Raw genomic sequence first — 65752 nt, forward strand, 5'->3', positions numbered from 1 at the left:
GGTGGTGTCTGCTTTCTAGCCAGAGGGAAAGGCAGGAGAGTGGTGGGGAAAGGGTGGAGGGACCATGGGCAGGGCCACCTCCTGACAGGAGGAGAAGGACAAGTGGCTACATGGCCGCCCTTGCCCCATCAGCACCGTGGGGTTGGTCCCAGCAGCCAAAGGGACCCGGGGAGAAAGAGAGGGACCTGGGGAGGGTCCCGCAGCTGGTCTGGAAATCCTCCTTCCCCCTGGCAAGTTCTGCCACCGAGCACCCAAGGGACAACGGGTGTTTGTCACCCTGCCTGGAACCCCCTTGGCCTGTGCCAGGGCCCTCAAGGGCTTACCACATCAATTCCCAGCACTGGGTCCTCCTTCTCCGCTTTGTCCTTCTCCAGCCTCTCCGGGGACTGCAACAGAGCCTTCACATGCAGAAAGCACCCCAGGATGCCATGGCAGGGTCAGAGCTGCCTCCCAGCCAGCTGAGACCCCCCAACCTCCCCAGTTCCCTCCAAAACCTCCAGGAAAGGCAGTGGGAACCCTGCCCCCTACCACACCCCCTCCCCCATGCCACCACCACACTACATGGCTCCTCCTTGCCAGCTGCCTCAACACCTTGCCCACCACCTGCCATGACATGAAGTCTACCACCTCCTGCAGCTTCTCATAGCGCTGGAGGAGCCGTAGCCCACCTGTGCTCTAGTGTCTGTGCTGCAGACGGGGCGTGCTGCCTGCGCCTCTGCCTGCTCCTGCCCCGCGCTCTCTATCGGCCTCAGCTTGTGCTGCTGCAGGAAGGGGAGAAGAATCGGCTCTGACGTGGCATGGATGCAGCCAAGGAGCCCAGGGGCTGTGGTGGCTCCATGGCCCCAGCCAGCCCAGGGGACGTGGCCAGGAACCCCACCAGAACCACTGCACTGAGCCGGCGGGCAGTGGGAGCACTCCCTGCAGACTTCACCTGTGCCTTCATTTGTTCGGCTGTCTGCATCACCACCTTCTTCAGTGTGGCCTTGGTCCTCTCCTGGTACTCTCCGAGCTCCTTCAGCTCCCGCTCTACCTCCTCTAGTCCCAGGTCCTTCATCTCTATCAGCTCCTGCTTGACTTTTTGCAGCGTGTATCTGGCCAGTGAGACGGGGGCACGGGCAGGATTAGCCTCCACGGGGCTGCTCAGGGGGTGTCCCTCGCCCCCCAAACCAGGATGCTCCCACCCCTCTGAATCCCTTGTAGCCCCACGGGGTAGGAAACCCTCTCCGTCCTTTTACCCCAGCTGCAGGCTGATCTGGTTGCTGACACGTGCTTTGCAGTCACCTCCAGTCACCCCCGGCTTTCCAAGGGCATCCTCCGGCTGCCTGATCTGGGAACGGCAGTGGTGGCACAGTCAGGGCATGGGTCCCGCTGTCGTCCCAGCACGGGGGTCCCTGGGATGCCCTGGTCTCAGGAGCTCACTTGTCCCCCGCAGGGGCTGCTGTGGGATGTCACTGCCATAGGCAGTGGAGGAGGTCTGTCTGTCTATCAGGCCAGCTGAGGAGCTGCCCTGGCACTGCCTGTGCCAGGTCCTGTCTCCTGGCAGGATGCGCAGGGAAGAGAAGTGCTGAGCAAAGCGCCGCAGAGGCCGCGAGGCGTGCGGTGGCTGGAGGCGCTGGGTGCTGCGGTCCCTCTTGGTCCCGCTCCCGCAGACGGGATGCCCCAGCACTTACCACCAACAGACCTCAGACTCCTCTTCCTCTTTCTCCTCCTCCTCCTCCTCCTCCTCCTCCTCCTCCTCCTCCTCCTCCTCCTCCTCCCCCTCATCCCCCCCTCCTGCTTTGCTGCCCACCAGGCAATCCATCCCCCAGCACCCCCCAGCCCACCATGCTGCACTACCTCCTGTCCTGGTGCAGGACCTCGTGGCCGTACCACATCACGGTCCAACACTGTCTGGTCCTGAGGACCCAGAAGCTGGCTGGCAGCATCCTGGAATTTCCTCTGAAGAGGGGCAAGGAGAGGGGCACCAGTGTGGATGTGGGCATGGGATCTATAAGGAGCATCTGCAAAATAGCTTGGCACAAGGCAGGGACGCGGGGCTGGGCTTTCTCTCCCCTCTTTCCCAGCTCCCACGTTTCTTTTTATAAGCCTGTTTAGTTCCCCAGTGCCTCAGCATCCCTTTGGTGGATGCCTGCAATTCCCTCTACCCCAGCATGACCTGCAGGCAGTGGTGCCCGTTTCTGCCCTCCCCGGGGCAGTGCTGGCCAGTAGAGAGTGGGGGGCTCCAGGGGGGTGCGCTGAGCTCCCCCGCTCCCCCCAGTGGGACACCCTTCCCACTCTTCCCTCCTGGTGCCCTTCCCGCCAGGTGACAGCGCTGGCTGATGGCCACGGGGCAGGGGCTGGGGTGGCAATGGGGAGAGAGGCAGGGAGGGGGCGAGGGCCAAGCTCCCTCCTGGGGGCACCGGCAGAAGCTCACCAAGCCAAGTGCCTCCTGTATCACCCGGATCTCCTCCGCCATGCGGGACTGCGCCGCCTTCATCGCGCTGATCTCCTGGAGGAGCTCCTGGGAGCGAGCCATGGCCTGGGAGAGGGGGGTGGTGGGGTGAGCCCCAGGGGAAGGTCCCTGGGGTGCAGGACCTTTACCCCTGCTGTGATCTTTCCTTGAACCCGAGCTTATTTCTCCCTACGGCGGATGCTCTGGCAAAGCAGGTCTGCCAGTGGCTCAGCGCTGTGCAGGATGAGGCCCCACTCCCGTCCCCCCCAGGGCTGGCTTTAGCCGCTGGGCGAGCTGAGGGGATTTGCAGTGGGAGATGAGGCCCATGAGGTGCAGATGGAGCCTCTCAGCTGCCCCAGGAGCAGATGTGGTACCGGCTGTAGGTCAGCAGTGGAGAAGGGAGGGATGGAGAAGATGGTGGGGCCGGACCTCCAGGGGTGCTGAGCCTACAGCCAGAGGAGCCAAGGACACGGGGGGCTGTAGCGGACCCACCATGATTCACTGATGGCAATGTGGAGAGGACCCTGAGCAAGTGGAGCAGCATTTCAGCCCCAGCTCTTCCTCCCCAAAACTCCATCCCTTTCCTGCACTGAAGCCCCACGTGCCACCATGAGCTCGGGCTTGAGCCAGACCTTGGTCTAAGGGCAGGCCAACAGTGACATGGACCCTGGAGGAGGGGTGTCTTTTGCGGGAGGACCCAGGGGACCGGCAAAAGCCTTTACCTTGAAGATGCTGCTCTCATTGGCTTGAATTTTTTTCTTCATGTGCCTCACGCTGGCAGCCTCAGAGGAGAGCTGGGGGCCACTGGTGGGGTCCTGCAGTGGGTCCTTCCTGGGCAGCCGCTGCTCCGGCTCCTGGGGCTGCTGCCCCGGGCCCCGGGCCCTGTCCCCCTCCTTCTCCACGACAGGGCGTGCCTTGGCAGGCTGGTCCGTCTCCAGGAGGGGGGTCGGGCTGTGCCCCCACTCCTGGACAGGGAGGTCCTGCAGGCCCAGGTGCCCAAGCACGACCTGCAGCAGGCAGCGCAGTGCCGTGAAGTTGATGGCTCCGACCTCGCCGGGCTCAATGGCGACATCCAGCAGCTGGGAAAGGCTGAGCTGGGCCATCGCTGCTGCCCTGCTGAAAGGACAGTGGGACCTGAGGGGGACGGGAGCCTTTCTGCCTGCGGGGGAGCGGGATGGAGGGGAGGGATGGGCAGTCAGCAGCTTTCCCCCTCCTGGGGGGACAGGAGCCTTTCTGCCGAGGGGGGGACCGGGATGTGTGGGAGGAATAGGCAGTCGGCAGCCTTCCTCCTCCTCGTCTCCTTGTCCTCGTGCTCGTCCTCCTCCTCCTCGTCCTCCTCCTGCTCCTCCTGGCAGCAGAGTGACCACCCCGGTGTCAGGACGGGTGCTAAGGACAATGAGGTCACCCATTGCCGGGCAGCACCCCGTATCCGCAGAGATGACGGGCCCCGCCCCAGTCCCGGCCTGTCCTTGGGATGAAGTTATCCACAGGGATGGAGGCGTGCAGGGGCCCGGCGGCCTTTGCCACTTCCATACCCAAACCACAGCAGGCGCAGCCCGTGCTCGGTCAGAGGCACCTCCGCACAGGGTCTGTCCCTGTCCTGGGTGGCTGCACCATGTGGGGAGAGGGACGGTCACACCACCTGCTCTGGCTGAGACTGTCCCGGAGGAGACCAGTCCCAGCAAGGAAGCACCTGAATTACTTTTTTGGGCGTACGAGACAAGGCCGGGTTGGCAGAGGGGGGAAGGATTGGGGGGTCTGGGAAGGGCCGTTGGGAGCAGGAGTTCCCCAGAAATGCACTGGGATCATTGTCGAGGTTTTATTGTTAATTTAGAGGAAGGACACACTGCTGGGAGGGCACCAGCCCCAGGGCCCTCCAGCTGGTCTTTTCTACCCCCAGTTTGTTTTCATAGAATCATAGAATCACTATCATATCTAAATATATAGAATGTGTATAAATCCAGGCAGAAGGAAGCTGCAGCACAGAAGCGCTGCTGGGTGGGGGGTCCCTATGTCAGCCCTCTCCTAACATCCCTGCAGCGCAGCAGGAGACGGAATGATTAAATAACACTAAATCCCTTTTTAACAGCAGCTGTCCCTGCCCGGCTCTCCACTGCTGGACCGGTCTCACACTGTCCCACCGGTGCCCCCGTGCCTGGTAGAGATGGCCAGTGAACACGTCTACCCTTGCGCTCCACTGGCTGGGGCTTTTGGGCAGCGAGACGGGGGCACGGGCAGGATTAGCCTACACAGGGCCACTCGGGGGGTGTCCGTCACCCCCCAAACCGGGATGCTCCCACCTCCCCAGGCTCCTTTAGAGCCCCATGGGGTGGGAAACCCTCTCCGTCCTTTTACCCCATCTGCAGGATGAGCTGGGTGCTGCCAGAACGGGAATGGCAGTGGTGGCAGTCAGGGCATCACAAGTCCTCCCATCTGAGGGAGCGTCTGCCCATTTCCCAGGGGTTTCTGGTGCCCTCTGTGTCCCTGCTGGCATCCCCCGGGAGCCAGGCTGTGTCCCCAAAGTCCCCTTGCTGGTCCAGGGCACAGGGTGTGTCCCTGGTCCCTCCAGCCCCACCACTGAGCTCGGCCCCCACTGGGTGTCCACATCCAACTGGACGTCCTCAGCAGGAGCAGAGTGGCCCCAGTGTCCCCTGAGAACAGGAAGCGAAGGAGAGCTGTGGGTTAACAAGACGTTAAACACATTGTGAAACATCAAAGACCAGAAGGAAGAAGAAAACAAGCAGAAATGTTAACAGAAGACAACGCATAGACAGCTTGTGAGAACTCTGCTGATTCGAGAAGAATCCGCTTGTCTGGCAGCTATTTCGCAAAAGGATGTTGATGGGGGAAGATGCTAACGCTGATTATCCCAGTGAAAAAGTACTGAGAAACCAGAGAAACTATGAAAGTTGAGTTTGGTTGGTAATAAACGATTCTGGTTGCAGACCCAACCTCATACGCTACAGGGAGCAGCTTCACGGGCAGTCATGCAGCGGTGCGGACAGACCCCAGAACCCTCCGCCGTGTCCCCACTCCCTGTCGCCAAACCACCACCTCACAGGGCCAAACTCAAGGACACCCACGGAGCCCAAGGCTGCCCACCCCGCGCAGACCTCCCAGGTCCCATGGCCACAGCCACCCGGCCCCTCCCCAGACCCCTTAGTGCTTCGCTCCCCTCTGCACCTGCAGGCTTGGAGCAGCCCAGCCAGGGGAGCAGCAAACCCCCCCCACTCCCCAGGCCATGGCAGCCAGGCCTTTGGCTCTCCACCAGTGCCATTTGCTGCTCCACACCTGCTGGACCAGAGCTGCTTCCCAGACCAACGGGCTGCGCCGGCGGTTCAGGAGCAGCAGCTCCAGGCAGGATTTGGAAACCATCTCACGGTGCAAAATACCGGGCCCTGCCCCAAAATGTCCCGCCACTGTCCCCCGCTCCCACCCAGGGGCTGTATCGCACCCACCATGATTTGCTGATGGCAACATGGGGAGGACCCAGAGTGCAGGTTCATAGCCCCCCAAAAAAGCAGAAAAAAACCCAATAAAAACAGCTTGAAGGACTTTTATTAATTAAATAATAATAAATCAATTTTTAAAAAAAGCATTCCCTGCCCGCCTGCCCGATCCATCCGGGGGGGGGGGAGGGGCAAGGCCCTCTAGCCGGTCTGTTCTCCCCCCATTTTGTCTCCTTATATCCTCATATCTAAACATATCTAACGTGTACAAATCCAGGCAGAAGGAAGCTGCAGCACAGAGGCGCTGCTGGGTGGGGCGTCCCTATGTCAGCCCTCCCCTAACATCCCTGCAGCGTGGCAGGAGAGGGAATGCCTATCCCTCCTGAACAGCCTGTAGCCATCCACAGCCGCACGCCAGCCATGGGATTTGTCCCCTCAGGTTTCAGTAATGGCAACCAGGTCGTAGCGGCAGGGTGCCTTCCAGTTCCTCCTGTTTCTTGCCCATGCTGTGGGCATTGGTATAGAGGCACGTCAGCTGGGCTGTCGGCCATGTCACCTTCCCAGAGGAACACCCCTTGATGCCTTTGGGCAATGGTGTTGGCTCGGCAATGGCTCTTGGCTCCCATGACCTCAGGAGCCCCTGGCTCATCTCTCCAAGACTCCAAGTGTGCTGCAGTGTCGCCAGCGCCTCTCAGAGCAACAGACTGCAGGCCCTCGCTGGCACCCCGTCCCTCTAACCTTGCCGTGCCATCTCACAGCTTGTCACGGGCAAGCCTGATATTGTCCCCCTCTCCCTTCACACCCTGTTTACAGCCCTGTTGGGGAGCCCCACTAGCTCCTGAGCAAAGACCCTCTTCTCCCTTGGAAAAAGGTGAACCCCACCTGTGGGAGAGTAACTTAGGGATTTTTTGCTTCAGCCATTTTCTGGGTTTCAGCCACTTTGTATAGAGAATGATGACACGAGCAAGGTTGAGTAGCTTAGAACAACTCCTTAAAAGAAGAATGCGAATCGAGCCTGTGCTAGGCAAACCGATCGTGAAAGAATGCGCGCCCTAAAGTACCAAACCAAAGGGAAAAGGGACAGGAACTTGGGTGATTGAGGGGAAGGTGTAAATACCTGAAGTTTTGTAACTGGGTGGGCCTCTATTTGAGACACACCCGACTCAGCTGTCTCCCCCTTTTTGTTTTAACTAGTTTTTTCTATCTTTGCTTCAAAGGCTTTCTACATTCTAACCCCGAGCAAGCGTTTCTCACGCACCTGACACCAACAAGCCTGATGCCGTGTACACCACATTATCAAAATAACGCCATATTGGACTCTCTGTTCCCCTCAGTAGGCAGTCGACTACAACTATAACCCATTTTTCTTCCTCGTGGAGCTGGTTGTCATACAGGTGGTACGCCGTCCCGACCATACCAGCAGCTCTGCTCTACACAGACCATCGTCCACACCATCCACTGAGTGGCCTTCCACATCCACAGCCCCATCCCTGCTGTATGGCAGCACCCGGGAAGGCGAGGTGGGCACGGAGGGGCTCTGCCTGCCGCCCTGAGCGTGGACTTGTCTCCCTTTGCTCCTCCGCTTTACGCTGCTGCCTTCAGACTGGCAGGGGCATGACACAAAATCCCCTTATCGGGGGGGTTTCTGGCGGCCGTTCCTGTCTCAGGGAGGGCAGAGCACAGTCCCACAGCCTCCCTCCGCCTAAGCCTTCCTCCTTCCCCTCGCAGCTCTGCCACCGCGCTGAGCACCCCGCCCTGCCCACGACGCCCACCCCTCGCAGGGACGGCGGGCTCTGCCGGTCTCTGCAGCCCCAGCCCGGGGTGGCTGCACCTCTCGCCAACGGCTCTCCCCGCTGCAGCACGCGGAGAACATGGCGTCCCGCGGAGGAGGGGGACGGTGCGCTGACCGAGCTCGGCCGGGCTGGGCGGGGGACCACGCCCCCCCCCCGCGAGCCCCGCCCCATCTGCCGCGCGCCGCTTCCCGCCCTCTGCACCCCGCCCCTCCCCACCGCGCGCCGCTTCCCGCCCGTGGCAGCGCCGCTGCTCGCTCGCCCGCCCTCCCGGGGCCGCTGCAGGCACCGGGCGGTCGCGGCTGCCGGGCCCCCCCCGGCCTCCTCAGCGCCTCCCGCCAGAGCTGCCGGCTCCCGGCGGCTCTCTCCGCGGCCCCGGCGGCTCCCCGCCTGAGGAAAAAGCCCCGCTGGGCGCCCAGACCGGCCGCTGCGGCGGGGCCGGGCCGGCTGCGGAGCAGCTCCGGGCGGCGACTGAGGTGCCTTTGCAGTTGTGATGTGAACCCCCAGCAGACCCCGAGCTCTCCCCACAGCCCGCAGGTGTAAAGCCCCCACAGGCTCCGTGGGACGCGGGCAGTGATGCTCATGGGGGGACAGAGTTACCTGGGGGGGGCGAGATCTGCGGGGACGTGGAACGGGGAGGAAGCCGCTGTGCCCCTACATCCCCCCCCACAGCTCTTGTTTGCATCTTGCAGCTCCAACAGGGCGGCCCAGCACCATCTGGAGAAGGACCTGGCCAACAAACAGGTGGCCCACCACATCGACGACAAGTGCCACCAGCTGAGGAACTACTCCCAGGGCATCCACTACTACCGAGGGGTGGAGCGCATCGATGCCAGGTGAGTGCATCTTCCTTTGCTCCTATCGCTCTAGTAAACGGGCTTTATCTGCACCCAGGAGTTTTTCCCTTTCCTCTTCTTTTCTCCCTCTTCTGCCACACTTCTGATCAAGACGCCGCATGGTCCTAGCTGCCGGCTGGCCTTAAGCCATGACATAGAGTCAATTTAAAAGCCTAGATTGAAGCTACATTTAATCCCCGCTGCTCCCTGGCAGGGTGCGTGCCTGCCCACGTCCAGCTTCAGCAGCACGGGCTTAGTGGGGGCCTCTCCTTACCTCCCCAGGATCTCGGTGCCAGCGTCATGGGCCAAGTTCACCAATAGCAGCATCCTCGGCTTTCAGAGCATGCGGGCTGCCTCCACCAAGCTGGGCGATGACATCCAAAGCCTGCTGGTGGTGACGGCCAACGAGATGTGGCGGCAATTGAAAAACACCAACATTGCCTTTACGAACCGCATCTCTGAGACAGCTGATGCCAAGGGCAGGATCCAGACCCACCTGGCCAAGGTAGCCGGAAGCCCTCCCTTTCGCTGGGGCACTGTCACTTCCCAGTGACACCTCTGAAGCGGGACCCTCCACGCAGCCCTGGCCCAAGCAGAGGAACGGGCACCACCAGAAGCTACTTCTAGTATCATTTTCTCTTTGAAACTCAGAGTGCTGGGGCCTTTCTTCTTGCAGCAGGATGAGTTGGCACTGTGATTTCATCCCAGGGACAGTGCATCCCAGCTGACAGCCTGCTGGTGGATGGGAGAAAAGGGAAATGACGTTGTCGCTTGAGAATATCTTTTTTCATTTATGCATGCGTTTCTTTTTTACGCCAGACCCTGCAAGGATTATTCCAGCTTGAGCGGAATATTGAAACCATCCAAAAGGCCATCAAGGACCACGGGCCTCCGTTAAAAGTGGCTCAGACGCGGCTGGATGCGTGCATGTGGAGGCCAAACGTGGAGCTGTGCCGGGACACTGCCCAGCTGCGGTACGGCGGGAGCGCGGGGCCGGCGGGGTCCTTGAGGAGTCCCGGGTGGTCGCACCCAGGAGTATCACTGGGTGGCAAAATTAATACGGGGCTGTTTGTTTCCTAATGAGTTCTTCAACGAGTGCACTGATAGACTCCCAAGCACCCAGCAGGTATCCCAGCCTTTGGGTGCTGGGAGAGCTCTGCCCCCGCGGCCGGGTACTGCCTGATGCCACCCCATGAGGGGCTGGATTTTTCCCACTAGGGGAAACCTCTTCTTCTCTCTCACCTGCTTCCCGGCGGCCGGGTGTGGTCAGCTCCTGCCAGAAACGGGGCGGTGGTTTGCGTGAGTCTGAGCACGCTGAAGGGGGAAAGCCTGTGCCCAAGGGGCCCATCTGCAATGCCGGCCTAGAAACCACCCCCAGCACAGGACCGTTAACCAGGGCTTCTTGCTCTTTTCCAGCCTTGTCAATGAGGTCCACAACATCAACGAGACCCTCCAGAGCCTTCAGCAGCGCCTGAACCACATCGAGGGCGCGCTGCAAACTCTGGTTAGTGCCAAGGCTCTCCTGCAGCACGACCTGGCCATCAAAGCCAACTCTCTATTCATTGACCAGGAGAAACGCATGGGGATGCGCAAGACCTTCCCCAGCACTGCGCGGCTGCTGCGTCCCTCTTAGGTGTTGCGGTGTGATTCCTAGTTTTGCTTAGGTAGTTTGAAACCCCGTGATTAGACTTCCCCTTTCTGATGAAGCCCTTAGTAGAAATTAAGTAAGTTATCACTTTGTGTGTTAGAGGGTCTACCAGGATTTTTTTTTCCTTTGTTTTATTTTGCTTCCGCTGCTCTTTCACAGCGTGCCAGAAAGTAACGGGAATATCTTCAATGAAGAGTAAATCCACTCATGGGGGTTCATTCCTACCCTTTCAGTCTGTGAATTGAGGAGAAAAACTGTCGCGCCTTCCTCCTTTTGAGTCTCTCTGACGTGGAAGAGCAGAGGGTGAAGCCGTGCCGGCTGTCTGGAATCCCCTCCCTGCCCTCCATTGCCTTAGCATGGCTTTGAGGAGGGTCAGTTCTGAGATCTGCCCAGGCGCAGAGGGGAGGCTGCCGGGTCGGTAGTTGCCAGGGCTCTCCTTTCCACCCTTTATACAAACAGGTGCAGAGTTGCCCTTTTCCCAGTCCCCGAGGACTTCACCTGACAGCCATCACTTTTGCAGTATCACCTTCCCAGACGAAGGCCCCTCGATGCCTTTGGGGTGTTTCAGTGGGGTATTTCACTGAGGAGGGCCACGAAGATGCTCCGAGGGCTGGAGCACCTCTCCTATGAGGAAAGGCTGAGAGAGTTGAGGGTGTTCAGCCTGGAGAAGAGAAGGCTCCGATGAGACCTTCTTGCGGCCTTCCAGTACCTCAAGGGCCTACAGGAGAGCTGGGGAGGGACTTTTAACAAGGGCGTGTAGTGATAGGATGAGGGGGAATGGCTTCAAACTGGAAGAGGGGAGATTTAGATTAAATATCAGGAAAAAGTTCTTTCCTGTGCGGGTGTTGAGGCCCAGGCCCAGGTTGCCCAGAGAAGCTGTGTCTGCCCCATCGCTGGAGGTGTTGAAGGCCAGGTTGGAGGGGGCTTGGGGCAACCTGGTCTCGTGGGAGGTGTCCCTGCGCATGGCAGAGGGGTTGGAACTCCATCATCTTGAAGGTCCCTTCCAAGCTAAATAATTCTATGATTCTATGATTTGGGGGTCAGCGAGGGGCTCCCCCACGTTACAGCACGACCAGTCAGGTGGGTCCCAGCAGACCCCTACCAAGCCCCCCCCATGCCACCACCACGCTACATGGCTCTTCCTCGACAGCTGCCTCACCACCTTGCCCACCCCTGCCATGATATTAAGGGGTCCACCACCTCCTGCAGCATAAACACTTGAGCTTCTCCTACCATGGGAAAAGGACACAAGGTTTTGAGGGGCTGTTGGCAGAGGAAGGGAGAGCCCCAGATATCTCCAGGGGCTGCCCAGGTCCAAAGCTGGCTCTTTCTCCTCACCAACCTGCTCAGCCTCCTCTCCCTCTCCTCCATGGTCAGTGTCCAACCCTCCAGCCCTCCTCCTGCCGGTCCCAGCCTCTGCCGTGGTGGTGGGTGTCTCAGAGATGGCCATGACCATCTTTTTCCACTGGCCATGTGCAGAGATCACAGCAGCCCAGGCCTCACCCCGAGAGTCCTTGGCTATCCACCTTTTATGATCCACTCATCATTTTAAACGGAACGTGGGAAACCCAGGAAAACCCTGGGAAGTCTGCTGTGTTTCCCGGCCAGATGGAGCCTGCTGCAGCACTGCGTGTAACTCGTGCAGCTCGTCCCTCGGCGCCAGCCTTGGTTTCGTAGGGACATAAAATCTTGAAGCCTGTTTGGATCCTTAGAGTGCCCTGGGGCAGTTGGGAGTGTGCGCTGCCTGAGAACATCCTTGTCCTTCGGCGTGACAGCAGAGGCTGTGCCACACAGAGTTTAACTTTGTATTCATCCTCCATCAATTACTGTGACTTTTGAGCGTTATTCTGCTATTGGATAGACAATTGATCCCTTTCGGGCAGGTACAGTGTTTACAGGAGAGAGGAATAGTCAAAAGAGGCATAAAACTACGACTGGACAATGTTATGGGTACGTGTAGACCCACGACGGATGCTATAAAAGATCTGGATCTGGGTATTTTGAGAAGGGCAGCTTATGGTCCAGCGTAGTGCTATATTAATAGACAGTGAGGATGTAGAGCTGTGACAGAAATACCATTGGCCATATTGGCAACAAGGGCACATTGCTGAGTCATGGATAGTTTACTGTCTACCGGGACCCCCAGATCCTTCTCCTCAGAGCTACTTCCGAGCAGGTCCGCCCCTAACCTATACTGGTGCTTTACATTCTTCTTCCGCAGGTGGACCTTGGTGCAGGACCTTGCACTTGCTTTTGTTGAACCTCATTAGGTTCTTCTCTGCCCAGCTCTCCAGCCTGTCTAGGTCACGCGGGATGGCAGCACGGTCCTCTGGGGTGTCAGCCACCCCACCCACCTTGGTATCATCAGCAAACTTGCTGAGGATACACTCTGTCCCCTCATCTAGGTCATTAATGAATATATGAAACAAAACCGGACCAAGATTTGACCCCTAGGGGACACCGATGGTTACAGGCATGCTGTAAAAGATCTGGATCTGGGTATTTTGAGAAGGGCAGCTTATGATCCAGCGTAGTGCTATATTAATAGACAATGAGAATGTAGAGCTGCGACAGAAAGACTGACAGCTTTTGGCTGAGATTTTGTGCTTTGGTATCTGAATGGATCCCTGGAAATTCCAGTTCAGTCACCTCGGCAAACCTGGGGTGCCGTGCCGAGAATGGGCACCCCCGCATAACATCAGCCTCCTGTTTTCACCCTGTTTTTCGTGGTGTTTTTTCTGATTCTGAGCTACGACAGTCGAGGCTTCGGAACAAACATATCTATCAAAACTGGATATGCCCCACCAGAACTGGGAGCGGTAGTTTAGTCATTTTAGTGACTTTGCTGCTGCTGGAGATGCAGTCACAATTAAGGACCCCAGTTTAATTGCTTGACTAAATGGAGATGATGTGAGTAGTCTACTTAATTCGGTGTGGTACCCAGAGCAGGAGGGATTTGGGGACCACTTACTGGGTGCAGTTGATAACTTTTTGCGTGAAGGTCACTTAGCTCGTGAATTTGACTGTTTTGCCCGTGCCAATGCTAAGCATGTGTAGCTTTTAGGTACATCGCTTGAAAAGCCATTCCAGATGTTACGGTGGGACCAAAGCTTCATGCATTTTGGTGTCCCTTGGCATCCCTGTGCATGGTGGTGCTCATGGGAGCTTCCCCAGAAAGTCCTGGTCTGCGTGCTTTGCAGAGCACCCGTGGGCCTTTCACAATATTATCTGATTCGTACTGCTGCATTTAGCAAATCCTTCAGAAACGGTGCGGTTGCCTACGACAATGCCTGCTGCCCCTCGTCGTGCAGCGATTCACCTGAGCCAAATTAGCTGCGGGCAGGCAGAGAGAGCGGGCATAGAAGGAGGCTGGGAGCGCTGCAAGGAGCAGAGAGCAGGGCTGGTACCAGGGTGTGCGCGCGTCCTGCGAGGGGCAGAGGTCGGCTTGCTTTAACTGGCATGATTGTCTCGGGTTTAGCTATGGGCAAGCAGCTTTTTACTTCTGTTGGATGGAGTTGGTTCTTCACCCGGCTGGAGCGAGACGTGTGTTTAGAGTGAAACCAAAGTGTGCGAACCTTTGCGTACACAAACCAGTGTGAGTTATCTCTTGTGTCAGACCTCTGGCAGCAGAGGCACGGCTTTCTCATGGAGGCCAGCTCCGCGTGCCTGTGCGCAGAAAGCAGGAGCGGTGGGACAGGGTGTCACTGCACTCACGAGAAGCTGTAAACCATTTTGGTACCGTCTCAGCCCTCATCTGCAATAACGGGGAAAATGAGAGGCAACTGAAAAAGGCTGTGGGAAGACGGACGGAATGGCCTGAGTATTGGATGAGGGCAGTGGTTTGCCCATCAGGAGCTCTGCTTTGCCTATGGCTGGCACTTGGTTGCCCAAGGGCTGTACTGCGTTGCCCATTGGCGGCACCGGGGATTGTCCATGGACAGGCTCAAGTTGCCCAGCAAAGGCATGAGGTAGCACACAGCATGCGCTGAGTTGCCCAGGGGTGGCCCCGCGTTGCCCATGGAGAGCCCTGGCTTGCCCAATGGCTACATCAGGTTGCCACAGTGGCTGCAGGGAGTAGGCAGGACGGAACCCGGTGACTCAGCACCTTGTGCCAGTGGCAACACTGCCCTGGTTCCGTGACACAGAGCGCACTGGGGATGCTCCAGTGTCTGGCAGAGCTTCGACCTGATCGTACGGCACAGCAGCGAGCAGCAGCCCCCCCGGCACCCCCAAGCCTCTGCAGGGACAGGGTACGTACCTTACCTGGGAGGGGAGGACTGAAAAAGCAGGGATTTCTCCTACTGCCCCCAACAGCTCCTCTGTCCTCCAGATGGACCCGGAGCCGGGGATCGGGGCATCCCATCATGCGTCCTGTTGAGGGCTGGCAGAAAGTGTCACCCTGGGGTGGCTTTACCGAGGGGGATGCAGGGGTGTTTGTTTCGGCTGGAAATGCAGGGAAAAGTAAGCCCGGTCCATTCCCGAGGGATTTTCCTCCCTTCCTTAAGTGTGTGCCTGTCAGGAGCTGAAGGGCAGTAATAGAGCAATAGCACCCACAGTGCCGTAAGCAGTTCTTGGGAGACAAATCTTCACGTGTGGCCCTTCCTCCTAGGACTGCTCCAAGGCTGGTGTTTGCAAAGGACTCCGAAAAGCTTTTCTGAGAGATCTTCTTCTGAAGCGCAGTGATTTGACATCAGGTGAGCCACAGACTTTCTTCTTCCTTTACAAGGCAAGAGACGGCTGTTCTGCTGAGGCTGATAGGGGGGTATGGGCGGGGTGGTTCAAATGTGGCTATAGTCAGCTCACCCGCAGACTCCTCACTCGAGCATTCGATGCAAGTGACGAGAGAGGGGTTTGTTTGTCTCTGCATTTCGGGACCTGACGCTCGATGCTGACAGCAGAGTCAAATCCTTTTCCCTACACAAATGCTTGGGATGGTGTCAGAGGGGATTTGCTCTCAAGAGCTTTAGGCCTCGACTGGGGATGCGTGGGTGCTGTGTGCATCGCTGGTGGTGTTAGAAGTTGCATGTGTGGCTGTAAGGGGTAAGGCAAGGAGCTTACTGAGTGGGTTTGTCTTCTCTCTCCTCCTCTGTGCAGGACACGGACCGAAGAGCGGTGTTGCAGAATGCAGCCTGTCAGCTCTCCCTTAACAGCAAAGTTTGCCCATGCAAGATCCATCCCCTCCAACTTTCTCCCTCCCATCAGCCCCGTGGCTTCCAGCTACAAGAATGGATTTCCTGAGCGCCCGTCATCTCAGAGCTTCAGCCGCCCCTGGATGCCCAACAGCTACTACAGAACAGCTGCCCTCAAACCAACTTTGGCTGCCTTTTCCCAGATTGCCCAGGGCATCCCCGACAGCAAGAGGCTTCCATCTATTTCCAGCAGGACAACCGTATTCCACCGCTACACCCCCGAAGACTGGTACAGGTCCAACCACACCAACTATAAGGAGTCAGAGACAGCCCGACAAAATGTGAAGCTCCTGAGAGTTGATAACTCCCTCATGGTTCAGGATAACTAACAGAAGACGAAGAACACGCAACAGGAAAGCACCAAAGACCTGAGTGTACGGGCTAATGATATCGAGTTTTGGAAGTCTGAGCTCTTCCATGAGCTAGACAAGATGATTGGGGAGACCAACGCGCTCAGCGATGTGAAGAACAGGCTGGAGAGAGCCTTGGCGGAGACGGAGGCCCCTCTCCAGGTAAGCACCCCATCCAGTGGGCTGCAAGCTGCAGCCGCTGCTGAAACATCTGCAGCTGTTCAAACCTCTAATTAAGTTTCCCTGCAGCTCCGTAACGTCTAGAAAGGTTTTATGAAGGGCCCGTGAGTTAAGTTAGTAATAAACCAACCCCTTGTCATCTGCTGCATCCCCTACCAGCACGTGCTGAGCCCATCAGAGCAGCGTTTCTTAACCACCTATTTTCAGAGGTGCTCCATGCAAAATCCCCGTTTGGGAGACAAAAGCCCCATGTGTCACTGCGCGGCTCTGGCGAGGTCAGCATCAAGGCTGACACAGGTCCCTGATTTCGGCTGTGGTTGCACCAGGGACGCGTGTGCTCCCTCATGTCGATGCGATGCTGATGTGGCAGCTCGGCTGCTCGTTCTCAGCTAAAACAGCTGCCCCGGGCAGTTTTTTTTCCCCTGCTGCCATCTCTGTGCACACCTAGAATGTCTTTTCTTCTTCCGTTACTTGTGATGGGGAGCGTCCCTCGAGAGAACCCTGCCCCTGCAGCCAGCACTGATGGCATGTCCCCAACAGGTTGCTGAGGAGTTCTTGCGCCAGCAGGAGAAGAGGATGGGCATCGACCTGGTCCGTGATGACGTGGAGGAACAGCTCTTCACTGTAAGTTTGGCAACATAGAGCAGGTGTTGCAGGTGCTCTCTGTACCTCAACTGCCCGAAAGAGGCTTTGCAGCCCCTTCCTTAGTGCCGGTGAGGTGCCAAACTCTCCAAAGCCCCCAAACCTGCCGGGCCAGGGAGAGGAGCTGCAGACCCAGCGGTGTGTTTGTGTAGCGTATCGGGGTGCTCTGTCCCTCTTCAAGGGGTTGGTGAGAGCGTCCTGCCTTTCCCAGCCCTGCCAGAGCGGCACCTCTCTGTGTCTATGGCACATACCTATGGTATAGCTCTACATCTGTGTCACACACATACGCACACACAGATCTGGAGAAGGCGGTGTGCGCCTGAGAGCTTGCCCGCTTTTCCCAGCTCCGTTAGTTGGGATAAGGAAAGAGTGGGCTCCTGCAGACAGGAGGGCTGAAAATGGACTGGATGTGGAGCACTAATCCCCTGCCTGCAGTAGCTGGGGCTTCACAGACGCAATGGGTTTGTGCTGAAGTCAAGTGAGCTGAGAGCAGCACATGCCTTCCTCCAGCGCAGCTGAAGGCTTCTTAGAAATTCAGAGTGGGGATTTACAGCAGAGTCAAGTCCATCTCCTCTTGTCCCGTATGGATGGGATTGGTCCTGGGGAGGAAAACATTTTGGGAGCCAAAAGGGCAGGTGCTGGTTTGGGGATGAGTGTGAGCAGGACGAGTGTTTCTGGAGACTGACGGGGCCATGTTTTGCCTTTGCCCAGGAAGTGGATGTCATCCGGTCATGCCAAGAGAGGATGCAGCAGCACCTGGAGAAGGCAAAAGCCCAGCTCGGGTAAGGAGGAGCTCCTTCTCTCCTGCCCCAGGGCTGAGGTGCCTTTGCAGTTGTGATGTGAACCCCCAGCAGACCCCGAGCTCTCCCCACAGCCCGCAGGTGTAAAGCCCCCGCTGGCTCCATGGGATGCGGGCACTGATGCTCATGGGGGGACAGAGCTACCTCGGGGGGCGAGATCTGCGGGGACGTGGAACGGGGAGGAAGCCGCTGCGCCCCTACATCCCCACCCACAGCTCTTGTTTGCATCTTGCAGCTCCAACAGGGCGGCCCAGCACCATCTGGAGAAGGACCTGGCCAACAAGCAGGTGGCCCACCGCATCGACGACACGTGCCACCACCTGAGGAACTCCTCCCAGGGCATCCACTACTACCGAGGGGTGGAGCGCGTCGATGCCACGTGAGTGCATCTTCCTTTGCTCCTATCGCTCTAGTAAACTGGCTTTATCTGCACCCAGGAGTTTCTCCCTTTCCCCTCTTTTGCTCCCTCTTCTCCCCGCCCTTCTGGGGCAGGGGCTGCATGGTCCTAGCTACCGGCTGGCATTAAACAATGACATAGAGTCAATTTAAAAGCCTAGATTGAAGCTACATTTAATCCACACTGTTCCCTGCGTGCCCGCCCCTGTCCAGCTTCAGCAGCACGGGCTTACCGGGGGCCTCCCTCTCCTTACCTCCCCAGGATCTCAGTGCCAGCGTCATGGGCCAAGTTCACCAACGACAACATCCTCCGCTCCCAGAGCGTGCGGGCCGCCTCCGCCAAGCTGCGCCATGACATCCAAAGCTTGCTGGTGGTGACGGCCAATGAGATGTGGAGGCAATTCAACAGCACCAACATTGCCTTTACGAACCGCATCGCTGAGACAGCTGATGCCAAGGGCAGGATCCAGACCCACCTGGCCAAGGTAGCCGGAAGCCCTCCCTTTCGCTGGGGCACTGTCACTTCCCAGTGACACCTCTGAAGCGGGACCCTCCACGCAGCCCTGGCCCAAGCAGAGGAACGGGCACCACCAGAAGCTGCTTCTAGTATCATTTTCTCTTTGAAACTCAAAGACTCAGTGCGCTGGGGACTTTCTTCTTGCAGCAGGATGAGTTGGCACTGTGATTTCATCCCAGGGACAGTGCATCCCAGCTGACAGCCTGCTGGTGGAGGGGAGAAAAGGGAAATGACGTTGTCGCTTGAGAACATATTTTTTCATTTCTGTATGCGATTCTTTTTTATACCAGACCCTGCGAGAAATATTCCACCTTGAGAGGAATATTGAAACCATCCAAAAGGCCATCAAGGACCACGGGCCTCCGTTAAAAGTGGCTCAGACGCGGCTGGATGCGCGCACGCGGAGGCCAAAGGTGGAGCTGTGCCGGGACACTGCCCAGCTGCGGTACGGCGGGAGCGCGGGGCCGGCGGGGTCCTTGAGGAGTCCCGGGTGGTCGCACCCGGGAGCATCACTGGGTGACCAAATTAATGCGGGGGTGTTTGTTTCCTAATGAGTCCTTCCACAAGTGCACTGATAGACTCCCAAGCACCCAGCAGGTATCCCAGCCTTTGGGTGCTGGGAGAGCTCTGCCCCCACGGCCGGGTACCGCCTGATGGCCCCCCGCGAGGGGCTGGATTTTTCCCACTTGGGGAAAACTCTTCTTCTCTCCCGCCTGCTTCCCAGCAGCCGGGTGTGCTCGGCTCCTGCCAGAAACAGGGGGTCTGCGTGAGTCTGAGCACTCTGAAGGGGGAAAGCCTGTGTCCAAGGGGCCCATCTGCAATGCCGGGCTAGAAACCACCCCCGGCACGGGACCGTTAACCAGGGCTTCTTGCTCTTTTCCAGCCTTGTCAACGAGGTCCACATCATCGACGAGACCCTCCAGAGCCTTCAGCAGCGCCTGAACCACACCGAGGATGCGCTGCAAACTCTGGTTCGTGCTAAGGCTCTCCTGCAGCACGACCTGGCTGTCAAAGCCAACTCTCTTTTCATAGACCAGGAGAAATGCATGGGGATGCGCAAGACCTTCCCCAACACTGCGCGGCTCCTGGGTCCCTCTTAGGTGTTCTGTGTTGTGGAGTGATTCTTAGTTTTGTTTAGGTAGTTTGAATCCCCGTGATTAGACTTCCCCTTTCTGATAAAACCCTTAGTAGAAATTAAATTTATCGCTTTGTACGTTATATGGTCTTCCAGGAATTTTTTCCCCATTGGTGCCGGCTGTCTGGAATGCCCTCCCTGCCCTCCATTGCCTTAGCATGGCTTCGAGGAGGGTCAGTTCCGGGATCTGCCCAGGCGCAGAGGGGAGGCTGATGGGTCGGTAGTTCCCAGGGCTCTCCTTTCCACCCTTTTTACAAATAGGTGCAATGTTGCCCTTTTTCCAGTCCCCGAGGACTTCACCTGACTGCCATCACTTTTGCAGTATCACTTTCCCAGACGAAGGCCCCTCGATGCCTTTGGGGTGTTTCACTCGGGTATTTCACTGAGGAGGGCCACGAAGATGCTCCGAGGGCTGGAGCACCTCTCCTATGAGGAAAGGCTGAGAGAGTTGAGGGTGTTCAGCCTGGAGAAGAGAATAAGGTCTTCGTGGAGAGACCTTCTTGCGGCCTTCCACTACTCAAGGGCCTACAGGAGAGCTGGGGAGGGACTTTTAACAAGGGCGTGTAGTGATACGATGAGGGGGAATGGCTTCAAACTGGAAGAGGGGAAATTTAGATTAAATATTAGGAAGAAATTGTTCACCCTGAGGGTGGTGAGACACTGGCCCAGGTTGCCCAGAGAAGTCGTGGCTGCCCAGTCCCTGGAGGTGTTCAAGACCAGGTTGGACGGGCCTTGAGTAACCTGGTCTGGTGGGAGGTATCCCTGACCATAACAGGGGTATTGGAACTCCATCATCTTGTAGGACCCTTCCAACCCAAACCAGTCAAAGGTTCTATGATTCTATGATTTGGGGGACAGTGAGGGGCTCCCCTACGTTACAGCACAACCAGCCAGGGGGGTCCCAGCAGACCCCTAGCAAGCCCCCCCCATGCCACCACCATGCTACATGGCTCCTCCTCGGCAGCTGCCTCACCACCTTGCCCACCACCTGCCATGACTGGTGGAAGGAGTTCACCACCTCCTGCAGCTTCTCATAGCGCTGGAGGAGCTGTAGCCCACCTGTGCTCTGGTGTCCGTGCTGCAGACGGGGCATGCTGCCTGCGCCTCTGCCTGCTCCTGCCCCCTGAGCTCTCTATCGCCCTCAGCTTGTGCTGCTGCTGCAGGGAGGGGAGAAGAATTGGCTCTGACAAGGCATGGATGCAGCCACGGAGCCCAGGGACCGTGGTGGCTCCACGGCCCCAGCCAGCACAGGGAACGTGCCACATCCAGCTCCTTCAGCTCCTGCTTTAACTCCTGCAGCACAGCCCTGGCCCCTGAGACGCCCGCACGGGCAGCCTTAGCCTCCATGGGCTGCTTGGGGAACAGGGATCTGCTGGGGAGGGTCCAGCAAAGGGCTACAAAGGTGATGAGGGGATTGGAGCATCTTTCTTACGAGGAAAGGCTGAGGGAATGGGGTCTTTTCAGTCTGGAGAAGAGAAGAGTGAGGGGGGATCTTATCAGTGCTTATAAATACTCAAAGGGAGGGTGCCAGGGGGATGGGAACAGTCTTTGTTCAGTGGTGCCCAGTGACAGGAGAAGAGGGAACGGGCACAAACTGGAACCTAAGAAGTTCCATCGAAACCTGAGGAGGAACTTCTTTCCTGTGAGGGTGGCAGAGCAAGAGGTGGGGGAGCCTCTTACTCTGGAGCCATTCCAAACCCGCCTGGACGCCGTCCTGTGCAACTGCTGTAAGGTGCCCCTGCTCTGGCAGGGGGGGGGACTGGGGGAGCTCCAGAGGGCCCTTCCAACCCTCACCAGTCTGGGAGTCTGTGATTCTTGGAGTCTGGGAGTCTGTGATTTTCAGTAGGTCTGGTCTTGCTGAAGGACTAAGGGGGTTTGAAGGGAGTCTGGCTTCATCTGCCCTCGGGCAGTTAGACGTCGAGTCTGGGTGTGGGTCTGCGCACCTCTTATGGGACACGGGAGAAATGCACCTTCCCTTGCACCGTTTGCCTAATGCTGAAGGAAAGCATCGGAGGTAGCGCAGATAACGGCCTCTGGAGAGACCCATTTCTTCCTACCGACTGTCAATGAAATTATCTAGGATGCGATGTTGAAACTTAGGTGCGGTGACTCCTGTTCAGCGTGTCCCCCACGGGCCAAAGTGGGGCAGGTGGGCTCCTGTGACGTGTCCCGTGTAGCTCCTGAGCTCCAGGGCAATTTTGTGGGAGGCCAGAGGTATGTCAGCGTAAAATGGCATTGGCGTCTCCCCGCAGCGGGTCTCGCTGGTTGACCTCCACCGTTTTCTCAGTGCCTTTGAGGAATTACAAAAGTGGTGCCTGGGAGAAGCGTACCAGTGCTTCTGGGTAAAAGTGTTAGCAAGGTCTTGCAGCCTGTCCCAGTGATGGTGGGGGATGGTGAATTGTGTGACAGCAAAGACATGAGGGGTAGTGATAATTTGTTAGCTACAGTAGTGTCTGAGTATGATCAGGTGCGAATTAGGGCTTGTCCACCCAAGAAAGTGGCAGGACGATTAGCCCAGCTGAAGTGCATCTATACTAATGCACGCAGCATGGGAAATAAACAGGAGGAGCTGGAGGCCATTGTACAGCAAGGAAACTATGATATAGTTGCCATCACAGAAACGTGGTGGGAGGACATACACAGGTGGAGTGCTGTAATTGATGGCTACCAACTCTTCAAAAAGGATAGGCAAGGTGGTGGGGTGGCCCTCTATGTTAGAGGCAATTTTGAATGTCTGGAACTTAACAGTGTGAATGACAACACTGAGTGTGTATGGATAAGAATTAAGGGGAAGGCCAATAAGGCAGACATCGTGATGGGAGTTTGTTATAGACCTCCTAATCAGGATGTAGAAGCCGATGAAGTATTCTGTAAGCAGCTGGCAGAGGTCTCACGATCAGCTGCCCTTATTCTTGTGGGGGACTTCAACTTCCCAGACGTCTGCTGGAAATACTATGCAGCAGAGAGGCAACAGTCATGGAGGTTCCTGGAGTGTGTGGAAGACAACTTCCTAACACAGCTGGTGAAGGAACCAACTAGGGGAAGTGCCCTACTGGACCTACTGTTTGTTAACAGAGAAGGTCTTGTGGGGGATGTAAAGGTTGGAGGTCGCCTTGGGCAGAGTGATCACGAAATGATAGAATTTTCAATTCTTGATCACGTAAGGCGGGGAGCCAGCAGAACTGCCACCTTGGATTTCCGAAGGGCAGACTTTAGCCTGTTTAGGAGCATGGTCGAGAGTGTCCCTTGGGAGGCAGTTTTGAAGAGCAAAGGTGCCCAGGAAGGCTGGGCATACTTCAAGCAGGTGCTCTTAAAAGCGCAGGAGAAGGCCATCCCCTTGTCTCGAAAAACGAGCAGACGGGGAAGACGACCAGCCTGGCTAAATAGAGAACTTTGGCTGGACCTCAGGAAAAAAAGGAAAGTTTACATTCTCTGGAAAAGGGGGTTGGCAACTTACGAGGACTATCAAGATATAACAAAGCTATGTAGGGGGAAAATGAGAAGGGCCAAAGCTCAATCAGAACTCAGCTTGGCCACTGCAGTTAAAGACAATAAGAAGAGATTCTTTGAGTATATCAATAGAAAAAGGAAGACTAGGGAAAATGTAGGCCCACTGGTGAATGAGACAGGTGCCCTAGTGGTGGAGGATGCAGAGAAGGCAGAGTTACTGAATGCCTTCTTTTCTTCGGTCTTCACTGCTAAAGCTGTCCCTCATGAATCCCACACTCTGAAGGCAAAGGGGAAGGTCTGGAGAGAGGAAGATTTTCCCTCAGTTGAGGAGGACCGTGTCAGAGACCACTTGGCCAAGCTGGACATTCACAAGTCCATGGGCCCTGATGGCATGCATCCGCGAGTGCTGAGAGAGCTGGCGGATGTTATTGCTAGACCACTCTCCATCGTCTTTGAACGGTCATGGAGAACAGGAGAGGTGCCTGAGGACTGGAGGAAGGCTGACATCACTCCAATCTTCAAAAAAGGCAAGAAGGAGGACCCAGGGAACTACAGACCAGTTAGTCTAACCTCTGTCCCTGGGAAGGTAATGGAGCGACTCATTCTGGATGTCATCTCCAAACACGTTGAGGAACAAGAAGTTATTGGAAGTGGTCAACATGGATTTACCAAGGGTAAATCATGCTTGACCAATCTGATAGCTTTCTATGATGTTATAACTGGTTGGCTGGATGAGGGGAGAGTCGTAGATGTCATCTACCTTGACTTTAGCAAGGCTTTTGACACTGTCTCCCATGACATCCTCATTAGGAAGCTGAGGAAGTATGGGCTAGATAAGGTGACAGTGAGGTGGACTGAGAGTTGGCTGCGGGACAGAACTCAGAGGGTTGTGATCAGCGGCACAGAGTCTAGTTGGAGGCCTGTAACCAGTGGTGTCCCCCAGGGGTCAATACTCGGTCCAATTTTGTTCAATATACTCATTAATGACCTGGATGAGGGGACAGAGTGTATCCTCAGCAAGTTTGCTGATGATACCAAACTGGGTGGGGTGGCTGACACCCCAGAGGGCCGTGCTGCCATCCAGCGTGACCTGGACAGGCTGGAGAGCTGGGCAGAGAAGAACCTAATGAGGTTCAACAAAAGCAAGTGCAAGGTCCTGCACCTGGGGAGGAAGAATGCTAGGCACCAGTACAGGTTAGGGGCGGACCTGCTGGGAAGTAGCTTGGAGGAGAAGGATCTGGGGGTTGTGGTAGACAGTAAATTATCCATGACTCAGCAACGTGCCCTTGTCGCCAAAAAGGCCAATGGAATCCTGGGCTGCATAGGGAAGAGTGTGGCCAGTAGGTCGAGGGAGGTCATTCTCCCCCTCTACTCTGCGCTGGTGAGGCCACAACTGGAATACTGTGTCCAATTTTGGGCTCCCCAGTTCAAGAGGGACAGGGAACTGCTGGAGCGAGTGCAGCGAAGGGCAACTAAGATGATTAAGGGCTTGGAGCATCTGCCTTAAGAGGAAAGACTGAGAGAGCTGGGACTCTTTAGCCTGGAGAAGAGAAGGCTGAGGGGAGACCTTATTATGGCGTACAAGTATCTAAAGGGTGGGTTGAAGGAGGATGGAGCCAGGCTCTTCTCAATGGTTCCCAGTGACAGGACGAGGGGCAATGGGCACAAGTTAGAACGCAGGAAGTTCCGTTCAAATACACGGAAACACTTCTTTACGGTGAGGGTGACAGAGCACTGGAACAGGCTGCCCAGGGAGGGGGGGGAGTCCCCTTCCCTGGAGATTTTCAAGACCCGCCTGGATGCAGTCCTGAGTAATGTGCTCTGGGCAATCCTGCTTTAGCAGGGGAGTTGGACTAGATGATCTCTAGAGGTCCCTTCCAACTCTGATAATTCTGTGATTCTGTGATAATTTGGGGAAACGTCCTCCTGCAGGCGAGAGCCGATTCCTCAGCTCTGAGGCAGGGCTGGAGGTGGGACGTGGTCGCCCCGTGAGGACGAGGGTACCCGCGGGATGGGAATGGCCACCCCTGCCTTTGCCCCGGGGACACGAGGGGGCGGTGGGTTGGAGAGGGCAGAGGTTTGCCTTTGCCTCCCCTCGCCGCAGCCTGCCCTTTTCTACCTGCAGCCGGCTCAAGTGTATCCCCCGAGTTTATCGATGGAAAAATCGGGGTGGAAAAGGGGATGTGAACTTGGGCAGAAAACGCAGGTTCTGGGAAAACCATCACTAACCCCCTCAAGAATGTGAAAAAAGAATATGCACGTGACAGACGTAGATAAGAAATGATTCACTGAGGTATCTGTCAGTGATTTGTGCAAAATATTTGGGGGCATTTTTAACAGTATCTCTATGAAGAGCTCCTGTGTCAGAACCCAGCGCAGGACGGGACTGCACATAGTGATGCGCTGACATGGCAAAGGGGTTTCTCCAGCCTTCGCCAGCACGTGCACACAGTCACGGCTGCATCGCAGCATCCGCTGTGGGCTGATTCTTCCTTACTTTACGCTCTACTTTCTGCAGTCCAGGCTCCTGGGCACTGCAGAGGACATCCCACCTTAAACAAGACATGGCCATAACAATCTTTTTCCACTGGCCACATGCAGAGATCACAGCAGCCCAGGCCTCACCCCAAGAGTCATTGGCTATCCACATTTTATGGTCCACCCATCATTTTCACCAGAACGTGGGAAACCCAGGAAAAACCCCAAAAGTCTCATGTATTTCCCGGCCAGATGGAGCCTGCTGCAGGACCGCGTGCAGCTCGTGCAGCTCGTCCCTCGGCGCCAGCCTTGGTTTTGTAAGGAGATCAAATCTTGAAGCCTGTCTGGATCCCTAAAGGACCCTGGGGCAGACGGGAGCGTGCGCTGCCTGAGAGCATCCTTGTCCTTCGGCGTGACAGCACAGGCTGCGCCACAGAGTTTAACTTTTTTTTCATCCTCCATCAATTAATGTGACTTTTGAGCGTTATTCTGCTATTGGATAGACAATTGATGCCTTCCGGACAGGTACAGTGTTTACAGGAGAGAGGAATAGTCAGAAGAGGTGTAAAACTGCAACTGGACAATATCATGGGTACATGTAGACCCACGACGGACGCTATAAAAGATCTGGATCTGGGTATTTTCAGAAGGGCAGCTTATGATCAAGAGTAGTGCTATATTAATAGACAGTGAGAATGTAGAGCTGCGACAGAAAGACTGACAGCTTTTGGCAGGAGATTTTGTGCTTTGGTATCCAAATGTATCCCTTGAAATTCCAGTTCAGTCACCTCGGCAAACCTGGGGTGCCGTGCCGAGAATGGGCACCCCTGCTTAACATCAGCCTCCTGTTTTCACCCTGGTTTTGGTGTTGTTTTTTTGATTCTGAGCTCAAATGATCGAGGCTTCGGGACAAACATATCTATCAAAACTGGATATGCCCCACCAGAACTGGGAGTGGCAGTTTAGTCATTTTAGTGACTTTGCTGCTGCTGGAGTTGCTGAGAGTCACTTAGCTTGTGAATTTGACTGTTTTGCCTGTACCAATGCTAAGCATTTGTAGCTCTTAGTTACATCACTCGAAAAGCCACTCCAGATGCTACGGTGGGACCAAAGCTTCAAGCATTTTGGTGTCCCCTGGTGTGCTTCTGCATGGTGGTGCTCATGGGAGCTTCCCCAGAAAGTCCTGGTCTGCGTGCTTTGCAGAGCACCCGTGGGCCTTTCACAATATTATCGGATTAATACTGCTGAATTTAGCAAATACTTCAAAAATGGTGCAGTTGCCTATGACAATTAGTGGTGCCCCTCGTCGTGCAGTGATTCATCTGAGCCAAATTCTTCTGGGCAGGGAGTGAGTGCAGGCGTAGATGGAGGCTGGGAGCGTTGCAAGGAGCAGAGAGCAGGGCTGGTCCCAGGGTGTGCGCGCGTCCTGCGAGGGGCAGAGGTCGGCTTGCTTTAATTGGAATGATTTTCTTGGGTTTAGCTATGGGCAAGCAGCTTTTTACTTCTGTTGGATGGAGTTGGTTCTTCACCCGGCTGGAGCGAGACGCGTGTTTAGAGTGAAACCAAAGTGTGCGAACCTTTGCGTACACAAACCAGTGAGAGTTATCTTTGATGTCAGACCTTTGGCAGCAGAGGCACGGCTTTCTCACGGAGGCCAGCTCCGCATGCCTGTGCGCAGAAAGCAGGAGCGGTGGGACAGGGTGTCACTGCACTCACGAGCAGCTGCAAAACATTTCGGTACTGTCTCAGCCCTCAGCTGCAATAATGGGGAAAATGAGAGGCAACTGAAAGAGGCTGTGAGAAGATGGACGTATTGGCCTGAGTATTATGAGGGCACTGGTTTGCCCATCAGGAGCTCTGCTTTGCCTATGGCTGGCACTTGGTTGCCCGAGGGCTGTACTGCGTTGCCCATTGGCAGCACCGGGGATTGTCCATGGACAGGCTCAAGGTGCCCAGCAAAGGCATGAGGTAGCACAGAGTCTGCGCTGAGTTGCCCAGGGGTGGCACTGGGTTGCCCACTGAGGGCACTGAGTTCATAGCATCACACAATAGCTCAAGCTGACAGAGACCCATAAGGATCATCGAGTCCAACTCCCTGCTCCTTGCAGGACTACCTCAACCCAAACACGACTCTGAGCATTGCCAGCCGCTCAACAGCTGCCCAACAGCTGCACCTGCTTGCCCATGGGGTGCACAAATTTGCCCAGCGAGGGCAGTAGATTGTCCAGGGCAGGATCTAGGAGGCCATATGTGGGTATTTTCTTGCCCAGGGGTGGCCCCGCGTTGCCCATGGAGAGCCCTGGCTTGCCCAATGGCTGCATCAGGTTGCCACAGTGGCTGCAGGGAGTAGGCGGGACAGAACCCGGTTACTCAGCACCCTGCGCCAGTGGCAACGCTGCCCTGGTTCTGTGACACAGAGCGCACTGGGGATGCTCCAGTGTCTGGCAGAGCTTCGACCTGACCGGACGGCACAGCAGCGAGCAGCAGCCCCTCCGGGCACCCCCAAGCCTCTGCAGGCGGAGGGTACGTACCTTACCTGGGAGGGGAGGACAGAAAAAGCAGGGATTTCTCCTACTGCCCCCAACAGCTCCTCTGTCCTCCAGATGGACCCAGAGCCGGGGATCGGGGGCTCCCGGCGTGTGTCCTGTTGAGGGCTGGCAGAAAGTGTCACCCTGGGGTGGCTTTACCGAGGGGGATGCAGGGGTGTTTGTTTCGGCTGGAAATGCAGGGAAGAGTAAGCCCGGTCCATTCCCGAGGGATTTTCCTCCCTTCCTTAAGTGTGTGCCTGTCAGGAGCTGAAGGGCAGTAATAGAGCAATAGCACCCGCGGTGCCGTAAGCAGTTCTTGGGAGACAAATCTTCACGTGTGGCCCTTCCTCCTAGGACTGCTCCAAGGCTGGTGTTGACAAACGATTCCGAAAAGCTTTTTTGAGAGATCTCCTTTCCAAGCGCAGGGATTTGACATCAGGTGAGCCACAGACATTCTTCTTCCTTTACAAGGCAAAAGACGGCTGTTCTGCTGAGGCTGAAACGGGGGTTTGGGGGGTGTGGTTCAAATGTGGCTATAGTCCTGCAAAGCTCCTCTCACCCGCAGACTCCTCACTCGAGCATTCGATGCAAGTGAAGAGAGAGGGGATGAGGACGGAGTCCCTCACCCCCGAATGGCGCTGGGCTGGTAGCAGCTGTGTGTCCAAAGGGGCGCAGCTCTCAGGGCTGGGAATGGCACTTTGAAAGAGAAAATGACCTCTGGGGCGCTCTAAGAGCAGCAGATACGCCACCCAGAAGCAACAAACACACCGCAGACAATCAGCGACTAAACTTTCACGGGACTGACAGCTTGAGGGAAAAGGAAGGCATAGTGTCTGTTGTTCTGCTTTGCAGCCCTGGTTTGATTTTCTCTGCATTTCAGGGCCTGACGCTCGATACTAACAGCAACGAGCGTTTTCCTCTTCCCTACACAGATGCTTGTGATGGTGTCAGAGGGGATTTGCTCTCAAGAGCTTTAGGCCTCGACTGGGGATGCGTGGGTGCTGTGTCCATCGCTGGTGGTGTTAGAAGTTGCATGTGTCGCTGTAAGAAGTAAGGCGAGGAGCTTACTCAGTGGGGTTGTCTTCTCTCTCCTCCTCTGTGCAGGACACGGACCAGAACAGCGGTGTTCCAGAATGCAGCCTGTCAGCTCTCCCTTAACAGCAAAGTTTGCCCATCCAAGATCCATCCCCACCAACTTTCTCCCTCCCATCAGCCCCATGGCTTCAAGCTACAAGAACCGATTTCCTCACCGCTCATCATCTCAGAGCTTCAGCCGCCCCTGGATGCCCAACACCTACTACAAAACAGCTGCCCTCAGACCAACTTTGGCTGCCTTTTCCCAGAGTGCCCAGGGGATCACCGACAGCAAGAAGCTTCCTTCTGTCTCCACCAGAACAACTGTCTTCAACCGCTACACCCCTGAAGACTGGTACAAGTCCAACCACACCACCTATAAAGAGTCAGAGACATCCCGACAAAACGCGGAGCGCCTGAGAGTTGATAACTCCCTCATGGTTCATGCTAAACATCAGGAGACCAAGAAAACGCAACTGGAAAGCGCCAAAAACCTGGGTGTACGGGCCAACGATATTGAATTTTGGAAATCAGAGCTCTTCCATGAGCTAGACGAGATGATTGGGGAGACCAACACGCTCACTGACGTGAAGAACAGACTGGAGAGAGCCTTGGCGGAGACGGAGGCCCCTCTCCAGGTAAGCACCCCATCCAGTGGGCTGCAAGCTGCAGCCGCTGCTGAAACATCTGCAGCCATTCAAACCTCTAATTAAGTTTCCCTGCAGCTCCGTAACATCTAGAAAGTTTTTATGAAGGGCCCATGAGTTAAGTGAATAATAAACCAACCTTTGGCATCTGCTGCATCCCCTACCAGCACGTGCTGAGCCCATCAGAGCAGCGTTTCTTAACCACCTATTTGCAGAGGCGCTCCATGCAAAATCCCGGTTTGGGAGACAAAAGCCCCGTGTGTCACTGCGCGGCTCTGGCGAGGTCAGCATCAAGGCTGACACAGGTCCCTGATTTCGGCTGTGGTTTCACCAGGGACGCGTGTGCTCCCTCATGTCGATGCGATGCTGATGTGGCAGCTCGGCTGCTCGTTCTCAGCTAAAACAGCTGCCCCGGGCAGTTTTTTTTCCCCTGCTGCCATCTCTGTGCCCACCTAGAATGTCTTTTCTTCTTCCGTTACTTGTGATGGGGAGCGTCCCTCGAGAGAACCCTGCCCCTGCAGCCAGCACTGATGGCATGTCCCCAACAGGTCGCTGAGGAGTGCTTGCGCCACCGGGAGAAGAGGATGGGCATCGACCTGGTCCGTGATGAGGTGGAGGAACAGCTCTTCACTGTAAGTTTGGCAACACAGAGCAGATGTTGCAGGTGCTCTCTGTACCTCAACTGCCCGAAACAGGCTTTGCAGCCCCTTCCTTAGTGCCGGTGAGGTGCCAAACTCTCCAAAGCCCCAAAACCTGCCGGGCCAGGGGACGGTGTCCCCCACACAGGAGCGTGCCCACACGCTGTGGGTAAGACTCGCCCTTACAGAGGAAGGAAGAGCTGCACACCCAGCGGTGTGTTCGTGTAGTGTATCGGGGTGCTCTGTCCCTCTTCAAGGGGTTGGTGAGAGCGTCCTGCCTTTCCCAGCCCTGTCGGAGCAGCACCTATCTCTGTCCATGGCACATATACATGGTATAGCTCTACATCTGTGTCGCACACATACATCTCTATCACACACATACGCACACGCAGATCTGGGGAAGGCAGTGTGCACCTGACAGCTTGCCCGCTTTTCCCAGCTCTATTAGTTGGGATAAGGAAAGAGTGGGCTCCTGCAGACAGGAGGGCTGAAAATGGACTGGATGTGGAGCACTAATCCCCTGCCTGCAGTAGCTGGGGCTTCACAGACGCAATGGGTTTGTGCTGAAGTCAAGTGAGCTGAGAGCAGCACATGCCTTCCTCCAGCGCAGCTGAACGCTTCTTAGAAATTCAGAGTGGGGATTTACAGCAGAGTCAAGTCCATCTCCTCTTGTCCCGTATGGATGGGATTGGTCCTGGGGAGGAAAACATTTTGGGAGCCAAACAGGCAGGTGCTGGTTTGGGGATGAGTGTGAGCAGGACGAGTGTTTCTGGAGACTGACGGGGTCATGTTTTCCCTTTGCCCAGGAAGTGGATGTCATCCGGTCGTGCCAAGAGAGGATGCAGCAGCACCTGGAGAAGGCAAAAGCCCAGCTCGGGTAAGGAGGAGCTCCTTCTCTCCTGCCCCAGGGCTGAGGTGCCTTTGCAGTTGTGATGTGAACCCCCAGCAGACCCCGAGCTCTCCCCACAGCCCGCAGGTGTAAAGCCCCCACAGGCTCCGTGGGACGCGGGCAGTGATGCTCATGGGGGGACAGAGCTGCCCGGGGGGTGAGAGCTGCGGCGACGTGGATCGGGGAGGAAGCCGCTGTGCCCCTACATCCCCACCCACAGCTCTTGTTTGCATCTTGCAGCTCCAACAGGGCGGCCCAGCACCATCTGGAGAAGGACCTGGCCAACAAGCAGGTGGCCCACCGCATCGACGACACGTGCCACCACCTGAGGAACTCCTCCCAGGGCATCCACTACTACCGAGGGGTGGAGCGCGTCGATGCCACGTGAGTGCATCTTCCTTTGCTCCTATCGCTCTAGTAAACTGGCTTTATCTGCACCCAGGAGTTTCTCCCTTTCCCCTCTTTTGCTCCCTCTTCTCCCCGCCCTTCTGGGGCAGGGGCTGCATGGTCCTAGCTACCGGCTGGCATTAAACAATGACATAGAGTCAATTTAAAAGCCTAGATTGAAGCTACATTTAATCCACACTGTTCCCTGCGTGCCCGCCCCTGTCCAGCTTCAGCAGCACGGGCTTACCGGGGGCCTCCCTCTCCTTACCTCCCCAGGATCTCAGTGCCAGCGTCATGGGCCAAGTTCACCAACGACAACATCCTCCGCTCCCAGAGCGTGCGGGCCGCCTCCGCCAAGCTGCGCCATGACATCCAAAGCTTGCTGGTGGTGACGGCCAATGAGATGTGGAGGCAATTCAACAGCACCAACATTGCCTTTACGAACCGCATCGCTGAGACAGCTGATGCCAAGGGCAGGATCCAGACCCACCTGGCCAAGGTAGCCGGAAGCCCTCCCTTTCGCTGGGGCACTGTCACTTCCCAGTGACACCTCTGAAGCGGGACCCTCCACGCAGCCCTGGCCCAAGCAGAGGAACGGGCACCACCAGAAGCTGCTTCTAGTATCATTTTCTCTTTGAAACTCAAAGACTCAGTGCGCTGGGGACTTTCTTCTTGCAGCAGGATGAGTTGGCACTGTGATTTCATCCCAGGGACAGTGCATCCCAGCTGACAGCCTGCTGGTGGAGGGGAGAAAAGGGAAATGATGTTGTCGCTTGAGAACATATTTTTTCATTTCTGTATGCGATTCTTTTTTATACCAGACCCTGCGAGAAATATTCCACCTTGAGAGGAATATTGAAACCATCCAAAAGGCCATCAAGGACCACGGGCCTCCGTTAAAAGTGGCTCAGACGCGGCTGGATGCGCGCACGCGGAGGCCAAAGATGGAGCTGTGCCGGGACACTGCCCAGCTGCGGTACGGCGGGAGCGTGGGGCCGGCGGGGTCCTTGAGGAGTCCCGGGTGGTCGCACCCAGGAGCATCACTGGGTGACCAAATTAATGCGGGGGTGTTTGTTTCCTAATGAGTCCTTCCACAAGTGCACTGATAGACTCCCAAGCACCCAGCAGGTATCCCAGCCTTTGGGTGCTGGGAGAGCTCTGCCCCCACGGCCGGGTACTGCCTGATGGCCCCCTGTGAGGGGCTGGATTTTTCCCACTTGGGGAAACCTCATCTTCTCTCCCGCCTGCTTCCCAGCAGCCGGGTGTGCTCGGCTCCTGCCAGAAACGGGGGGTCTGCGTGAGTCTGAGCACTCTGAAGGGGGAAAGCCTGTGTCCAAGGGGCCCATCTGCAATGCCGGGCTAGAAACCACCCCCGGCACGGGACCGTTAACCAGGGCTTCTTGCTCTTTTCCAGCCTTGTCAACGAGGTCCACATCATCGACGAGACCCTCCAGAGCCTTCAGCAGCGCCTGAACCACACCGAGGATGCGCTGCAAACTCTGGTTCGTGCTAAGGCTCTCCTGCAGCACGACCTGGCTGTCAAAGCCAACTCTCTTTTCATAGACCAGGAGAAATGCATGGGGATGCGCAAGACCTTCCCCAGCACTGCGCGGCTCCTGGGTCCCTCTTAGGTGTTCTGTGTTGTGGAGTGATTCTTAGTTTTGTTTAGGTAGTTTGAATCCCCGTGATTAGACTTCCCCTTTCTGATAAAACCCTTAGTAGAAATTAAATTTATCGCTTTGTACGTTATATGGTCTTCCAGGAATTTTTTTCCCATTGGTGCCGGCTGTCTGGAATGCCCTCCCTGCCCTCCATTGCCTTAGCGTGGCTTCGAGGAGGGTCAGTTCCGGGATCTGCCCAGGCGCAGAGGGGAGGCTGATGGGTCGGTAGTTCCCAGGGCTCTCCTTTCCACCCTTTTTACAAATAGGTGCAATGTTGCCCTTTTTCCAGTCCCCGAGGACTTCACCTGACTGCCATCACTTTTGCAGTATCACTTTCCCAGACGAAGGCCCCTCGATGCCTTTGGGGTGTTTCACTCGGGTATTTCACTGAGGAGGGCCACGAAGATGCTCCGAGGGCTGGAGCACCTCTCCTATGAGGAAAGGCTGAGAGAGTTGAGGGTGTTCAGCCTGGAGAAGAGAATAAGGTCTTCGTGGAGAGACCTTCTTGCGGCCTTCCACTACTCAAGGGCCTACAGGAGAGCTGGGGAGGGACTTTTAACAAGGGCGTGTAGTGATACGATGAGGGGGAATGGCTTCAAACTGGAAGAGGGGAAATTTAGATTAAATATTAGGAAGAAATTGTTCACCCTGAGGGTGGTGAGACACTGGCCCAGGTTGCCCAGAGAAGTCGTGGCTGCCCAGTCCCTGGAGGTGTTCAAGACCAGGTTGGACGGGCCTTGAGTAACCTGGTCTGGTGGGAGGTATCCCTGACCATAACAGGGGTATTGGAACTCCATCATCTTGTAGGACCCTTCCAACCCAAACCAGTCAAAGGTTCTATGATTCTATGATTTGGGGGACAGTGAGGGGCTCCCCTACGTTACAGCACAACCAGCCAGGGGGGTCCCAGCAGACCCCTACCAAGCCCCCCCCATGCCACCACCATGCTACATGGCTCCTCCTCGGCAGCTGCCTCACCACCTTGCCCACCACCTGCCATGACTGGTGGAAGGAGTTCACCACCTCCTGCAGCTTCTCATAGCGCTGGAGGAGCTGTAGCCCACCTGTGCTCTGGTGTCCGTGCTGCAGACGGGGCGTGCTGCCTGCGCCTCTGCCTGCTCCTGCCCCCTGAGCTCTCTATCGCCCTCAGCTTGTGCTGCTGCTGCAGGAAGGGGAGAAGAATTGACTCTGACAAGGCATGGATGCAGCCACGGAGCCCAGGGACCGTGGTGGCTCCACGGCCCCAGCCAGCACAGGGAACGTGCCACATCCAGCTCCTTCAGCTCCTGCTTTAACTCCTGCAGCACAGCCCTGGCCCCTGAGACGCCCGCACGGGCAGCCTTAGCCTCCATGGGCTGCTTGGGGAACAGGGATCTGCTGGGGAGGGTCCAGCAAAGGGCTACAAAGGTGATGAGGGGATTGGAGCATCTTTCTTACGAGGAAAGGCTGAGGGAATGGGGTCTTTTCAGTCTGGAGAAGAGAAGAGTGAGGGGGGATCTTATCAGTGCTTATAAATACTCAAAGGGAGGGTGCCAGGGGGATGGGAACAGTCTTTGTTCAGTGGTGCCCAGTGACAGGAGAAGAGGGAACGGGCACAAACTGGAACCTAAGAAGTTCCATCGAAACCTGAGGAGGAACTTCTTTCCTGTGAGGGTGGCAGAGCACTGGCACAGGCTGCCCAGAGAGGTGGGGGAGCCTCTTACTCTGGAGCCATTCCAAACCCGCCTGGACGCCGTCCTGTGCAACTGCTGTAAGGTGCCCCTGCTCTGGCAGGGGGGGGGACTGGGGGAGCTCCAGAGGGCCCTTCCAACCCTCACCAGTCTGGGAGTCTGTGATTCTTGGAGTCTGGGAGTCTGTGATTTTCAGTAGGTCTGGTCTTGCTGAAGGACTAAGGGGGTTTGAAGGGAGTCTGGCTTCATCTGCCCTCGGGCAGTTAGACGTCGAGTCTGGGTGTGGGTCTGCGCACCTCTTATGGGACACGGGAGAAATGCACCTTCCCTTGCACCGTTTGCCTAATGCTGAAGGAAAGCATCGGAGGTAGCGCAGATAACGGCCTCTGGAGAGACCCATTTCTTCCTACCGACTGTCAATGAAATTATCTAGGATGCAATGTTGAAACTTAGGTGCGGTGACTCCTGTTCAGCGTGTCCCCCACGGGCCAAAGTGGGGCAGGTGGGCTCCTGTGACGTGTCCCGTGTAGCTCCTGAGCTCCAGGGCAATTTTGTGGGAGGCCAGAGGTATGTCAGCGTAAAATGGCATTGGCGTCTCCCCGCAGCGGGTCTCGCTGGTTGACCTCCACCGTTTTCTCAGTGCCTTTGAGGAATTACAAAAGTGGTGCCTGGGAGAAGCGTACCAGTGCTTCTGGGTAAAAGTGTTAGCAAGGTCTTGCAGCCTGTCCCAGTGATGGTGGGGGATGGTGAATTGTGTGACAGCAAAGACATGAGGGGTAGTGATAATTTGTTAGCTACAGTAGTGTCTGAGTATGATCAGGTGCGAATTAGGGCTTGTCCACCCAAGAAAGTGGCAGGACGATTAGCCCAGCTGAAGTGCATCTATACTAATGCACGCAGCATGGGAAATAAACAGGAGGAGCTGGAGGCCATTGTACAGCAAGGAAACTATGATATAGTTGCCATCACAGAAACGTGGTGGGAGGACATACACAGGTGGAGTGCTGTAATTGATGGCTACCAACTCTTCAAAAAGGATAGGCAAGGTGGTGGGGTGGCCCTCTATGTTAGAGGCAATTTTGAATGTCTGGAACTTAACAGTGTGAATGACAACACTGAGTGTGTATGGATAAGAATTAAGGGGAAGGCCAATAAGGCAGACATCGTGATGGGAGTTTGTTATAGACCTCCTAATCAGGATGTAGAAGCCGATGAAGTATTCTGTAAGCAGCTGGCAGAGGTCTCACGATCAGCTGCCCTTATTCTTGTGGGGGACTTCAACTTCCCAGACGTCTGCTGGAAATACTATGCAGCAGAGAGGGAACAGTCATGGAGGTTCCTGGAGTGTGTGGAAGACAACTTCCTAACACAGCTGGTGAAGGAACCAACTAGGGGAAGTGCCCTACTGGACCTACTGTTTGTTAACAGAGAAGGTCTTGTGGGGGATGTAAAGGTTGGAGGTCGCCTTGGGCAGAGTGATCACGAAATGATAGAATTTTCAATTCTTGATCACGTAAGGCGGGGAGCCAGCAGAACTGCCACCTTGGATTTCCGAAGGGCAGACTTTAGCCTGTTTAGGAGCATGGTCGAGAGTGTCCCTTGGGAGGCAGTTTTGAAGAGCAAAGGTGCCCAGGAAGGCTGGGCATACTTCAAGCAGGTGCTCTTAAAAGCGCAGGAGAAGGCCATCCCCTTGTCTCGAAAAACGAGCAGACGGGGAAGACGACCAGCCTGGCTAAATAGAGAACTTTGGCTGGACCTCAGGAAAAAAAGGAAAGTTTACATTCTCTGGAAAAGGGGGTTGGCAACTTACGAGGACTATCAAGATATAACAAAGCTATGTAGGGGGAAAATGAGAAGGGCCAAAGCTCAATCAGAACTCAGCTTGGCCACTGCAGTTAAAGACAATAAGAAGAGATTCTTTGAGTATATCAATAGAAAAAGGAAGACTAGGGAAAATGTAGGCCCACTGGTGAATGAGACAGGTGCCCTAGTGGTGGAGGATGCAGAGAAGGCAGAGTTACTGAATGCCTTCTTTTCTTCGGTCTTCACTGCTAAAGCTGTCCCTCATGAATCCCACACTCTGAAGGCAAAGGGGAAGGTCTGGAGAGAGGAAGATTTTCCCTCAGTTGAGGAGGACCGTGTCAGAGACCACTTGGCCAAGCTGGACATTCACAAGTCCATGGGCCCTGATGGCATGCATCCGCGAGTGCTGAGAGAGCTGGCGGATGTTATTGCTAGACCACTCTCCATCGTCTTTGAACGGTCATGGAGAACAGGAGAGGTGCCTGAGGACTGGAGGAAGGCTGACATCACTCCAATCTTCAAAAAAGGCAAGAAGGAGGACCCAGGGAACTACAGACCAGTTAGTCTAACCTCTGTCCCTGGGAAGGTAATGGAGCGACTCATTCTGGACGTCATCTCCAAACACGTTGAGGAACAAGAAGTTATTGGAAGTGGTCAACATGGATTTACCAAGGGTAAATCATGCTTGACCAATCTGATAGCTTTCTATGATGTTATAACTGGTTGGCTGGATGAGGGGAAAGTCGTGGATGTCATCTACCTTGACTTTAGCAAGGCTTTTGACACTGTCTCCCATGACATCCTCATTAGGAAGCTGAGGAAGTATGGGCTAGATAAGGTGACAGTGAGGTGGACTGAGAGTTGGCTGCGGGACAGAACTCAGAGGGTTGTGATCAGCGGCACAGAGTCTAGTTGGAGGCCTGTAACCAGTGGTGTCCCCCAGGGGTCAATACTCGGTCCAATTTTGTTCAATATACTCATTAATGACCTGGATGAGGGGACAGAGTGTATCCTCAGCAAGTTTGCTGATGATACCAAACTGGGTGGGGTGGCTGACACCCCAGAGGGCCGTGCTGCCATCCAGCGTGACCTGGACAGGCTGGAGAGCTGGGCAGAGAAGAACCTAATGAGGTTCAACAAAAGCAAGTGCAAGGTCCTGCACCTGGGGAGGAAGAATGCTAGGCACCAGTACAGGCTAGGGGCGGACCTGCTGGGAAGTAGCTTGGAGGAGAAGGATCTGGGGGTTGTGGTAGACAGTAAATTATCCATGACTCAGCAATGTGCCCTTGTCGCCAAAAAGGCCAATGGAATCCTGGGCTGCATAGGGAAGAGTGTGGCCAGTAGGTCGAGGGAGGTCATTCTCCCCCTCTACTCTGCGCTGGTGAGGCCACAACTGGAATACTGTGTCCAATTTTGGGCTCCCCAGTTCAAGAGGGACAGGGAACTGCTGGAGCGAGTGCAGCGAAGGGCAACTAAGATGATTAAGGGCTTGGAGCATCTGCCTTATGAGGAAAGGCTGAGAGAGCTGGGACTCTTTAGCCTGGAGAAGAGAAGGCTGAGGGGAGACCTTATTATGGCGTACAAGTATCTAAAGGGTGGGTTGAAGGAGGATGGAGCCAGGCTCTTCTCAATGGTTCCCAGTGACAGGACGAGGGGCAATGGGCACAAGTTAGAACGCAGGAAGTTCCGTTCAAATACACGGAAACACTTCTTTACGGTGAGGGTGACAGAGCACTGGAACAGGCTGCCCAGGGAGGTGGTGGAGTCCCCTTCCCTGGAGATTTTCAAGACCCGCCTGGATGCAGTCCTGAGTAATGTGCTCTGGGTAATCCTGCTTTAGCAGGGGAGTTGGACTAGATGATCTCTAGAGGTCCCTTCCAACTCTGATAATTCTGTGATTCTGTGATAATTTGGGGAAACGTCCTCCTGCAGGCGAGAGCCGATTCCTCAGCTCTGAGGCAGGGCTGGAGGTGGGACGTGGTCGCCCCGTGAGGACGAGGGTACCCGCGGGATGGGAATGGCCACCCCTGCCTTTGCCCCGGGGACACGAGGGGGCGGTGGGTTGGAGAGGGCAGAGGTTTGCCTTTGCCTCCCCTCGCCGCAGCCTGCCCTTTTCTACCTGCAGCCGGCTCAAGTGTATCCCCCGAGTTTATCGATGGAAAAATCGGGGTGAAAAGGGGATGTGAACTTGGGCAGAAAACGCAGGTTCTGGGAAAACCATCACTAACCCCCTCAAGAATGTGAAAAAAGAATATGCACGTGACAGACGTAGATAAGAAATGATTCACTGAGGTATCTGTCAGTGATTTGTGCAAAATATTTGGGGGCATTTTTAACAGTATCTCTATGAAGAGCTCCTGTGTCAGAACCCAGCGCAGGACGGGACTGCACATAGTGATGCGCTGACATGGCAAAGGGGTTTCTCCAGCCTTCGCCAGCACGTGCACACAGTCACGGCTGCATCGCAGCATCCGCTGTGGGCTGATTCTTCCTTACTTTACGCTCTACTTTCTGCAGTCCAGGCTCCTGGGCACTGCAGAGGACATCCCACCTTAAACCAGACATGGCCATAACAATCTTTTTCCACTGGCCACATGCAGAGATCACAGCAGCCCAGGCCTCACCCCAAGAGTCATTGGCTATCCACATTTTATGGTCCACCCATCATTTTCACCAGAACGTGGGAAACCCAGGAAAAACCCCAAAAGTCTCATGTATTTCCCGGCCAGATGGAGCCTGCTGCAGGACCGCGTGCAGCTCATGCAGCTCGTCCCTCGGCGCCAGCCTTGGTTTTGTAAGGAGATCAAATCTTGAAGCCTGTCCGGATCCCTAAAGGACCCTGGGGCAGACGGGAGCGTGCGCTGCCTGAGAGCATCCTTGTCCTTCGGCGTGACAGCACAGGCTGCGCCACAGAGTTTAACTTTTTTTTCATCCTCCATCAATTAATGTGACTTTTGAACGTTATTCTGCTATTGGATAGACAATTGATGCCTTCCGGACAGGTACAGTGTTTACAGGAGAGAGGAATAGTCAGAAGAGGCGTAAAACTGCAACTGGACAATATCATGGGTACATGTAGACCCACGACGGACGCTATAAAAGATCTGGATCTGGGTATTTTCAGAAGGGCAGCTTATGATCAAGAGTAGTGCTATATTAATAGACAGTGAGAATGTAGAGCTGCGACAGAAAGACTGACAGCTTTTGGCAGGAGATTTTGTGCTTTGGTATCCAAATGTATCCCTTGAAATTCCAGTTCAGTCACCTCGGCAAACCTGGGGTGCCGTGCCGAGTATGGGCACCCCGGCTTAACATCAGCCTCCTGTTTTCACCCTGGTTTTGGTGTTGTTTTTTTGATTCTGAGCTCAAATGATCGAGGCTTCGGGACAAACATATCTATCAAAACTGGATATGCCCCACCAGAACTGGGAGCGGTAGTTTAGTCATTTTAGTGACTTTGCTGCTGCTGGAGTTGCTGAGAGTCACTTAGGTTGTGAATTTGACTGTTTTGCCTGTGCCAATGCTAAGCATTTGTAGCTCTTAGTTACATCACTCGAAAAGCCACTCCAGATGCTACGGTGGGACCAAAGCTTCAAGCATTTTGGTGTCCCCTGGTGTGCCTCTGCATGGTGAGGCTCATGGGAGCTTCCCCAGAAAGTCCTGGTCTGCGTGCTTTGCAGAGCACCCGTGGGCCTTTCACAATATTATCGGATTAATACTGCTGAATTTAGCAAATACTTCAAAAATGGTGCAGTTGCCTATGACAATTAGTGGTGCCCCTCGTCGTGCAGTGATTCATCTGAGCCAAATTCTTCTGGGCAGGGAGTGAGAGCAGGCGTAGATGGAGGCTGGGAGCGTTGCAAGGAGCAGAGAGCAGGGCTGGTCCCAGGGTGTGCGCGCGTCCTGCGAGGGGCAGAGGTCGGCTTGCTTTAATTGGAATGATTTTCTTGGGTTTAGCTATGGGCAAGCAGCTTTTTACTTCTGTTGGATGGAGTTGGTTCTTCACCCGGCTGGAGCGAGACGCGTGTTTAGAGTGAAACCAAAGTGTGCGAACCTTTGCGTACACAAACCAGTGAGAGTTATCTTTGATGTCAGACCTTTGGCAGCAGAGGCACGGCTTTCTCAGGGAGGCCAGCTCTGCATGCCTGTGCGCAGAAAGCAGGAGCGGTGGGACAGGGTGTCACTGCACTCACGAGCAGCTGCAAAACATTTCGGTACCGTCTCAGCCCTCATCTGAAATAACGGGGAAAATGAGAGGCAACTGAAAGAGGCTGTGAGAAGATGGACGTATTGGCCTGAGTATTATGAGGGCACTGGTTTGCCCATCAGGAGCTCTGCTTTGCCTATGGCTGGCACTTGGTTGCCCAAGGGCTGTACTGTGTTGCCCATTGGTGGCACCGGGGATTGTCCATGAACAGGCTCAAGGTGCCCAGCAAAGGCATGAGGTAGCACAGAGTCTGCGCTGAGTTGCCCAGGGGTGGCACTGGGTTGCCCACTGAGGGCACTGAGTTCATAGCATCACACAATAGCTCAAGCTGACAGAGACCCATAAGGATCATCGAGTCCAACTCCCTGCTCCTTGCAGGACTACCTCAACCCAAACACGACTCTGAGCATTGCCAGCCGCTCAACAGCTGCCCAACAGCTGCACCTGCTTGCCCATGGGGTGCAAAAATTTGCCCAGCGAGGGCAGTAGATTGTCCAGGGCAGGATCTAGGCCATATGTGGGTATTTTCTTGCCCAGGGGTGGCCCCACGTTGCCCATGGAGAGCCCTGGCTTGCCCAACGGCTGCATCAGGTTGCCACAGTGGCTGCAGGGAGTAGGCGGGACAGAACCCGGTTACTCAGCACCCTGCGCCAGTGGCAACGCTGCCCTGGTTCTGTGACACAGAGCGCACTGGGGATGCTCCAGTGTCTGGCAGAGCTTCGACCCGACCAGACGGCACAGCAGTGAGCAGCAGCCCCCCCGGGCACCCCCAAGCCTCTGCAGGGACAGGGTACGTACCTTACCTGGGAGGGGAGGACTGAAAAAGCAGGGATTTCTCCTACTGCCCCCAACAGCTCCTCTGTCCTCCAGATGGACCCGGAGCCGGGGATCGGGGGCTCCCGGCGTGCGTCCTGTTGAGGGCTGGCAGAAAGTGTCACCCTGGGGTGGCTTTACCGAGGGGGATGCAGGGGTGTTTGTTTCGGCTGGAAATGCAGGGAAAAGTAAGCCCGGTCCATTCCCGAGGGATTTTCCTCCCTTCCTTAAGTGTGTGCCTGTCAGGAGCTGAAGGGCAGTAATAGAGCAATAGCACCCGCAGCGCCGTAAGCAGTTCTTGGGAGCCAAATCTTCACGTGTGGCCGTTCCTCCTAGGACTGCTCCAAGGCTGGTGTTTGCAAAGGACTCCGAAAAGCTTTTCTGAGAGATCTTCTTCTGAAGCGCAGTGATTTGACATCAGGTGAGCCACAGACATTCTTCTTCCTTTACAAGGCAAGAGACGGCTGTTCTGCTGAGGCTGAAACGGGGGTTTGGGGGGGTGTGTGGTTCAAATGTGGCTATAGTCCTGCAAAGCTCAGCTCACTCGCAGACTCCTCACTCGAGCATTCGATGCAAGTGAAGAGAGAAGGGATGAGGACGGAGTCCCTCACCCCCGAACGGCGCTGGGCTCGTAGCAGCTGTGTGTCCAAAGGGGCGCAGCTCTCGGGGCTGGGAATGGCACTTTGAAAGAGAAAATGACCTCTGGGGCGCTCTAAGAGCAGCAGATACGCCACCCAGAAGCATTAAACGCACCACAGACAATCAGCGACTACACTTTCACGGGACTGACAGCTTGAGGGAAAAGGAAGGTATAGTGTCTGTTGTTCTGCTTTGCAGCCCTGGTTTGATTTTCTCTGCATTTCAGGGCCTGACGCTCGATACTAACAGCAACGAGCGTTTTCCTCTTCCCTACACAGATGCTTGTGATGGTGTCAGAGGGGATTTGCTCTCAAGAGCTTTAGGCCTCGACTGGGGATGCGTGGGTGCTGTGTCCATCGCTGGTGGTGTTAGAAGTTGCATGTGTCGCTGTAAGAAGTAAGGCGAGGAGCTTACTCAGTGGGGTTGTCTTCTCTCTCCTCCTCTGTGCAGGACACGGACCAGAACAGCGGTGTTCCAGAATGGAGCCTGTCAGCTCTCCCTTAACAGCAAAGTTTGCCCATCCAAGATCCATCCCCACCAACTTTCTCCCTCCCATCAGCTCCATGGCTTCGAGCTACAAGAACCGATTTCCTCACCGCTCATCATCTCAGAGCTTCAGCCGCCCCTGGATGCCCAACACCTACTACAAAACAGCTGCCCTCAGACCAACTTTGGCTGCCTTTTCCCAGAGTGCCCAGGGGATCACCGACAGCAAGAAGCTTCCTTCTGTCTCCACCAGAACAACTGTCTTCAACCGCTACACCCCTGAAGACTGGTACAAGTCCAACCACACCACCTATAAAGAGTCAGAGACATCCCGACAAAACGCGGAGCGCTTGAGAGTTGATAACTCCCTCATGGTTCATGCTAAACATCAGGAGACCAAGAAAACGCAACTGGAAAGCACCAAAAACCTGGGTGTACGGGCCAACGATATTGAATTTTGAAAGAGCTCTTCCATGAGCTAGACGAGATGATTGGGGAGACCAACACGCTCACTGACGTGAAGAACAAACTGGAGAGAGCCTTGGCGGAGACGGAGGCCCCTCTCCAGGTAAGCACCCCATCCAGTGGGCTGCAAGCTGCAGCCGCTGCTGAAACATCTGCAGCCATTCAAACCTCTAATTAAGTTTCCCTGCAGCTCCGTAACATCTAGAAAGTTTTTATGAAGGGCCCATGAGTTAAGTGAGTAATAAACCAACCTTTGGCATCTGCTGCATCCCCTACCAGCACGTGCTGAGCCCATCAGAGCAGCGTTTCTTAACCACCTATTTGCAGAGGCGCTCCATGCAAAATCCCGGTTTGGGAGACAAAAGCCCCGTGTGTCACTGCGCGGCTCTGGCGAGGTCAGCATCAAGGCTGACACAGGTCCCTGATTTCGGCTGTGGTTGCACCAGGAACGTGTGTGCTCCCTCATGTCGATGCGATGCTGATGTGGCAGCTCGGCTGCTCGTTCTCAGCTAAAGCAGCTGCCCCGGGCAGTTTTTTTTCCCCTGCTGCCATCTCTGTGCCCACCTAGAATGTCTTTTCTTCTTCCGTTACTTGTGATGGGGAGCGTCCCTCGAGAGAACCCTGCCCCTGCAGCCAGCACTGATGGCATGTCCCCAACAGGTCGCTGAGGAGTGCTTGCGCCACCGGGAGAAGAGAATGGGCATCGACCTGGTCCGTGATGATGTGGAGGAACAGCTCTTCACTGTAAGTTTGGCAACACAGAGCAGGTGTTGCAGGTGCTCTCTGTACCTCAACTGCCCGAAACAGGCTTTGCAGCCCCTTCCTTAGTGCCGGTGAGGTGCCAAACTCTCCAAAGCCCCAAAACCTGCCAGGCCAGGGGACGGTGTCCCCCACACAGGAGCGTGCCCACGCACTGTGGGTAAGACTCGCCCTTACAGAGGAAGGAAGAGCTGCACACCCAGCGGTGTGTTCGTGTAGCATATCAGGGTGCTCTGTCCCTCTTCAAGGGGTTGGTGAGAGCGTCCTGCCTTTCCCAGCCCTGCCAGAGCAGCACCAATCTCTATCTATGGCACATACACATGGTGTAGCTCTACATCTGTGTCGCACACATACATCTCTATCACACACATACGCACACACAGATCTGGGGAAGGCAGTGTGCGCCTGACAGCTTGCCCGCTTTTCCCAGCTCCGTTAGTTGGGATAAGGAAAGAGTGGGCTCCTGCAGACAGGAGGGCTGAAAATGGACTGGATGTGGAGCACTAATCCCCTGCCTGCAGTAGCTGGGGCTTCACAGACGCAATGGGTTTGTGCTGAAGTCAAGTGAGCTGAGAGCAGCACATGCCTTCCTCCAGCGCAGCTGAACGCTTCTTAGAAATTCAGAGTGGGGATTTACAGCAGAGTCAAGTCCATCTCCTCTTGTCCCGTATGGATGGGATTGGTCCTGGGGAGGAAAACATTTTGGGAGCCAAACGGGCAGGTGCTGGTTTGGGGATGAGTGTGAGCAGGACGAGTGAGTCTGGACACTGACAGCGTCACGTTTTGCCTTTGCCCAGGAAGTGGATGTCATCCGGTCGTGCCAAGAGAGGATGCAGCAGCACCTGGAGAAGGCAAAAGCCCAGCTCGGGTAAGCAGGAGCTCCTTCTCTCCTGCCCCAGGGCTGAGGTGCCTTTGCAGTTGTGATGTGAACCCCCAGCAGACCCCGAGCTCTCCCCAGAGCCCGCAGGTGTAACGCCCCCACAGGCTCCGTGGGACGCGGGCAGTGATGCTCATGGGGGGACAGAGCTGCCCGGGGGGGCAAGATCTGCGGCGACGTGGATCGGGGAGGAAGCTGCTGCGCCCCTACATCCCCCGCCCCCCACGGCTCTTGTTTGCATCTTGCAGCTCCAACAGGGCGGCCCAGCACCAGCTGGAGAAAGACCTGGCCAACAAGCAGGTGGCCCACCGCATCGACGACACGTGCCACCACCTGAGGAACTCCTCCCAGGGCATCCACTACTACCGAGGGGTGGAGCGCGTCGATGCCACGTGAGTGCATCTTCCTTTGCTCCTATCGCTCTAGTAAACTGGCTTTATCTGCACCCAGGAGTTTCTCCCTTTCCCCTCTTTTGCTCCCTCTTCTCCCCGCCCTTCTGGGGCAGGGGCTGCATGGTCCTAGCTACCGGCTGGCATTAAACAATGACATAGAGTCAATTTAAAAGCCTAGATTGAAGCTACATTTAATCCACACTGTTCCCTGCGTGCCCGCCCCTGTCCAGCTTCAGCAGCACGGGCTTACCAGGGGCCTCCCTCTCCTTACCTCCCCAGGATCTCAGTGCCAGCGTCATGGGCCAAGTTCACCAACGACAACATCCTCCGCTCCCAGAGCGTGCGGGCCGCCTCCGCCAAGCTGCGCCATGACATCCAAAGCTTGCTGGTGGTGACGGCCAATGAGATGTGGAGGCAATTCAACAGCACCAACATTGCCTTTACGAACCGCATCGCTGAGACAGCTGATGCCAAGGGCAGGATCCAGACCCACCTGGCCAAGGTAGCCGGAAGCCCTCCCTTTCGCTGGGGCACTGTCACTTCCCAGTGACACCTCTGAAGCGGGACCCTCCACGCAGCCCTGGCCCAAGCAGAGGAACGGGCACCACCAGAAGCTGCTTCTAGTATCATTTTCTCTTTGAAATTCAAAGACTCAGAGTGCTGGGGACTTTCTTCTTGCAGCAGGATGAGTTGGCACTGTGATTTCATCCCAGGGACAGTGCATCCCAGCTGACAGCCTGCTGGTGGAGGGGAGAAAAGGGAAATGACGTTGTCTCTTGAGAACATATTTTTTCATTTATGCATGCGTTTCTTTTTTACACTAGACCCTGCGGGAAATATACCACCTCGAGAGGAACATCGAAGCCGTCCAAAAGGAGATCAGGGACCACGGGCCTCCGTTAAAAGTGGCTCAGACGCGGCTGGATGCGCGCACGCGGAGGCCAAACGTGGAGCTGTGCCGGGACACTGCCCAGCTGCGGTACGGCGGGAGCGCGGGGCCGGCGGGGTCCTTGAGGAGTCCCAGGTGGTCGCACCCAGGAGCATCACTGGGTGACCAAATTAACGCGGGGGTGTTTGTTTCCTAATGAGACCTTCCACAAGGGCACTGATAGACTCCCAAGCACCCAGCAGGTATCCCAGCCTTTGGGTGCTGGGAGAGCTCTGCCCCCGCGGCCGGGTACCGCCTGATGGCCCCCCGTGAGGGGCTGGATTTTTCCCACTTGGGGAAACCTCATCTTCTCTCCCGCCTGCTTCCCCGTGGCCGGGTGTGCTCGGCTCCTGCCAGAAACGGGGGGTCCGCGTGAGTCTGAGCACGCTGAAGGGGGAAAGCCTGTGCCCAAGGGGCCCATCTGCAATGCCGGCCTAGAAACCACCCCCGGCACGGGACCGTTAACCAGGGCTTCTTGCTCTTTTCCAGCCTTGTCAATGAGGTCCACAACATCAACGAGACCCTCCAGAGCCTTCAGCAGCGCCTGAACCACACCGAGGCCACGCTGCAAACTCTGGTTCGTGCCAAGGCTCTCCTGCAGCACGACCTGGCGGTCAAAGCCAACTCTCTATTCATTGACCAGGAGAAATGCATGGGGATGCGCAAGACCTTCCCCAGCACTGCGCGGCTCCTGGGTCCCTCTTAGGTGTTTACATGTTGTCGAGTGATTCCTAGTTTTGCTTAGGTAGTTTGAAACCCCGTGATTAGACTTCCCCTTTCTGATGAAACCCTTAGTAGAAATTAAATAAGTTATCACTTTGTGTGTTAGAGGGTCTACCAGGATTTTTTTTTCCTTTGTTTTTTTTTGCTTCCGCTGCTCTTTCACAGCGTGCCAGAAAGTAACGGGAAGTATCCTCAATGAAGAGTAAATCCACCCATGGGGGTTCATTCCTACCCTTTCAGTCTGTGAATTGAGGAGAAAAACTGTCGCGCCTTCCCCCTTTTGAGCGTCTCTGACGTGGAAGAGCAGAGAGTGAAGCCGTGCCGGCTGTCTGGAATACCCTCCCTGCCCTCCATTGCCTTAGCATGGCTTTGAGGAGGGTCAGTTCTGAGATCTGCCCAGGCGCAGAGGGGAGGCTGCCGGGTGGGTAGTTGCCAGGGCTCTCCTTTCCACCCTTTATACAAACAGATGCAGAGTTGCCCTTTTTCCAGTCCCCGAGGACTTCACCTGACAGCCATCACTTTTGCAATATCACCTTCTGTCGTGGTTTGGCCTCAGCCAGCAACAGAGAACCACGCAGCCGCTCACTCGACTCCCACAGCCGTGGAAAAAAAATCAGCAGAAAAGGGCAAAACTCGTGGGTTGAAATATTATAATTTAACAGAACAGACAAAGGGAAAAAGAAAGAAAAGAAAGAAAGAAAAACAATAACACCGGTAAAGGAATACAAGAACGCGATTACAGTACCGCCGCGAAGCGCACCGACGGGACCCGCACGGCCACAACCCACCCCCAAGTGGCGACTGACTCCCCCGCCCCGGCTAGCTCCTTTTATAGCGGGGCATGGGTCACGTGGTATGGAATACGTGCCTCCCCTGCCGGCTCCTTGGAAATTAACCCCATCCTTGCCGGAACCAGGACACCTTCCCAGACGAAGGCCCCTCGATGCCTTTGGGCTGTTTCAGTGGGGTATTTCACCGAGGAGGGCCATGAAGATGCTCCGAGGGCTGGAGCACCTCTCCTCTGAGGAGAGGCTGAGAGAGTTGGGGTTGTTCAGCCTGGAGAAGAGAAGGCTCCGATGAGACCTTCTTGTGGCCTTCCAGTACCTCAAGGGCCTACAGGAGAGCTGGGGAGGGACTCTTTACAAGGGCGTGTAGTGATAGGATGAGGGGGAATGGCTTCAAACTGGAAGAGGGGAAATTTAGATTAAATATTAGGAAGAAATTGTTCACTTTAAGGGTGTTGAGGCCCAGGCCCAGGCTGCCCAGAGAAGCTGTGTCTGCCCCATCCCTGGAGGGGTTGAAGGCAAGGTTGGACGGGGCCTTGAGTAACCTGGTTGGGTGGGAGGTGTCCCTGTGCATGGCAGAGGGGTTGGAACTCCATCATCTTGAAGGTCCCTTCCAATCCAAACCATTCTATGGTACTATGATTCTATGATTCTATGATTTGGGGGACGGCAAGGGGCTCCGCCATGTTGAAGCACGACCAGTCAGGTGGGTCCCAGCAGACCCCTACCAAGCGCCCCCCATGCCACCACCACGCTACATGGCTCCTCCTCGGCAGCTGCCTCACCACCTTGCCCACCACCTGCCATGACTGGTGGAAGGAGTCCACCACCTCCTGCAGCACAAACACTTGATCTTCTCCCACCGTGGGAAAAGTACACAAGCTCTTTGAGGGGCTGTTGGCAGAGGAAGGGAGAGCCCCAGATGATCTCCAAGGGCTGCCCAGGTCCAAAGCTGGCTCTTTCTCCTCGCCAACCTCCTCAGCCTCCTCTCCCTCTCCTCCATGGTCAGTGTCCAAACCTCCAGCCCTCCTCCTGCCGGTCCCAGCCTCTGCCGTGGTGGTGGGTGTCTCAGAGATTGCCATAACCATCTTTTTCCACTGGCCACATGCAGAGATCACAGAAGCCCAGGCCTCACCCCGAGAGTCCTTGGCTATCCACCTTTTATGATCCACTCATCATTTTCACTGGAACGTGGGAAACCCAGGAAAACCCCCAAAAGTCTGCTGTTTTTCCCGGCCAGATGGAGCCTGCTGCAGGACTGTGTGCAGCTCGTGCAGCCCATCCCTAGGCGCCAGCTTTGGTTTCGTAGGGACATAAAATCTTTAAGCCTGTCCTGATCCCTCGAGTGCCCTGGGGCAGTCGGGAGCACGCACTCCCTGAGAGCATCCTTGTCCTTCGGCGTGACAGCACAGGCTGCGCCACACAGAGTTTAACTTTGTATTCATCCTCCATCAATTAATGTGACTTTTGAGCGTTATTCTGCTATTGGATAGACAATTGACCCCTTTCGGGCAGGTACAGTGTTTACAGGAGAGAGGAATAGTCAAAAGAGGCATAAAACTGCGACTGGACAATGTTATGGGTACCTGTAGACCCATGACGGACGCTATAAAAGATCTGGATCTGGGTATTTTCAGAAGGGCAGCTTATGGTCCAGCGTAGTGCTATATTAATAGTGAGAATGTAGATCTGCGACAGAAAGACCATTGGCCATATTGGCAACAAGGGCACATTGCAGAGTCATGGATAATTTACTGTCTACTAGGACCCCCAGATCCTTCTCCTCGGAGCTACTTCCCAGCAGGTCCGCCCCTAACCTATACTGGTGCTTTACATTCTTCTTCCCCAGGTGGACCTTGGTGCAGGACCTTGCACTTGCTTTTGTTGAACCTCATTAGGTTCTTCTCTGCCCAGCTCTCCAGCCTGTCCAGGTCAAGCTGGATGGCAGCACGGTCCTCTGGGGTGTCAGCCACCCCACCCACCTTGGAATCATCAGCAGACTTGCTGAGGATACACTCTGTCCCCTCATCCAGGTCATTAATAAATATATGAAACAAAATAGACCAAGTATTGACCCCTGGGGGACACCAATGGTTACAGTCATGCTGTAAAAGATCTGGATCTGGGTATTTTCAGAAGGGCAGCTTATGATCCTGCGTAGTGCTATATTAATAGACAATGAGAATGTAGAGCTGTGACAGTAAGACTGACAGCTTTTGGCTGAGATTTTGTGCTTTGGCATCTGAATGGATCCCTTGAAATTCCAGTTCAGTCAACTCGGCAAACCGGGGCTGCCGTGCTGAGAATGGGCACCCGCGCTTAACATCAGCCTCCTGTTTTCACCCTGGGTTTGGTGTTGTTTTTTGTTGATTCTGAGCTACAATTGTCGAGGCTTCAGAACAAACATCTGTCAAAACTGGATATGCCCCACCAGAACTGGGAGCGGTAGTTTAGTCATTTTAGTGACTTTGCTGCTGCTGGAGTTGTAGTCACAACTGAGGACCCCAGGTTAATTGCTTGACTAAATGGAGATGATGTGAGTAGTCTACTTAATTCGGTGTGGTACCCAGAGCAGGAGGGATTTGGGGACCACTTACTGGGTGCAGCTGATAACTTCTTGCGTGAAATTCTTGCGTAAATTCACTTAGCTCGTGAATTTGACTGTTTTGCCTGTGCCAATGCTAAGCATGTGTAGCTTTTAGGTACATCACTTGAAAAGCCACTCCAGATGCTATGGTGGGACCAAAGCTTCATGCATTTTGGTGTCCCGTGGCGTCCGTGTGCATGGTGGGGCTCATGGGAGCTTCCCCAGAAAGTCCTGGTCTGCGTGCTTTGCAGAGCACCCGTGGGCCTTTCACAATATTATCGGATTCGTACTGCTGCATTTAGCAAATCCTTCAGAAACGGTGCGGTTGCCTACGACAATGCCTGCTGCCCCTCGTCGTGCAGCGATTCATCTGAGCCAAATTAGCTGCGGGCAGGCAGAGAGAGCGGGCATAGAAGGAGGCTGGGAGCGCTGCAAGGAGCAGAGAGCAGGGCTGGTCCCAAGGTGTGCGCGCGTCCTGCGAGGGGCAGAGGTCGGCTTGCTTTAACTGGCATGATTGTCTCGGGTTTAGCTATGGGCAATCAGCTTTTTACTTCTGTTGGATGGAGTTGGTTCTTCACCCGGCTGGAGCGAGACGCGTGTTTTGAGTGAAACCAAAGTGTGCGAGCCTTTGCGTACACAAACCAGTGTGAGTTATCTCTTGTGTCAGACCTCTGGCAGCAGAGGCACGGCTTTCTCACGGAGGCCAGCTCCGCGTGCCTGTGCGCAGAAAGCAGGAGCGGTGGGACAGGGTGTCACTGCACTCACGAGCAGCTGCAAAACATTTCGGTACCGTCTCAGCCCTCATCTGCAATAACGGGGAAAATGAGAGGCAACTGAAAAAGGCTGTGGGAAGACGGACGGAATGGCCTGAGTATTATGAGGGCAGTGGTTTGCCCATCAGGAGCTCTGCTTTGCCTATGGCTGGCACTTGGTTGCCCAAGGGCTGTACTGCGTTGCCCATTGGCGGCACCAGGGATTGTCCATGGACAGGCTCAAGTTGCCCAGCAAAGGCATGAGGTAGCACACAGCATGCGCTGAGTTGCCCAGGGGTGGCTCCACGTTGCCCACGGAGAGCCCTGGCTTGCCCAATGGCTGCATCAGGTTGCCACAGTGGCTGCAGGGAGTAGGCGGGAAGGAACCCGGTTACTCAGCACCTTGTGCCAGTGGCAACACTGCCCTGGTTCTGTGACACAGAGCGCACTGGGGATGCTCCAGTGTCTGGCAGAGCTTCGACCTGACCGGACGGCACAGCAGCGAGCAGCAGCCCCCCCGGGCACCCCCAAGCCTCTGCAGGGACAGGGTACGTACCTTACCTGGGAGGGGAGGACTGAAAAAGCAGGGATTTCTCCTACTGCCCCCAACAGCTCCTCTGTCCTCCAGATGGACCCGGAGCCGGGGATCGGGGGCTCCCGGCGTGCGTCCTGTTGAGGGCTGGCAGAAAGTGTCACCCTGGGGTGGCTTTACCGAGGGGGATGCAGGGGTGTTTGTTTCGGCTGGAAATGCAGGGAAAAGTAAGCCCGGTCCATTCCCGAGGGATTTTCCTCCCTTCCTTAAGTGTGTGCCTGTCAGGAGCTGAAGGGCAGTAATAGAGCAATAGCACCCGCAGTGCCGTAAGCAGTTCTTGGGAGCCAAATCTTCACGTGTGGCCGTTCCTCCTAGGACTGCTCCAAGGCTGGTGTTTGCAAAGGACTCCGAAAAGCTTTTCTGAGAGATCTTCTTCTGAAGCGCAGTGATTTGACATCAGGTGAGCCACAGACATTCTTCTTCCTTTACAAGGCAAGAGACGGCTGTTCTGCTGAGGCTGATAGGGGGGTTTGGGCGGGGTGGTTCTAATGTGGCTATAGTCAGCTCACCCGCAGACTCCTCACTCGAGCATTCGATGCAAGTGACGAGAGAGGGGTTTGTTTGTCTCTGCATTTCGGGACCTGACGCTCGATGCTGACAGCAGAGTCAAATCCTTTTCCCTACACAAATGCTTGGGATGGTGTCAGAGGGGATTTGCTCTCAAGAGCTTTAGGCCTCGACTGGGGATGCGTGGGTGCTGTGTGCATCGCTGGTGGTGTTAGAAGTTGCATGTGTGGCTGTAAGGGGTAAGGCGAGGAGCTTACTGAGTGGGGTTGTCTTCTCTCTCCTCCTCTGTGCAGGACACGGACCAGAACAGCGGTGTTCCAGAATGCAGCCTGTCAGCTCTCCCGTAACAGCAAAGTTTGCCCATCCAAGATCCATCCCCACCAACTTTCTCCCTCCCATCAGCCCCGTGGCTTCCATCTACAAGAATGGATTTCCTGAGCGCCCGTCATCTCAGAGCTTCAGCCGCCCCTGGATGCCCAACACCTACTACAAAACAGCTGCCCTCAAACCAACTTTGGCTGCCTTTTCCCAGAGTGCCCAGGGCATCCCCGACAGCAAGAGGCTTCCATCTATTTCCAGCAGGAAAACCGTCTTCCACCGCTACACCCCCGAAGACTGGTACAGGTCCAACCACACCAACTATAAGGAGTCAGAGACATCCCGACAAAATGCGGAGCGCTTGAGAGTTGATAACTCCCTCATGGTTCACGCTAAACATCAGGAGACCAAGAAAATGAGCCTGGAAAACACCAAAAACCTGGGTGTACGGGCCAACGATATTGAATTTTGGAAATCAGAGCTCTTCCATGAGCTAGACGAGATGATTGGGGAGACCAACGCGCTCAGCGATGTGAAGAACAGGCTGGAGAGAGCCTTGGCGGAGACGGAGGCCCCTCTCCAGGTAAGCACCCCATCCAGTGGGCTGCAAGCTGCAGCCACTGCTGAAACATCTGCAGCTGTTCAAACCTCTAATTAAGTTTCCCTGCAGCTCCGTAACGTCTAGAAAGGTTTTATGAAGGGCCCATGAGTTAAGTTAGTAATAAACCAACCCCTTGTCATCTGCTGCATCCCCTACCAGCACGTGCTGAGCCCATCAGAGCAGCGTTTCTTAACCACCTATTTGCAGAGGCGCTCCATGCAAAATCCCGGTTTGGGAGACAAAAGCCCCGTGTGTCACTGCGCGGCTCTGGCGAGGTCAGCATCAAGGCTGACACAGGTCCCTGATTTCGGCTGTGGTTGCACCAGGGACGCGTGTGCTCCCTCATGTCGATGCGATGCTGATGTGGCAGCTCGGCTGCTCGTTCTCAGCTAAAGCAGCTGCCCCGGGCAGTTTTTTTTCCCCTGCTGCCATCTCTGTGCCCACCTAGAATGTCTTTTCTTCTTCCGTTACTTGTGATGGGGAGCGTCCCTCGAGAGAACCCTGCCCCTGCAGCCAGCACTGATGGCATGTCCCCAACAGGTCGCTGAGGAGTGCTTGCGCCACCGGGAGAAGAGAATGGGCATCGACCTGGTCCGTGATGACGTGGAGAAACAGCTCTTCACTGTAAGTTTGGCAACACAGAGCAGGTGTTGCAGGTGCTCTCTGTACCTCAACTGCCCGAAACAGGCTTTGCAGCCCCTTCCTTAGTGCCGGTGAGGTGCCAAACTCTCCAAAGCCCCAAAACCTGCCGGGCCAGCGGACGGTGTCCCCCACGCAGCAGCGTGCCCACGCACTGTGGTTAAGACTCGCCCTTACAGAGGAAGGAAGAGCTGCACACCCAGTGTGTTTGTGCAGCTTATCGGGGTGCTCTGTCCCTCTTCAAGGGGTTTGTGAGAGCGTCCTGTCTTTCCCAGCCCTGCCAGAGCAGCACCTATCTCTGTCCATGGCACATACACATGGTATAGCTCTACATCTGTGTCGCACACATACATCTCTATCACACGCATACGCACACACAGATCTGGAGAAGGCAGTGTGCGCCTGACAGCTTGCCCGCTTTTCCCAGCTCTATTAGTTGGGATAATAAAAGAGTGGGCTCCTGCAGACAGGAGGGCTGAAAATGGACTGGATGTGGAGAACTAATCCCCTGCCTGCAGTAGCCGGGGCTTCACAGACGCAATGGGTTTGTGCTGAAGTCAAGTGAGCTGAGAGCAGCACATGCCTTCCTCCAGCGCAGCTGAACGCTTCTTAGAAATTCAGAGTGGGGATTTACAGCAGAGTCAAGTCCATCTCCTCTTGTCCCGTATGGATGGGATTGGTCCTGGGGAGGAAAACGTTTTTGGAGCCAAAAGGGCAGGTGCTGGTTTGGGGAGGAGTGTGAGCAGGACGAGTGAGTCTGGACACTGACGGCGTCACGTTTTGCCTTTGCCCAGGAAGTGGATGTCATCCGGTCATGCCAAGAGAGGATGCATCAGGACCTGGAGAAGGCAAAAGCCCAGCTTGAGCAAGGAGGAGCTCCTTCTCTCCTGCCCCAGGGCTGAGGTGCCTTTGCAGTTGTGATGTGAACCCCCAGCAGACCCCGAGCTCTCCCCACAGCCCGCAGGTGTGAAGCCCCCGCAGGCTCCATGGGACGCGGGCAGTGATGCTCATGGGGGGACAGAGCTACCTCGGGGGGCGAGATCTGCGGGGACGTGGATCGGGGAGGAAGCCGCTGTGCCCCTACATCCCCACCCACAGCTCTTGTTTGCATCTTGCAGCTCCAACAGGGCGGCCCAGCACCAGCTGGAGAAAGACCTGGCCACCAAGCAGGTGGCCCACTGCATCGATGACAAGTGCCACCACCTGAGGAACTACTACTCCCAGGGCATCCACTACTACCGAGGGGTGGAGCGCGTCGATGCCACGTGAGTGCATCTTCCTTTGCTCCTATCGCTCTAGTAAACTGGCTTTATCTGCACCCAGGAGTTTCTCCCTTTCCCCTCTTTTGCTCCCTCTTCTCCCCGCCCTTCTGGGGCAGGGGCTGCATGGTCCTAGCTACCGGCTGGCATTAAACAATGACATAGAGTCAATTTAAAAGCCTAGATTGAAGCTACATTTAATCCACACTGTTCCCTGCGTGCCCGCCCCTGTCCAGCTTCAGCAGCACGGGCTTACCGGGGGCCTCCCTCTCCTTACCTCCCCAGGATCTCAGTGCCAGCGTCATGGGCCAAGTTCACGGATGAGAACATCCTCCGCTCCCAGAGCGCGTGGGCTGCCTCCGCCAAGCTGCACCATGACATGGAGAGCCTGCTGGTTGTGACAGCTAATGAGATGTGGGGGCAGTTCAACAAGACCAACATCTCCTTTACGAACCGCATCGCTGAGACGGCTGATGCCAAGGGCAGGATCCAGACCCACCTGGCCAAGGTAGCCGGAAGCCCTCCCTTTCGCTGGGGCACTGTCACTTCCCAGTGACACCTCTAAAGCGGGACCCTCCACACAGCCCTGGCCCAAGCAGAGGAACGCACACCCCCAGGAGCTGCTTCTAGAATCATTTTCTCTTTGAAACTCAGAGTGCTGGGGACTTTCTTCTTGCAGCAGGATGAGTTGGCACTGTATTTAATCCTAGGAACGTGCATCCCAGCTGACAGCCTGCTGGTGGATGGGAAAAAAGGGAAATGACGTTGTCGCTTGAGAACATCTTTTTTCATTTATGCATGCGTTTCTTTTTTACGCCAGACCCTGCGAGAAATATTGCAGCATGAGCGGAATATTGAAACCATCCGAAAGGCCATCAAGGACCATGGGCCTCCGTTAAAAGTGGCTCAGACGCGGCTGGATGCGCGCACGCGGAGGCCAAACGTGGAGCTGTGCCGGGACACTGCCCAGCTGCGGTACGGCGGGAGCGCGGGGCCGGCGGGGTCCTTGAGGAGTCCCGGGTGGTCGCTCCCAGGAGCATCACTGGGTGACCAAATTAATGCGGGGGTGTTTGTTTCCTAATGAGTCCTTCCACAAGTGCACTGATAGACTCCCAAGCACCCAGCAGGTATCCCAGCCTTTGGGTGCTGGGAGAGCTCTGCCCCCTCGGCCGGGTACCGCCTAATGGCCCCCCGTGAGGGGCTGGATTTTTCCCACTTGGGGAAACCTCATCTTCTCTCCCGCCTGCTTCCCCGTGGCCGGGTGTGCTCGGCTCCTGCCAGAAACGGGGGGTCCGCGTGAGTCTGAGCACTCTGAAGGGGGAAAGCCTGTGCCCAAGGGGCCCATCTGCAATGACGGGCTAGAAACCACCCCCGGCACGGGACCGTTAACCAGGGCTTCTTGCTCTTTTCCAGCCTTGTCAACGAGGTCCACAACATCAACGAGACCCTCCAGAGCCTTCAGCAGCGCCTGAACCACACCGAGGATGCGCTGCAAACTCTGGTTCGTGCTAAGGCTCTCCTGCAGCACGACCTGGCCATCAAAGCCAACTCTCTATTCATAGACCAGGAGAAATGCATGGGGATGCGCAGGACCTTCCCCAGCACTGCGCGGCTCCTGGGTCCCTCTTAGGTGTTCGGTGTTGCTCATATGTTTTGAAAACACATGCTGAGAGTTGCCCGTCCTGATGAAACCCTGAGGAGAAAGTTAATTAATTATCACTTTTAGGTTAAATGGTTCTATGGGGGACCTCCCCACCCCCCCGCTCACGCTCCTCCTCCCGCCCTGCCTGAGGCGCCGCGCGCCGCTTCCCGCCCTCTGCACCCCGCCCCTCCCCACCGCGCGCCGCTTCCCGCCCGTGGCAGCGCCGCTGCTCGCTCGCCCGCCCTCCCGGGGCCGCTGCAGGCACCGGGCGGTCGCGGCTGCCGGGCCCCCCCCGGCCTCCTCAGCGCCTCCCGCCAGAGCTGCCGGCTCCCGGCGGCTCTCTCCGCGGCCCCGGCGGCTCCCCGCCTGAGGAAAAACCCCGCTGGGCGCCCAGACCGGCCGCTGCGGCGGGGCAGGACCGGCTGCGGAGCAGCTCCGGGCGGCGCTGACCCGTGTGCTGCGGGCTGAGAGCGACCGATTTCGAGACAAGTGCAACAAGAAGGAGTCGGAGCGCTGCCTCTGCAAAATGCCTCTCTCCTTCCCTGGGACCCCTTTGAGAGATGTCCCTTTTCCCCACGGGACAGAGAGAGTCCCTGACTTGTCCCAGACCCCCGGAAAACACGGGGCCATCACAAGAATGTCAAAATGCTGCTTCAAAGAATATCGCCACAGACTTGTATAAGACCATGGGACAGTTACAGAGATTTCCATCTGTACCCCGCTGAAGCCTTAAGAGTGTCGAGGGTGGGAAGTTGAATATATGCCCCAACAGAACAGGAGCTAGACGTTATAGTTCTTAGTGTCAGCTTCTGCAACTTTCTGTGTTCTGCAAGTCCTACTGACATGAAATAAAAGCAGATCCTGCAGAAACAGGGTATCTCTGCCATAAGAGAGATCCAACGTCTTGCTTATTCCCACATCTCTGGGCTATTCAGCTTCCCACTTTCATGACAGAGAAAAACCTGTAGCCACCATGGACGGCCAGAGATGAGGGTGGGTTGGCGGAGGGGGGGGGGGATTGGGGGGGTCCGGGCTGGGGTGTTGGGAGCGGGGGCTCCCCCAGAAACTCACTGGGATCATTGTCTCGGTTTTATTATTAATTGAGGGGAGGGACACGCTGCCGGGAGGGCACCAGCCCATGGGAGCCTCTAGCTGGTCTTTTCTCCCCCCATTTTATTTCTTCATTAAATATAAAATGTAAATATAAAGAGTTATATATATGTAATGCGTATAAATCCAGAGAGAAGGAAGCAGCAGCGCAGAGGCGCTGCCAGGGTGGGGGGTTTCCCTATGTCCCCCCCAGCATCCCTGCAGCAGGGCAGGGGAGGGAAAGGGGGGAGTAATGAAAAATAAATGGATGGAGGCAGCTGTCAGCATCCCAGATCATGGCCATGGTGGCACAGAGATGATGGTAACCCTGGCCAAGGGGATGACCTGATGTCCCCCACATTCACCCCAGAAATCGAGACACTGTGGTTCGCAGGGGGCAGCTGGGACAGGGGACCATTGGAGAGATGCTACTGGAGGCCGAGGACCTCCAGGGGACCCTGGCAGTGTCTCAGGTGTCTTGATCGGGGTGCCCGAGGACGCTGGCTGTGTCCCCTGGGTGGTGATCTGGGTGCCAGGCACCCTGGCTGCCTCCCAGGGTTCGTGGTGCAGGGTCCAGGGGACACTGGCTGCATCTCTGGGGTGGTGGCGCTGGCATCAGAAGCCCTCCTCCCATCTGAAGGAGCGCCTGCCTGCTTCTCAGTGCTCTTTGAGTGCCCCCTCCCTGCTGAAATCCCCCCAGCATCCCCACAGCCCCCTCGAGGACTGCCGACTCCTCACCTTCCCCTTCTGAGGTGGAAGGGTGATGACTTGACCATGCAGGGAGGACACCGAACGATGGGGGGGCGATGCTGTCCTCATCTAGAGGGACACGGTCCAAGGGGACACGCTGCCAGTGAAGGGGTCTTGCCCTCGGGTCCAGGTTCAGAGCACAATGAGCCCCCGACCCAGGGTGACCCCACAGCAAACACCCCACGGGAGCCCCCCCACCCAGGGCTCCCGCCTCCCTCTGGGAAGAGCAGGTGCAGCTTCTCCAGCTTGCTATGGTCTGACTTGGTGGCTTCCAGCTGGGCCACCTTCTTCTTCAGGTGGCCAAGCTGCCTAGTCTGGCAGAGAGCCTCCACCGTCTCCATACAGCAGCCGGAGACTCTGCATGAGCCCAAGGACCCCCAGGGCACAGCCGGCTCCTGCAAAGGGGACATGGCCCTGACATCGGTGTCACAGCGGATCCTGGACCCCTGGGATGTTGGCAAGAGGGTCCCTGCTGCCACGTGACCTGCCCGGGCAAGCTGTGTGCTGGGCAAAGCCTCTGCACATCTCCAGGGCTGGTGGGAAGCAGAAATACGGGGTAATTTTTCAAGATTATCCCCTCTGTTGTGCTTGTGACCGTTGTTCAGAGCCCCCCAAAAATAGGGGAAACAATAAGGAATGGGTTGAAAGTTTTTTATTCATTAAATAATAGTAAATCAATTTTTAACAAAAGCTGTCCCTGCCCACCTGCCAGATCCGTCCTGTGGGGCCCCAGCGCCCTCTAGCTGTTCTTTTCTACCCCCAGTTTGTTTTGTTTTGATTTGTTTTGGATTTTAATATATAAATATATCTCATGTGTATAAATCCAGGCAGAAGGAAGCTGCAGCAGAGAGGCGCTGCTGGTAGGGGGATCCCTATGTCAGCCCTCCCCTAACATCCCTGCAGCGCAGCAGGAGACGGAATGATTAAATAATACTAAATCCCTTTTTAACAGCAGCTGTCCCTGCCCGGCTCTCCACTGCTGGACCCGTCTCGCACTGTCCCACTGGTGCCCCCGCGGCTGGCAGAGATGGCCAGTGGACACGTCTGCCCTTGCGCTCCACTGGCTGGGGCACCGCTCTTACCACCCCAGCACTTACCACCAACAGACCTGGGCCTCCTCCTCCTCCTCCTCCCCCTCATCCCTCCCTCCTGCTTTGCTGCCCACCAGGCAATCCATCCCCCAGAACCCCCCAGCCCACCATGCTGCACTACCTCCTGTCCTGGTGCAGCATCCGGGCGTGCTCGTGGCCGTACCACATCACGGTCCAACATTGTCTGGTCCTGGGGACCCAGAAGCTGGCTGGCAGCATCCTGGAATTTCCTCTGAAGAGGGGCAAGGAGAGGGGCACCAGTGTGGATGTGGGCATGGGATTTATAAGGAGCATCTGCAAAATAGCTTGGCACAAGGCAGGGACGCGGGGCTGGGCTTTCTCTCCCCTCTTTCCCAGCTCCCACGTTTCTTTTTATAAGCCTGTTTAGTTCCCCAGTGCCTCAGCATCCCTTTGGTGGATGCCTGCAATTCCCTCTACCCCAGCATGACCTGCAGGCAGTGGTGCCCGTTTCTGCCCTCCCCGGGGCAGTGCTGGCCAGTAGAGAGTGGGGGGCTCCAGGGGGTTGCGCTGAGCTCCCCCGCTCCCCCCAGTGGGACACCCTTCCCACTCTTCCCTCCTGGTGCCCTTCCCGCCAGGTGACAGCGCTGGCTGATGGCCACGGGGCAGGGGCTGGGGTGGCAATGGGGAGAGAGGCAGGGAGGGGGCGAGGGCCAAGCTCCCTCCTGGGGGCACCGGCAGAAGCTCACCAAGCCAAGTGCCTCCTGTATCACCCGGATCTCCTCCGCCATGCGGGACTGCGCCGCCTTCATCGCGCTGATCTCCTGGAGGAGCTCCTGGGAGCGAGCCATGGCCTGGGAGAGGGGGGTGGTGGGGTGAGCCCCAGGGGAGGGTCCTGGCAGGCTGCTCTCTCTCCAGGACGGGGGTCGGGCTGTGCCCCCACTCCTGGACAAGGAGGTCCAGCAGGCCCAGGTGCCCGAGCACGACCTGCAGGAGGCAGCGCAGTGCCGTGAAGTTGATGGCCTTCACCCCCCAAACGGGCAGGATTAGCCTCCACAGGGCCACTCGGGGGGTGTCCGTCACCCCCCAAACCGGGATGCTCCCACCTCCCCAGGCTCCTTTAGAGCCCCATGGGGTAGGAAACCCTCTCGTCCTTTTACCCCATCTGCAGGATGAGCTGGGTGCTGCCAGAACGGGAATGGCAGTGGTGGCAGTCAGGGCATCACAAGTCCTCCCATCTGAGGGAGCGTCTGCCCATTTCCCAGGGGTTTCTGGTACCCTCTGTGTCCCTGCTGGCATCCCCCGGGAGCCAGGCTGTGTCCCCAAAGTCCCCTTGCTGGTCCAGGGCACAGGGTGTGTCCCTGGTCCCTTCAGCCCCACCACTGAGCTCGCCCCAAGCTGGGTGTACATGTCCAACTGGGGGGCCTCAGTGGGAGCAAAGTGGCCCCAGTGCCCTCTTGGGGAGAGGAGGTGAAGGGGAGCTGTGGGTTAACAAGATGTTGAACAGATTGTGAAAGAAGAAAGAACATATAAATTATTTAAAACAACAAATTATTATAGTATATTATATTACATTACATTACATTATATTATATTTCAAATAAATAAATTAATAAAAACCACTAATGAATCTAGCCTGGGCAGTTCAGCGGGGACAGACTGGCCCTCACCCATCCTCCCCCCCTCTGCACCCCTTCAGGGCCTGGAGGAAGCGGAATGGGGGGCTGTGATTTCTCAAGGTGATTCCGCCCTGTCCCTGTGGCCACCGTTCACGGCCCTTCCCTGGGAAAGGGGGGATATAGCGGGGGGAAGGAATTCCCAAATAAAGCTTGCTTTAAAGAAAGCCGAAAGATAAAAAGACAAAGAAAAACAACCAATAAGAGTTTGAAGCTTTTTTATTAACTGAATTGTAATAATTAATTTAAATTATTAAAAAACAATAATGAATCTAATAATTAAAAAATATCACCTCGTGAATTGCTGTCCTGTTGGAATGCCCGGTGCTGGATCTGTCCCGTGGGGCCCCCGCTCAGCAGGCAGCTGCTGGTCCAGCCGGCCCCTGCGGATGCAGCCGTCCTTGCCTAAAAGACCCGTCATGTTGCGCTGGGAAGGAGAGAGCATCTGGCTGAACCACGGGCCGAATTCAGCATCCCCAGGCAATGCTCCCACACCCAGCTCTCCCTGGGGAGACTGAGGCACGGATCCCCAGACACCCAGCATCACCCTCCCAGCCCCAGTCGCCTCCGCCGTATCCCGACCTTTGTCACCTCTACCTTGTTGGGGAGCGTGGGAGGCTGGAGGCACGTGGGGGGGGGGGGGGGCGGGGGGGGGGGGAGGGGAAAGGGGCGTGGAGACAGTGCAGGTGCCGCAGTGTGGTGGTGATGGTGTGTTGGTACCCGCAGCTCCGTGGCACGGTGGGGTAGCCACCCTCAGCCGCCTGCTCCCTGTGGGACAGGGCAGGGGGATGCTCAGTGCCTGACACCATGGCACCCTGTGCTTCACCCCGCTATGCCCGCACTGGGGCCAGGGGCTGCTCCCCGGTGGGGTCTGTCCCTCCCGGCTCCCCTCCGACTGCTGCGGGAGACACCCCACCCGTCCAACCATGCGGGATCTGCTCTTTCCCCACAGCCCCGGTGAGCTGGTCATGGCCGGGGCAGGTCCCTGCAGCCCACCCAAGGACAGCAGGAGGCAGGAGCTGGGCTGTCCCAGCTGCAGGGCTTAATTTTGGCAAGGTGTTTCAGAGGAGCCACGTGACCCCCCAAGGCCCAGGTCAGGCTGAGACCAGACACAACTCGGCACGTGTGGCTTCAGCACCTTTGAGACAGAGCCCTGGGCCAGACGGGGCAGTGTGTGGGGGGTGTAAAACCCCACGAGCTGGGGCACGGGATGGGTCCCCGTGTCCCCTACCTGTGAATGTGCTGCCAGTTTTTCTCCGGCTTGAGGACAGTAGGTGGGTGGCAGTTGAGGTGGGGGGGGTAATGTTGTCATCGATGGGGTGGCCACAGTGTGCTTGGGGAGAGCAGGAGCCGCAGATGGGTGATGGGGGAGAAACGACCTACCCTGGCTCGGGGCAGCACCCCAAAACCCACGGGCTTGTACCCCACGGCACCCCCTGCCTGCTGCCCCCTGGGGAGGGCTGCCTGTCCCCCCACTGCCGTGCAGGTCTGTGAGTGGACTTGGCAGGGTCAGGACCCCCAGGCAGACACACGAACCCCCGTGCCCAGCACAGCAGGGCACCACCAGTACCCATCTGCCCCTGTCCCACCCAGGATGCTGGGTGCTACTGAGGGCCAGGCACCCCCATGCTGAGGGGCCGGTGGCAGGACAGACTGGGGACATGGCTCAGTAGCTGCTTCATCAGCATCCCCACGGTTCGCTGGTGAAATTGGTCCCATGCCAGGGTACCATGCGGGCACCAACCAGGACAGCCAGAGGGACTGGGGCGAGCGCTGTCCCCAAAGTCACCACTATCCCCATCACACTCACTCCTTAATCTCAGCTGCATCATCGGCCTCTGGCTGCGGCACCTTCTCCTGGAGCTGCTGCAGGGTGCTCTTGCTGTGCGCCTCCAGCTGCTGCCAGATCGCCCCCAGCTCCAGGCGGTCCAGCTGTGGGTGGTGCACACACCCATCCGCCCCGGTATAGGACATAGCAGTCCCCGGGGGGAACACCCAGGAGGGGGGAGCCTCAGAGGCATGCTGCCTTAGGCTGACGAGCCACAGAGGTGCCAGTTTGGTTGGCGGTGGTGAGAGAACCATCACCTTGGAGGCCACCTCTGTCACTGAACTGTCACTGGACCTGCCCCCGGCCCGTCACTTGGCTCTGCATCTCCTCGACCGTCTCATTCAGCCGCTTCACGCTTGCGTCAAACTTGGTGTGATTGACTTTGCTGGCCCAGGCGGTGGTGTCTGCTTTCCAGCCAGAGGGAAAGGCAGGAGAGCGGTAGGGAAAGGGTGGACGGACCACGGGCAGGGCCAGCTCGTGACAAGAGAGGGACAAGTGGCTACATGGCCCTGCTCGCCCCATCAACACTGTGGGGTTGCTCCCATCAGCCAAAGGGACGTGGGGAGAGACAGGGGGACCTAGGGAGGGACCTGCAGCTGGTCTGGAAATCCTCCTTCCCCCCGGCTGGTTCTGCCATCGAGCACCCAAGGGACAACGGGCGTTTGTCAGCCTACACAGGACCCCTCTTGGCTGCTGCGGTGGTCACTTGAGGCCGTACCACAGCAATTCCCAGCACTGGGTCCTCCTTCTCCGCTTTGTCCTTCTCCAGCCTCTCCGGGACTGCAACAGAGCCTTCACACGCAGAAAGCACCCCAGGATGCTATGGCAGGGTCAGAGCTGCCTTCTGGCCAGCTGAGACCCCCCGACCTCCCCAGTTCCCTCCAAAACCTCCAGGAAAGGCAGTGGGAACCTCTGCAGGGCTGCCAGCATGTTTGCAGGGGAACTAAGCCCTTGTGGTGCCCAGCCTGGGCTCTGCCTGGAGGATGCTCTGACTCCACGGGAGTTTCAGAGACATTCCTCGTTGTGTTTCTGCTACTGGGGACTGTCATCCAGGAGGTTCCCCATGACAGAGCTGAGCTTCTCATAGTCCCCTTGCACCTGCCCCATGGTGGCTTGGCTGAGCTTCAGCAGCTCCTCATCCTGCTTCAGGGAGGAAGGTGACAAGGCCGGGTGGCACTGGCTGCCCCGTGGGGACAGACCCAGGTTACTTGGCTGGTGGCCAGGGGCTATCAATGGCAGCAGGACATTTCCACAGGACTATAATTTCCTTCCCCACAGCTGACTTGTCCAAGCCCATTTGAGGAGAAGGACCTGGGGCTGTTGGTGGATGAGAAGCTCAACATGAGCCGGCAATGTGCGATCGCAGCCCAGAGGGCCAACTGAATTCTGGGCTGCATCAGAAGTGTGGCCAGCAGGTCAAGGGAGGGCATTCTGCCCCTCTTCTCCACTCTCATGAGACCCCCACCTGGAGTAGTGCGTCCAGCTCTGGAGCAGGCCTGAGGAGGGCCATGAAGATGCTCAGAGGGCTGGAGTACCTCTCCTATGAGGAAAGGCTGAAAGAGTTGGGGTTGTTCAGCCTGGAGAAGAGATGGCTCCAGGAAGACCTTATTGCGGCCTTCCAGTATGTCCTGGTTTGAGAGACACAGGACTAATTTCTCTTCTAATACTTGGGAAAACTGCACTTTTAGAAGACTCCACTGTCTGAATCTGTGAAAATATTGACTTTACAGTTTTCAGAGTTGGAAGGGACCTCTAGAGATCATCTAGTCCAACTCCCCTGCTAAAGCAGGATTGCCCAGAGCACATTACTCAGGACTGCATCCAGGCGGGTCTTGAAAATCTCCAGAGAAGGGGACTCCACCACCTCCCTGGGCAGCCTGTGCCAGTGCTCTGTCACCCCCACCGTAAAGAAGTTTTTCCGTGTATTTGAACGGAACTTCCTATGTTTTAACTTGTGCCCGTTACCCCTCTTCCTGTCACTGGGAAATTAGGAGGAAATTTTATATTAGGAGGAATTTAATAATTTAATATTAGGAGGAAATTTTTAAATGTGAGGGTAGTTAGGCCCAGGCCCAGGTTGCCCAGAGAAGCTGTGGCTGCTCCATCCCTGGAGGTGTTCAAGGCCAGGTTGGACGGGGCTTGGAGCAACCTGGGCTGGGGGGAGGTGTCCCTGCCCATGGCAGGGGGTTGGAACTCCATGATCTTGAAGGTCCCTTCCAACCCAAACCATTCAATGGTTCTATGGTTCTATGATTCTATGATTTGAGGGACAGCCAGAGGCTCCCCCACGTTACAGCAAAGCACAACCAGCCAGGGGGGTCCCAGCAGACCCTCACCAATCCCCCCGCACTGTTCTCTCTACATGTCTCCTCCTCAGCAGCTGCCTCACCACCTTGCCCAGCCATGACAGGTGGAAGGAGTTCACCACATCCTGCAGCTTCTCATCCTACAGCGCTGGAGGAGCTGTAGCCCACCTGTGCTCTGGTGTCCGTGCTGCAGACGGGGCATGCTGCATGCGCCTCTGCCTGCTCCTGCCCCGCGCTCTCTATTGGCCTCAGCTTGTGCTGCTGCTGGAGGGACTTTTTACAAGGGCGTGTAGTGATAGGATGAGGGGGAAAGGCTTCAAACTGGAAGAGGGGAAATTTAGATTAAATATTAGGAAGAAATTGTTCACTTTAAGGGTGTTGAGGCCCAGGCCCAGGCTGCCCAGAGAAGCTGTGTCTGCCCTATCCCTGGAGGGGTTGAAGGCAAGGTTGGACGGGGGCTTGAGTAACCTGGTTGGGTGGGAGGTGTCCCTGCGC

The 65752-nt window shown here is 56.1% G+C and overlaps 1 protein-coding gene across 1 annotated transcript; it reads left to right on the forward strand.

The window, feature by feature from the left end:
* Positions 1–8499: 8499 nt before the first annotated feature.
* LOC309679057 (tektin-3-like) lies at positions 8500–56547 on the forward strand (the record flags this gene model as incomplete). The annotated part of the gene is made up of 16 exons (XM_082492288.1): positions 8500–8506; positions 8803–8985; positions 10314–10324; positions 15487–15657; positions 29163–29393; positions 31813–31927; positions 42698–43167; positions 43859–43909; positions 52394–52443; positions 52680–53001; positions 53560–53643; positions 54453–54523; positions 54777–54923; positions 55203–55425; positions 55738–55892; positions 56331–56547. 16 exons carry the CDS (start codon positions 8500–8502, stop codon positions 56545–56547), a joined length of 2508 nt encoding a protein of 835 aa, XP_082348414.1.
* Between the last annotated feature and the right edge of the window lie 9205 nt (positions 56548–65752).

This window comes from Vanellus vanellus (genome assembly GCF_965231255.1).
Source record: "Vanellus vanellus genome assembly, chromosome: 17".
Lineage (NCBI taxonomy): Eukaryota > Metazoa > Chordata > Aves > Charadriiformes > Charadriidae > Vanellus > Vanellus vanellus.